Source organism: Hyperoodon ampullatus, assembly GCF_949752795.1.
Source record: "Hyperoodon ampullatus genome assembly, chromosome: 2".
Taxonomy (NCBI): Eukaryota; Metazoa; Chordata; class Mammalia; order Artiodactyla; family Ziphiidae; genus Hyperoodon; species Hyperoodon ampullatus.
In genome coordinates, this window is record NC_136915.1 from 173,502,768 (window position 1) to 173,574,856 (window position 72,089).

General features: G+C 43.8%; 1 protein-coding gene across 1 annotated transcript; it reads left to right on the forward strand.

The window, feature by feature from the left end:
* Nucleotides 1-1,740: 1,740 nt before the first annotated feature.
* Nucleotides 1,741-54,895, forward strand: ILDR2 (immunoglobulin like domain containing receptor 2; the record flags this gene model as incomplete). The annotated part of the gene is given in 11 exon segments (XM_079697028.1): nt 1,741-1,782; nt 1,784-1,790; nt 15,273-15,605; nt 16,469-16,592; nt 34,820-34,872; nt 37,599-37,745; nt 38,844-39,020; nt 47,357-47,470; nt 51,362-51,578; nt 52,899-53,571; nt 54,860-54,895. Coding segments are annotated over 11 exon segments (1,923 nt in total).
* Nucleotides 54,896-72,089: the final 17,194 nt, after the last annotated feature.

Genomic DNA, 72,089 nt, shown 5'->3' on the forward strand with positions numbered 1-72,089 from the left:
GCTCCCAGGTGTGCAGGGGAGCGGGGATGAGGAAGGACATGGGGATGGAGGCTTGATTGGTTGTGGAGTTGAGGGCCCCACTCGCATTTGATACCATTTGGGGAGTGGTCCCATAGAAGAGAAGAGCCTTCCTCCCCCCATAAACAGGTGGGAACACCCTCTAATAAAGATAATTTGCAGAGATATTCAGAATGTAGGGCCTTGCCTTAGCATTAGAGTCACTTCCTCTAGCTGAGACCTCCGTGTTTCCCCCTCCCTTTTGGTGAACTTTCTCCCCACCCTCCTGGGGTCTGGAACGGCTCTGGTTCCCAGCACGTGTTCCCACAGGATGATCTGCGAGGTTGAGAGATAGGTGGCCAGGCTGAATGGGCAGCCCTGAGAGATTCACAGAGCAGCCCTGCCTTGGGTGGAGGTGGAGGGGTTAGGAAGGCTTGGGTAGTCTGGACTGGGTCTGAGGCAACAATTCAAAGCAAGGTGGAACCAAGGGATGGAGGAGAGGAACAAGGGAGCGGAGAAGTGGTGAAGACAAGATGGGGTAGTGAAAGGCAGGAGAGAAAATGGGAAATAGCACCAAGAACAAAGTTGTGTCCCCTCTGGGAGCACTGAAGACTGGGAAAAATCAAGTCAGTAGGAAAAGAGGAACAAGATAAAAATATCTAAGGCAAGTGATTGAAAGAGGGTAAAATACATTTAAGAAGAAAGACAAAACCACTGTGTCCCTTAGCTTCAGAATAAGATTATAGATTGCCTCAGTTTTTTTTTTTTTCTATTCCTAATGAAGGGTCCCTAACACTGGCTCTTGCCCCCTGCGGGGTTTAGGTTTGGGGAGGGGTCCCTCAGCAGAGTTAGCCTCTTCTCTTGGCTGCTGTGAGTTCATTCCTCCCACATTATTCAAATATGAATCATCTCTAATTTCAGGGATTGCCTGATCCATGCCTCCCCACTCCCCTGGCTTCTCAGTGCCTTCTACTTCCACCCTCACTGATTCTGAATGTCCTTAATTTGCCTCTACTTCTCAGTTATCATATTTGAGGGGAACTTTGGCCTTGAACCTTTATCACCGCCTCCCTGAAGTCAGCTAGGCATCTGGGGAGGGGTCCCCAAGTCAGAGGTACTCTTCCAGACACCCTGGGGTATACCCAAAAAGAGCTCTCTAGGGATTTGCAGGGCATGGGGCAGAAGGGGAACATATAGCCCTTGCTAGATGGCTGACAGCTTTTCATGAAATGGTCCCTGGGACCATCTAATTCAGTCCTCTCAGTTTATACAGATGGAGGCCCAGAGAGGCTATGTGCACACAGCAAGTTTGTGTTGGAGCCGGCGCTAGACCCAGTCCTCCCAAACCCCGGGCCAGTCCTGTTTGCACTCTCCTGAGCTCCCTCTCTGAGCTTTGTGGGGTGTGTGTGTGGGGGGGGGGGGTTGTTTTTGTCTTGAGGGGAGGTGCTGCTTCATCTGGTCTGTGCCTTCTCCCACCCGCACCTGGAGAGGTTGCTCCTGCCTGGAAGCAGGCAACAGGTTAGTTATCAGGGCCATCCCAGCTGTCAGAGAGCTGGGACTTCCAGGCTCTGCAAGTAAGCCTGGCTCCAGAGATCCCACTGGCATCCCCTGGTCCCAGTTTCCCCTCCCCGCCCCCCCCAACCCCGCATCCCACCGTGGACAAGCCTCAGCCTCAGCAAAGTGAAGCAGCTAACAATGGCGGCTGGGGAGAGGGAGGGTGGGAAGACAGAGGAGCGGTCAAGGATGAGATGGATTCAGACTCATTGTTCACAGAGCAACCAGGAGACGGAAAGGTAAGACATTTTAGTCCAGCCCAATCAATGAATTCTGTCTTGAGGGGGTGGTGGAAGGGGAGGGAGAAAGCAAAGGACACATTAAAAATGAGTCAGAGAGCCAGGAAAACAACCCCACATTCATTCTCCCTCTCCCTCCCTTTCTCTCTCTTCTCTCTTTATCTCTTCCTCTCCTCCCCTTCCCCCCCCACCCCCCCTAGTTTCTCTCTTTTCATGCAGGCTGAGCAATTTCTAATCAACACTTCAGGCTTTTTTCCTCAGACTCTAGCAGCTCCTTCCTCGTCTTTCATTACCAAAATTCTGTATTTTTTTTCTGCTGTATATTTAGCCTCATGATTTCTCATTGTCATTGTGATGCTGCTTCCTGTAATAAATTGTTTTGTTGTTGTCCTTGTCGTTTTGCACAAAACAAAATGCTTACCAGCTGCTATTTTAGCAACAGGTGCCATCTAGCAATAGACTTGAGGAGGGTTCACTCTGTCTTTGTTCTTGAATGTGGATGGCGTTTCAGCCCTTCCTGGCAGCAGAGGCTGCAAGAAACGCCAGAGCTGTGGCGACACTCTGGGAGCAGGCAGTTCGTTTTCCTGGAGACTCTTTTGGGTCTCTCTGTGACGAAGAGTGCTTGTTCTATTAGCGTTTCTTTTGGTACCCTTTTGGTTGTATTCATTCATTGATTCATCCTTTCTCCAAGTCTGTATTAAATTCCTGTGGTTTCTAAGTATTATGATAGGTGCTGAGAATAAAGAGAGAAAAGACATAGTCCTTGCCCTCAAAGAGTTGTCAGTCTACTCAGTGACTCAAATGAGTTTTTAGGTGATTTTGATATGGAGGTAAGAGGTCCTATGATAGGAGCCACGAGAGCCGCACAGCGGCTACGAGAGCACGGATGAGGCATACGTGCCTGAAACCTGGGATGGGAGTGGAGCAGCTCGGAAACAAACTCCCAAAGAGGTGATGACTGAGTTAATACATTTATTCATGCACAGTCAGCTGCTGAGTTACTGTCACATCCAGGCATTGTGTTGGGGTTAATAAGACAGCCCTGCCTTCAAGGAGCTTACAGTTTGATGGTGGAGACTCCAGTGATGGAAGGGTACAGTTATGGAGTACCCAGTACAAATGCCATGATAGAGATCTGCACTGACTGGTGTGGGTGCCTCATGGTGGCTTCTGACCCAGCCTGCAGCAGGCAGGGAGGTATCCAGACACAGTGGCTGGTTTGGTTTGCATTCAGGTAGATGCCTGGTGACCATGAGAGGATGGGCTTGAGTATGGAGGGTTAAAGTGTAATTAGCCCTGGAGAAGGAAGAGTTGCTTTTAGAGATTCCTGACACCTTAATTTCCATTATCTCCTTTCCGATCCTTTATACTTTTCAACTTTTCTCCCTCCTCTGTTCTACTTTCTTCCATGGAAGAGACCTTTTTCATACTGGAGCATCTTCTCTCAGCATCTTGTCACAGCCCTCTCCATGTCCCACCATGCTCAGCCTGGGTGCTTCTCTCTGGACTAGGAGTGGGGGGTTGTTTCAGTATCCCCATTACTCTTTAGATTTTAGACTCATGATTCTGCTAAATGTCTAGTTTATACAGATTTAGGTATTAGTTCTAGTAGTCCTAGTGCAACACTATGCTAATACCATGCTGTGGTCTTAGTTCAAGTACCTAGTGCTTAGTACAGCGTTAGTAGCATTAGTACCAGGACTTAGTTAGTGGAAAGAACCCTGACCTGGGATTTGAGGATGGGGTTCCAGTCCCATCTTCTTCACAAAGTAACTGTATATCCATGGGATCTGGGTCTTATGATCAGTTTTTTTTATTTTTGGCATGTAATTTTATTTTATTTTCTCATTGAGATATAATTGACATGTAACATTATATTAATTTCAGGTGTACAACATGAGTCCATATTATGAAATGCTCACAACAATAAGTGGTGAAACATCCATCACCATTTATAGTTACAAACTTTTTTCCTGTGATAACTTTCAACATTTATTCTGCTAGCCACTTTCAAATATTCAACACAGTATTATTAACTATGGTCACCGTGCTGTACATGATATCCTCAGGACTTCTTTATGGTATAACTGGAAGCTTGTACACTTTGACCTCCTTCACCCACCCACCACCTCTGGCAACCACCAATCTGGTCTCTGTATCTGTGAGCTCAGTTTTTTGTTTTTGTTTGTAAAGTTTACATGTATAAGTGAGATCATACAGTATTTGTCTTTCTGACTTATTTCACTTAACGTAATGACCTCAAGGTCCATCCATGTTGTCACAAATGGCAAGATTTTATTCTTTTTTATGGCTGAATAATAGTCCATTGTGTGTACATGTATATAAATATAAAGTTTATATATATATACACACACACATATAAAAAATATACATGGCACCTTCTTTATCCATTCATGAAGCGACGGACACTTAGGTTGTTTCCATATCTTGGCTATTGTAAATAAAGCTGCGGTGAACATGGGGTTGCGTGTATTATAATCTTTTGAATGAGGTCACGTCTTAGGTCACTTTCAGCTCTCAGATTCTATGGTTCTGAACTTTTCTCCATTTAATTTTGATGAGTTGGAAATCAAACTTACAAAGCAATAGATCCTTAGTGAGGAGAGGAGCCATGGAGGGAGCCCCATTTGTCTTCAGCCTTTCCCTGACCACTAATGATTGGAATGAAAAATGGCAGCTGGGAAGGGAGAGCTCTTGTTAGCATTTTCAGAGGAACAAGTGGAGTAGCACTGAGTGCTTGGTGGACAGCATAGGGTCTACTCTGAACAATTAAATGTAGTCATACTGGGGACTGCTGAAGCAAGGAAAGTGCTTTGGGCCAGATGAGATGAATCCTACTCTAGCCAACATGGCCCTAGAACGTCCCTTCTAGTCTCAACTTTTTGTTCCAGGACACACTCACCTCTTCACCCCTTCCAACTATTTTAGCTCTTATATCAACTTACTGCCAATCAGGAATATAAAGAAAGGTATGATCTGATTGTTGCTCTTGCTTATTTAGATACTGTAATGCTTTCTTTTCTATGTGTTAAATGGCTTTCATGGACATTATCCCTTTTGATCCTTCTAAGTAAGTAAGGCTGATATTACCTACCTATACATAAAAGGGAGTAAATGACTGGTGTAAGTCTATGGTATCTTATTGATTATAATAAGAAATAGTGTCACTGACTTACATATGACTTGATTGTTTCAAATGCCTGAATCCAAGAGAAACATTATTTTCTGGTTAAGGTGGGTAAAACTGGGACTCCTGATTTAAAGGAACATACATGGTGTCTATTATGGGGCATTGGGTAGTGAGGCTCAGAGTTCATAGAACTCAGGGAAATATGACAGGGAGAAGTGATAAAGAATAGCATTTAGTATTTCTAATTAAATCCTAAGATCTACAGGAAAAGAGTGAATGAGGAGTGCTCTAGTGATGAGGCACAGGAGAGCAGTGGATGTGACCCTGTGACAGCAGAGACTGCTGGCATGTCAGAGCCCCTCTGGGACTAGGGGCTGGTACTGTGCATCCAGGAGCTACACAGGATGTGACTGTGGCATATGTAGGCTTAAAATCTTGGTCTTCAAGACAGCTTTTGGCTTCCTGAAAATGAAAGAAGGCATTTTGGATAACCAGAGTTCTTTATGGGCCAAGAAACAAGGAAGAACTCAGAAGAAGAACATGCTGCTTCCCTGTTCTCCTACAGCAGCTAGAGCCCTGCAGGAAGTGGTTCTCTAAAATAGGAGTAGAACCTTCACATTCACCCGGGATCCTGTATCGTCGCTCCTCCTTTGCCCTTGGCTTATCAGGGGGCTGCTGGGGGAGAGGGATGAGGCTCAAACTGACCTGGATTTGCATACTAACCTAATAGTTTACCTTATTTTCTTTAGCTTTAAAGTGGGGAAGCTAACTTATAGGGTTGTTGTGATAATTAAAATGAAATTATGTACAACTCCTAGCACAATATTTGGCAAATAGTAAGCTCTCAATACTTATGAACCCCAAATAGGAATATTAGTCAGCATTTTGATGCAGCAACAAGCAACTCCATAATCCCCACAGCTCACAACACCAAACATTTAGTCGCTCATGTTATATGAGAGCTGCAGTCAGTTGCAGGTCAACTGTAGCCAATTGGTGGACTTGGCTCAGTTCCAAATGTCTTCTTCTTCCAAGGCCCAGGATGAAGGAGCCGCCACTATCTAGGCATGCTGTTCTCGTGGTGGAGGACTCAAGGTGGGTAGGGGGAGGGCACAGAGCCAAACCACACAAATGCCTTTTAAGCTCTGCTTGGACAAGTCTTATGGCACATATACTCACATTCCATTGGCCGAAGCATGTCACATGGCCAAGCCTCTAGTCATTGGAGTAGTAAGTGTACTCTACCTACAGGGAACAATCTAAGAGTGAGGAGGGAAAACTAACTGGGAACAAATAATACAATCTATCAACTGCGTTAACAAATGTATTGAGTACCTACTACGTAGCAGACTTTTTAGAAGCCTGAAGGAGAGAGCTTGTTATTAATGGCAGAGAGATGACTAAATAGGAACTTCTCGGGCAAGGTGATGTGATTCTCTAGGGTAATATGACTGTAATAAGAACAAGAAGAAGCTTCTACAGGAAGTGATAGCTGAGGAAGTCCGGAAAGATAAGTAGGAGTTACTAGAGAAAGAGTGGGACAGAGGGAAGGGAAATTTACAGAGGAAACAGCATGTGCAAAAGCCAACAATCAAAAGAGGACATGATGTTTTTCAAAAAGTACAAATATTTTAGTATGGCTGGAGAATTTAGTGGTACAGGAGGAATGGAAGAGAGTGGCTCCATCTGAAATGAACCCTTGTACTTCTGAATGCCTAGAGGGAGTCTTTAAAAGGGTGAGAGTAAAGGAGTGCTGTGATCAGATGTGCATTTTAGAAATATCATTTGCACCTCAGTGTGAAGGGTAGATTAGACATAGGCAGACTTGCAGCAAAAACCAGCTAGAAGACCCTTGCAGAAAGAGAAGCAAGATATGGTGAGATCCTGAAATCTTGTGGTGTGGTGGAGATGAGAGAAGTGGACAGAGTGACCAGAGATGGAGGAAGTAGTCCATAGTCCTGGGTTGGTTGGATGTGGAGGCTGAAAGACAGGAGTGTCAAAGATGCCTCCAGGTACCTGGCTTGGGTCTGCTGGGGATGCCATTTGTGGACATGAACTAATATAGGAGGAGAAACGTTTAAGGGAGGGAGAGACAGGTTCAGTTTTTTTCATTAGGTTAGTTAGAGTATAGCCTAAGATGCTATAACAAAAAGACCCTAAAGTACAGTAACTCATATAAAACTGGTTTTTTTCTCTCTCTCCTGTAACAGTAGAGATCTAGTGGGACTGAGTCTACCATTCCCCACATTTGGCTCCCAAGACTGCTCCAGTGATAGTTACTCTTCAGCAAGTAGAAGCAAGGAAAGCAGAGGGTCAGGGCAAGTAGTTTATTTTTAGAGAGGTGACATGGAAATTACACACATCACTTCTCCTCACATACCTATATCCTGAATCTAGTCCCATGGCCACAATTAGCTGTAAGGGAGGCTAGGAAATGTATGTAGCTGGCTTGGCTGGCCAGATTAAAACCTGGGAAGTTCTGTTACTAAAAGAAGGGGGCAGTTAGCATCTCCATCTATAGAATGATGAGTTTGGGGTGCTTGTATAACATCCAAATGGAGAATGAAGTTATATATTTGGGTCTGGAGCTTGGGTGAGAGATCTAAACTGGAAATGCAGGTAACAAGTTGATAAAAGTGGAGAAGAGCTTTCATACAGGAGCTTTCTCTGTCCAAATGGCTGATCCATCCTAGAAGTCTGACCCACCTGAATGCATCAGGACAGCTTCCAAAGTACCTCGGCCCTGCAGGGTAGAGACTGACCTCTTTTAGTACTGCTTTAGTCGTATTGGAACAGCATGTGGGCCAGCTAGACATTACCCATGAGCTCATTTCAGATCTCTGGAAGACGAGGCAATCAGACAGAAAGGAGATATGCTTCTTGCTTTCATCTGCGCAGTGGTGGCAGAGAATGGGAAAGCATGGCTCCATGGGACACACAGAACATATGCTTAATGAATGGCAAGCTCTGTGTGCACAAGCACTAGAGTTATTGGCAGCAAATAATAACTAGGCCATGAGCGATGCCAACCTGGGTGAGGGCAGCACCAGTGTTTACTTTAGCCCCATGGAAAGGGGGGAGATACTGATGCCTTTTAGGAGTCTTGGGGAGAAAACATGCAAGAATGCTGTCATATTTTTTATTATCTCAAAATAGTACATCTGCTCACCCTAACCCTAAAATGGATCAAGCCATTAGGTACTATGGTAGCAAACAAGAGAAACTGATTCTGTCCAATTTAAGCAAGAAAGAAACTTATTGAAAGGAAATTGAGTAACTTACAGGACTAATAGGCAAGCTGGAGAACTAGGCTTAGAAAATAGCCAAACAGCAAGGAAATGTCTACTCTTCTTGGTAAAGGCTTTTTTATTTTATTATTTAACCCAACTATATCAAGAAGATGAATGGTTTCTACTTCTGGGGGAAAAAAGGTTCAAGCTGTGTTTTGTCTTTAAAAATTGAGCCTGTGGGTCATCATTTCTCAAAATGGTTTGCTTCCCATGCTGACATTGCTACTAAGGGATGGACACGCCATGGACCAAACCTAGTGGAGATGCTCGGACACTCCTTATTCATCTCTTACACTTAGAACACCTGCCCATTAATTGTTCCTAAAACAATGTCCTAGGAAATTGGGACAGTATGTTAAAAATGTGAGGACAAAAAGATGAATTTCTTAAAGATCTAGCTTAAAGGCAGGAAAAGGAAGATGTGTATTGTCATACTGAATGAAGAAAAAACTTAGGAGTCTGAAAGCCAAGATATGCTGGTGAATGGGCAATTCTGAGGTCAAATCCCACTTCTGGGAGTTCAAGAGTTAAGGGATGGGTGAGCTTGATACAGAATTTCTAAAGATGCCTGTCTGTGGTGATGATAATTTTCCACGATCTTTAGCAGCAATCTTTGTTTCTCTAAAATGGGGCTGTGCTTATAGATCTGCCTCTCAAAGATGCTGGCAGGAATAGCTTACAACTAGTGGGAAAAGGAACTTGCTTTGAAAAAAATGAAAGTACTAAAATAAGAACGGCATTTCTGTAGATACTGCTTTTGTTATCCTTGCAGGAACACAATTCGTCATGTATAGAATCCTTTTCTTTACATGAGAATTGGGGCAGGAACTTATTTTGCCACATGCAGTGAGGCATTGTCTGCACTTGGAGCTGATCCTCCCTGGCCTGGTGACTTGGTACCCCTGGTGACTAGCTGAGATGGGAGCTGATGCTCTGAGCTGTCACTCATCACTCTACTTTTAGGCAGCTTTCCTAGTTATTGACCAGAATCCATTCTCTGCACTGAGGACCACCTGCTAAGAAAGGCCCTTCAGATTCACTTGTTCATTTGTTCATTCCACATATTCATTCCCTAAAATAGCGCTTGCTGTATACTGAGGATACAGAATCAACCAATCCTGGTCCTTGCCCTCAGGGACCTTAGAGTTAGAAACCAAGTTCATGTTGAATTTCTCAAGCTCAGAGACTGGTCTTTTAAATCTATGTTCCCAGAATGTAACATTGTATTTTAAAACATGTTTTTGAATGAATTTGTATTAGATAGCCAAGGGCAGTTTTCCTGAGGATCAGGGGCACGATAAAAACAGAAGGAATGGTCTGATGATCTAAGAATGATGATTCCCTCCTCTGCAAATGTAGAAAACCACCTGTAATCTTCAATCTTCAATATGTCTTCTGGTGCTTCTTTCAGGGATCCTAATTTTTACAGATGTGTTCTATATAGTATGATATCGGACATACTTCACTTACTTCACTCTTTCAAGTTTTTTGGGATACTTGCTTTATTTTGTAGGATGAAACATGGATTCTTTCCATACTTCTGTAAATGTTCTTATAAGAGCTTAAAAACACAAGCCCCTTATGGTGTCACCCCTGCCTGGACTCAGAGTCCCAGACTTCCCATTGTGCCAGCACGTGCTTGTTCATGTGTGTGCATGACACACACTCAGTGCTTCTCTCAGTCTACCTCCCAGAAACTCCTCAGTTACATGCCCTGATGTTTCCCCAGGATGGGAGGATAACATATTTACAGTCAAAGAATGGAAAACATCTTAGTATGCCTGGAACTTGTATGGGCCCAAATCATGGAGAAGACCTTACATGCCATGTCAAGGCATTTGGGTTTTATCCTAAAAGGAATGGGAAATCATTGGAGGCCTTATAGCCTGACATGATTGGATCTGTCTTTTAAAAAAAGAATATTCTAGATAGAAAAAATGTGGAGAGTACATTGGGCTGGAAGTAGGGAGACCACAGAAGAGGCTATTATAAAACCAAAAATGTAATGAGAACTTGTGTAAAGTGATAGTAAGAGCTTTGGGGCCAGTCAGCCTCGGTTCAAATCTGTCACTTGCTAACCCTGAGGTGTTTGGCAAGATACATACAGTTTCTGAGGATCAGTTTCTTCATCTGTAAATTGGGTGTAATGATAATACCTACTTTACAGGATTTTTGGAGAGAATTTATTAAGATACTCCATGAATGGCACTTAATACAATTCCTAACATACAGTAAGTGTTTCATAATCACTTCCTGGTAGAAGGAATAGAAACTTGATTTATTCCAACTAGGAGTGACCATGGGAGTAGAGAAGGGTCAAATTTGAGAGAGATTTAGAATTAGTGGCCACTGAATATGGTTAGAGCCAAAGAGGAGATCAAAGCTATGAGTTCTATCTGGGATGATAGGACAGTGAGTATACTGGCAAAAGAGCTAGGGAGACAAGAAAGACTGGTTTATAAGCAAGAGTTGAGGTGGGAAAAGAGAAGATGATGAACAAAGTTTAGATATGTTTAATTTGAAGTATCTGTTAAACGTGCAGATGAGGTTTCATGAAGTTGAGGGTCTGAGACATAACTGGTAGTTGGAACCAGGGGAGAATAAGATTTCTTAGATCAAATGCACAGGTGAACATTACAAAGAGGCTGAAAATTTTTTATTTATTTACCTGGCATTCAAAGATATTCTTATTAGCCTGTATAGACTCCAGCATAAGAAGTACTAGGTTTTTGGCATCTGACAGGTGGTAACATAGAAAAACAAAAAAAATCTATAAGAGGTGGCACCCAAGTTCAGGATACTAACCTAGCCCCAGGGCAGATCTATTGGGAATCGGAGTCAGAGGGAGGGTGTTCCCAGGCCAAATCTCAGTGTCCCTGGGGAACTGTCAATCTTGGTCCTCATCCAAATTAGCTACTATCTCTGAAGGGCCTGATCTGGGGTAGGAGTGGGTGTCCCATGAGAGGTAGTTTCTGAAGTTGGGTGGATAGCAAGATTATAGTTTCAGTTATGGATCAGTCGTGTGTGAGGATATAGGAAACAAAACCTAATCCTCAGGAGAAGGGCTTATATCAGGGCCCAGGCAAGCAGACTGGAACTCAGGGCAAGGCTTTTGTACCAGTGGATTGCAAATCAGGTGGAAACACAGTCTCACATAAACACGGGCTGAGGGAAAGACATGTGGCTCAGTGGGTGTAGGAACCCCTGCCCTCGCCCGGAACCCAGGGTTAGGGCCAGAAGAGCAATTCTAGACCTTACCCTCCAGTGGGAATGGGGTTCCTAATAGGTTTGGCCTGGGCAGGCTTGGGACCTGGGTGGCATTCATCCTACATTTTGATGCTTCTAGAGCTAACGCAGGGATTAGCATCTTCAGCTTTCTCTCTAACTCTTCACTTTTATGGTCCTCAAAGATCCAATAAACTGACATTTCCTCGAAATTCCTAGATCTGTCCTCCCTAGCTATCCAGATCTATCCTTAGCTTAGACTCCCAAGGTTTCCATTATACCTGCATATGTATATATCTCTGTGTATGTGTACACACACTCAGGGTACCCTCTGTTTCCAGCTTCCAGGAGCAGCAACAGCTACATTTATTGAGTGCTTACTGTATACCAGTGTTATCCTAAGTGCTTAGAGTAAAATCTTTTTTTTTTTTTTTTTTGTGGTACGTGGGCCTCTCACTGTTGTGGCCTCTCCCGTTGCAGAGCACAGGCTCTGGACGCGCAGTCTCAGTGGCCATGGCTCACGGGCCCAGCCGCTCTGCGGCATGTGGGATCTTCCCGGACCGGGGCACGAACCCGTGTCCCCTGCATCGGCAGGCGGACTCCCCACCACTGCGCCACCAGGGAAGCCCAGGATAAAATCTTATTCAACCCTCAAACAGCTCCATAAGATAGTTACTATTATTCTGGTTTTACCAGTAAGGAAACTGAAACTCCTAAGACTTGAGTAATTTGCCTTATGTCATGCAGCTAGGAAGTGGTAGGGCTTGGATTCTAAATTAGGACTCACTCTAAAATCCATGCCTTTAATTATCATGCTGTAAAAAGGCAGATGTTTCTGAAAACATATTCTTTATTCTTTGGAACATGAACTTATGTGTGTGTCATAGAAGCTGTGAATTGACTAACCTCTATTAATAATTAAGGGAGTGCACAATTTTAAAAAATAATAATTAAGGGAGCTGAATGGCTTGGTCAAGTAGCTAATCCATTAACAGGGAATAGAGCTGAGGAGGAGGTTACTCTTAGTAATCATCTAATGAAGAAAACCCATACTTAACTCTCTCAAAAAAACCAAAAACAGCCCTCCCCACCCCCCAACACTTTTGTGCTGCACCTGCCTCCTTTGCTGGTTTCATTTATCTTGGAATGCTAAGGAAATGTGATTTCCCAAGAAGAGCCTGAATAGGTAGCAGAGAAGAAAGGTGGTTGGTCAACTACCAAGCCTTGTGCTGGGAACAACGCCTGTGATTGGTTATCCAGTCTCCACTACTGCTAACTGAAGACACTTCAACTCTCTGTCCCATTTTGTTACCTGGAAAACTGGAGTGTGAATAAGGTTTTGAAGAAGAATTACAAGGTTAAAAATGAATGCAATAGAATTTAAGGAGAAACTATTAAAAAAAAAAAAAAAAAAAGCCTTTTCCTCATCCAGGTGTGTGAGTTAGAAAGAGTGGAATCAGCCACACCAACATTTGGGGGTGGTGAAGGGACGCAGTGGAGCCTGGGAACTAGGGTTCTTTTCTAGGAATTATTTGCCCCTCAGTGGGGCTGATCTACATAATTTGGCTGTAATCAAACCCATTAGTGGTGGACATTCATCGAGATTCAGGAGCCTTAGAATGGGAGGCGAGGCCAAAGGCAGGAAAGGTGAGGTAGGATTTGCATTTGAGATCTCTCCTCTACTGGTCATGGTCAAGGTTCTCTGTTATAGAGTTCACTCTCTGCAGGCGCCCAGAGAGAGAGAGAAGGTTTGTTAACAACTCTGTTGAGTAAGGAATATGAGGCTCATTTTACGGGTGAGTATTGCTTAAGTGGCTTCATTAAGGTCTCACCATTAGTACAATGGCCAGATGAGATTCAAAGCCCTATCTTTTGATGCCAGTGCTCTCTTCCTATACTATGCTGTTTATGAGTCAATTAACCAGTTTTCTCTGCAAAGTCCTAGAAATTCCCATGTTAATAGTCATTCATTTGCTCACCCATTCCTTCATTTATTCCATAGTAGCTATCGAGCACTTAGGTTCGAAACACTAAATCTCAAATATTCTGTTGCATTCTCTTCCCAATTCCATAGAATGCAGAATCCTTTTCTTCCTAACAGGAATTAGAACCTAGTTTTCACAGTGCTTTCATGGAAGAGAGACACTGGTCTGGAACTCAGAAGTAGGTACAAATATGGTATCTTGCCCTTGTTAAGAGAGCTTCTATAAAGACAGGTTCATGAATAAGTGCATGTTTGAGCTGTGAGAGTGAGTTTGCTTTGTGGGATGTCATTGGGACCATGGGCAATAGTGAAGAACAGTAGGCTTCCCCTGGAAACTAGCCCTTTCTTGTATGTCTCAAGTCCACCTGCAACTCTAGGGTGAAACTCTTTGCCTCAAGCTACCTGAAGCTGGCTTGGCAGCCTCCTGGATTCAACTCTGAACCTCTTTATCATGCCTTTCTATTCATATTCCTTTTTTCTGCCTCTCATTATTATTCTACTTCTGCTTCTAACCTCAGATCAAGCTAGAAACTCTTAACTCTCCCATTCACCTGAAGAAGTTATGTTCTCTTTGCCTGGAATTTCTAGATCTTACCATTGAATTCATAGAAGCCCTTTGCCTCTCAAACACTCCCCTGGGCTTTCATTCACTGAAATTTCCCTCTCTTTCTTGGACACCAAGCCTCAAACTGATCTTTTTAAACACTTAAACTTCTCATCTGCTTTTTAGTCTCCCCCCACCCTGTTTTGCATTACCCTTCAAAGCTTTTGAACTTAGTCTACTGCTTTTGATCCAAAATTCTCCATTCCTCTCAAAGCCTTCTTTTCCCCTTAATCTCTGTCTCATTTGCTTGCTTGCCAGCTGGAAGGGAAGTCACTTCCTCCTGAAGTCATATGTCCTGGCTTCACTGTCCTCATTTATCAAATAGCTGTTGAGTATCTATGGGTTTCACCCAGGACAGCAAGATAAGACACATTCCTTACCTGACCCGACAAGTCTGATCGAGGCATGAAAATAAGTACAAACTTATTACAAAATTATTATAGTAAATGTCTAGAGAATGCTGGGGATACTGATGGCACAAAGGAGGAAGTGACAAATGGATCGACTGGTCACAGAAGACTTGACAAGAAGCCTTTGAATTGGTTTTGAAAGATGGAAAAGAGTTTCTCAGGAAGAGAAGTGAGGAAAAAGCATTCCATAAACAAGAAATAGCACATGCCAAGATCTAGAGGTGTGGTATACCACGTCCCACTTGGGGGAACCGTTAGTTTGGTATCATCGGAGGTTGGTGCTCAAATGGAGGTGCTGCAAGACGTGAGGCAGAGGAGAAATAGTTGATGGGGCACCTTAAGTGCCTTGCCGAGAACTTTGGGTTTTATCCTGAAGGCCATGGAGGATGAGTGAAGGGTTTTAAGAAGGAGAGCCAAAACAGTCAGATTTAGAAAGATAACCTGAACTTATAGCAAGGAGAACGGACTGCCTGTGGGCAACTGCCAGCAGGGAGACCAGACGAGAGATTATTGCAAAATTATAAGCAAGAAATGAGGAGAGCGTACACACAAGCAATGGTAGTGGGGTTAAAGAAGGGGAAGGAAATATTAAAGATGTTAAGAGGTCAAGTTGACATGACTTTGTGACCAGTTGGACACTGGGAGTGAAGGCAGGTTTCTGGACAAGGCAACCAGGTAGATATTGATGCTATTCATTGTGATGGAGAAAACAAGGGGAGAGACAGGTTAGGGAGGTAAGGTGGAAAGGCACACCTATGATACGTGAGGTGAGGTCCAGGATACTGATACCATTCGGACATGTTCATTCTATTTTGCAGCCATAGCTGGAGGCCTTCAGGTCACAGTGCCCGACAAGAAGAAGGTAGCCATGCTCTTCCAGCCCACTGTGCTTCGCTGCCACTTCTCCACGTCTTCCCATCAGCCTGCAGTCGTGCAGTGGAAATTCAAGTCCTACTGCCAGGATCGCATGGGGGAATCCTTGGGCATGTCCTCTCCCCGGGCCCAATCTCTCAGCAAAAGAAACCTGGAATGGGACCCCTATTTGGATTGTTTGGACAGTAGGAGGACTGTTCGAGTGGTAGCTTCCAAACAGGGCTCGACCGTGACCCTGGGAGATTTCTACAGGGGCAGAGAGATCACAATTGTTCATGGTAATAATGTCTCTGGTTTGAATCTAGGGAAGATTGGTTCCATTCTTCCCAGATACAAGAGGATGTCAGCCTTGCACCCTTTCAGTCCCTCAAGACTTTGATTTTATGGGGGACGGGAGTATCAAGAAACCTAGCAAATTGCTTTAATGGGATGGCATGGAGAGGAAGGATGGAGGGTTGTAATATCAAGAGAAGACAGAGATGAGCTTTGGAAATAGTCTTTCATGAGCCTGACCTCCAGTATGAGGGATTTATTATCAGAACTGAATTGAAATGGGTTCTAGTGAAAGCTTTCTCAGTCAAATACCTCGCACCTTGACACCAGCCTTTATTGCCCTTTCCTTAACTCAGAAAGCAGACTTCCCTAAGAAGTTCCTCTGCTGGGAGAAGGGATGTATGTGTACAAGTTGCAGAGCCAGGTAGATGCCATGGCCCAAGCCTCAGGTAGTTTTACATCAGTTCCACCCTTTTTCCTGCTCCCTAAAGCTTTGGGCAAGGAAAAGTTCCAAATTTTGAAGAACTCCTGTGAACCCAGCTCATTTCCAGGAGTCCAGGTTAATTCTGGAATTTACTTGGCTTTCAAGGGCCTCTGCAGGCCTGGTTGAAAGCAGTCTTCTATTCCAGAAACCAGACTGGAACTAGACCAGTTTCTGGGGGTGCTCTAATTCTCTCCCCTTAGGGATGCTAGCTTTTATTATTGTTTCGTTGTTTGTTTTAAATAAAGCAAACATCTCGTCAAACACCATCCAGGGAAAGAAATAGAACACTACAGACACCCAGAAGGGCTGCCCCCCCCTCCGTTGTTTAGTGTTTTCCTTCAGAGGACAGAGTTTAGGACCCGGTCCTTCTCTTTGTGATAACAGATGCAGATCTTCAAATTGGAAAACTCATGTGGGGAGACAGTGGACTCTATTACTGTATCATCACCACCCCTGATGACCTGGAGGGCAAGAACGAGGACTCGGTGGAACTGCTGGTGTTGGGTAAGTGACAACCCTCAGTAACATTTTCATCTTAGACTGCTTGCACTGTTCCCTCTTCTCGCTTCTCCTCCCTGCTTGTGTCAGCAGGTTGCATGCACAGGCTTTACCTTTGGTGCACAGACAAACCAGTTTTAGAAATATGTTCTTTATGAGCAGTAGTTGTATTTATTGTATTTTGTTCCTTGGTGTCTATGGCCCACTTTTTACCATTTTCCTGAATGTTTCTTCTGCTTTCTTAGTTTTTTTCCCCTCCTTTCCACTTGCACCTTTAACCCTGATTTCTCTCTGCTCTTATTCTTTACATATGCTAATGATTGAGGAAAATGCCAGAGGCCTTTGAAGCAGGGTAGAGACAGCTGAGAGATAAGAATTCGCTGGTGTGCTAGGATCTCCTGAGACAAAGGAATCTTTTCCCATTCAATTATCTCCACTTAAGACAATCCTAAGGAAAGATGGCTGTAAACTTTTAATAATAAAAGGTGCTCAGTGAAAAGAGCTATGGGGGAGACGTAATAGTGTTTAATTGGAAGGCAAATTTCTTGAAACCTAAAAGTGTCCAAGTTATTCGCAAAGCAAATATAACCTAATCCTTATTAATAATAATTTCTTCATAAATGAAAACTCATTACTTTTGGCTACTTTTCTCTTTTGTGGACTGGAGGAATATCAGCGGGAGATGACCTCCTTGTGTGAAACTGAAAATTGAGCACGTATTTCGTGCTCTATAAATGTTGGCTGGACAAGAAAATTAGAATAAAACATACAGAAATTAAGAAAAGAAACAACATTAATTGTAGCATAAAAGGTAAATCCTTGAAGCCATTTTACTTTTTTTTGTAGCTTCCAAGAAACCAGGTCTTAACAGTTTGGGGGGAATATTTAAGGTGCTTTCTTTTAGAAGCAAATGAGGTTGAAGGTTAATTTTTACCCTCTGTGGGAAACTCAGTGCCCCAGGAGAAAATGGAATTTGCTTAAGATTTTTAGTTTTACTCTGTCATGACTTTGGCAAATCAACTGTACTGCTTGCCTTAATTTTATAGTTTACAAAATGGATTAAGGTAATAATTATTTATTAATGATTAACCCTTTAATTAATAATAATTAGCCCTTTTTAGACAGTTAAATTAATTTCAAATACATGTTTACTCAAATACATGAGTCCAGTATATGAAGCTTAACTGCTGTGATCTGTAAAAGAATGGGAAATATGACATATATTCAAAAGGAAATAAAAATGTAAAAGGTTTATATTGACATTGTAAAAGACTACAGGGCAACCAGATTCAGGATCTGTTGTGACTCTGTAGGGAATAAAAAGATAAATTTCTGCCTAATAACACAACTCTAATGGCTAAGTTTGAAGGAACAAGTGGCTCACTGAGCCTGCAATTAGCTAATTGTGAACACAGTTATTTGGCCAGTGCAACCATTTGCAGCAAAGTAACTGCCTGTGCAGGAAAAGGAGGCCAGGTAAAAGCCACTTTAAATAATTTGGTCCCAGATCTGCAAATGTGGGGAAATAAACAGAGTGAAAGCCTTGTCATCTGAGGATGTGCTGAAGTGTATGAAGGGCATTGCTCTGGATCGAAACATACAAAGCACCTTGGGCAAAGATGCTGTCCTCAGGACCACAAGGTGGGCGAAGGGAAGACTCAGATGACAGTGGTCAACAGTGATGGAAGAAAAGATAAGAACAGAAATCAGTGTTACCCTAAAAAGAACCATAAAGGGACAGTGGGGATGCTGCAAATCAGCTCATCACAGTAGAAGCAGCATATCTGTGAGATAAACAGATACATACTAGGGGCCTTGGGGAGGAGAAACATGTAATTCTGCTATATTCCATATTAATTAGAAATTTATTATTCTAAATAATTAGAAATGTTCAAAGCATAGTAAATTTGCCATGCTAGTTGTGTTCGTTAATTAAAGGGGTTAGTTTGAAATCTATGAGGGTTTTCTGGGTGCAGGAAGTACTGTATTTACCAAATGCAACATTCTGAGTCTTCTTGGTCTTGACACCCCTTTATGGAATTTTTCAAAGTACTGTCACAGTTTCAAAAATGCTAATTATTTGGTGGTTTTATCCTGCAGGCCCATTTGTTAGGTATGCTTTCTATGTGAGACTGGGAGAGCAACCTGATTTCTGAAGTCATCCTCAAGGAGATTAAGACCTCAGTGGGAAGATAACTGAGTCCACAGTTTGCTAATTACAACCTCCATAAGCCACTGAACTTAATATGAGGAATGGTAGGAGGAATTGGCAGGATTTGGTCTAGTGAAAGAGGACTTGGGAAAGGGAGCATGGGAAGTGTCTCCAGACATCTGAAGTGAAATTGTATAGAAGAGAGATTGGAAACCTACTCTGTCTGTGTGGCTAGGTAAAACTCGAACCAGGAGTGGAAGTTACAAAGGGAGCGAGTCCATCTCAGGATAAAGAAAGAACTGTTAACAATCAGAGAGACATCTAAAGATACAATCAGTGTTCTTAGGAGTAGTCATTTCTGTATCCTTAAGGAGGTGGAAGATTTTTTATGAGTTATTATATCAGGCATTTATGTATAGGAAAAGGTGTTCAACTCAGTTATTTTTGAGTTTTCTTTCAATTTTAAAATTCTTGGTTTAAAAAGTAGATGAATGTGAATGATGTGACTACCTTGATAAATGAGAAAATGACCTCCCGGTAATTCAGTCCTCATGACAGAGATAAAAGAGTTACAGGTTGGTTACAAGAACATACAGGGTGGTGCTCACTCACAGGAAGCCAGCAGGAATGAACTGTGGTCTTTTGCAGAAGGTCAGGGTTAAAAGGACTAATTCCACAAGAAGGAGAATAAACTTTTGATGAAGGCTTGAAGGAGCTGAAACTTGAGCTCTTCTTCAAGGATGATCAGGACATGGGGAGTAGAAAGCTGGTTGGAATTTCAAATGACCAATTAGTAAGGAAAGCTCGTTCAAGGGATAAATCAGGGCAAAGTTAGGAAGAATTTTGTTTTCTCATTATACTCACAAAGGTAAAGATGAGAAAGTTGATGGAGCAAGATTATGAAGTGTCTTATGTGTCAGACTAAGAAGTTTGCACGTCATCTGAAGACTTTGGGGAACCAGTAAAGAAACCATAACAGAGGAATGAAATTAGATCTCAGGGTCAAAACAATAATTAGCAGCAGGGTGGACGGTGCATTAGAGAGGAGTGCTAGAACAGAGGGATGGGTTATGGGGAGGTGCAGCAGCACGGGTGAAAGGGTATGAGATTCTGAAGCAGAGTAATGAGAACAAACAACACAGAAACATTTCTAAGATGGAAGTGATGGATCTTGGTGACTAATGCATTAAAAAAAATGAGAGAGAGGGATGAGTCAAAAGGACACCATGGTTTCTAGCTAGCTGGGTAGCCAACCGTTCCGTCAACCGGGAGAGAGGCCACAGTTCGGAAAGCAGGTTGGAGAGGCAGGAGAATGAGTTTGGTTAAAAAAAAAAAAAAAAAAAAGGTACAAATGAACTTATTTACAAAACAGAAATAGTCACAGATGCAGAAAACATGTGGAATATGAGAGGCCTGTGGGACACCAAGGTGGAGATGTCTTGCTGACAATTAGAAATATAGGTCTGGAACTCAGTGGAGAAACTAGGATTAGAGATAATAGATTTGAGAGTCATGAATGAGAGTCACAACCATGGAAGACTAGATGAGTCACCCAAGAAGATTATATAAAATGAAAAGGGTCAAGGACAGAACCTTATCAGTCTTATATTCTAGTTTGACTTCATGTGAGTGGCCACACGGGTACTGCATGTGTATTTGTCTTGATTTCCCCTATGACATCGGACGCTTCTCACTAGCACTGGAACATGAGCTCTTCAGGGGCAAGAACCAGTTCTCATTCATCTTTCTATCTGCAATGCTTAGCAGAGTGTCTAGAATAAAGAAGCTTGAATGACTGTTTTTTTTAAATGATAAATGGGCAGAATCTGTAAGTAATATTTACTTTGTGCCTCTTAAATGTTAATCAGTGCTGAGTATATATTTGTTGACTTATGAAGTATTTATACAATAAATGTCTACAGTCTCAAGTGATATATAACATGGTTTAATCTCATCGGTCATGATTCTTTGTCTGGGTATTTTAATTTTTACTAGTGACAGAACCATCCGGGACTATGGTTGAAAGCAACAGAAGTAGACTTTGGCTAAGCTAAGCAGGAAAGGAATTCATTGGAAGGATATCAAAATTGAAAGAAAGGCTGGAAAATCAGTCTCCAAAAAGGATAATATATTAGGGTAACACTTACTAGCTTCTGTAAAAACAACCCCTAAATCTCAGTGACTTGCCACCACAGAAGTTCATTACGTCATCTTGTCATAGTCAGATGTGGGTTAGGAGGCTTTTACCTGAGGAGCTCCCTTCCAAGTATGGTGTAGGGGTCTAAGCTTCTCCATTGTTTTAGTTTGCTGTATTGGAGAACTTTTCTCCTGGCTGCACAGAAAGAAAAAGTAAGGAAGGTCATTCATGGGGGACTTTTTAAGGGTCAGGTCTGTCAGTGACATGGGTTACTTCTCCTGTTATTTTGTGTCCAGGAAGAAAGTAAAAATGTTTTGATGAACACAGCACCATTCCTGCCCCACCAGAGATGCTCCAGGGTCTATGTAGCAAGAATTAATAGACAATGTATTTAGGGCTCCATGGACATTAAAAAAATCAACTCATCTCTTTTTTTCTGATCTTACATTTTCTCACTCAAGAATCAGTCTCAGGAGAGAGAGTCCAGCTGGTCCAGTTGGGTAGGTGTCCACTGCTTAGCATTAGGAGATTAGAGGCTCTTGGTGGCTAGTCCATCAAGATACGGAGAAGAATGAATTCCCCAAAGTAAACTGGGGCACTGTTACAAAAAAAAGGGAGAATGGATGTGAGGTGCCCCAAAAAGCAATAAATATCCACCAAAGTGATGCCATTACTACATCTACTACTAACATTAATGTACACTGATAATAATTTGACTTCACAAATTTTTTCTATTATAACCTTGTAATGTAGGAGAGCAGGCATTATTTCCCTTGTTTTCCAAATGAAGAAATTAATGTTCAGGTTTTGTAATTATTACCCCCTTCAAAAAAAAGTGTCTTTGATCAAACCCAAGTGTTTTGATTCCCAGCCTCATCTCTTTCCACGATACCACACGACCTGTCTACATTAAGAAGCTATAGAATGCTCCCCTGCATAAGTCATGTTTTTAAAAATGTTGTTGCTGCTTTAGGCCATAGGTAAAGGTTTTTACTTGTCCCAGATCTGCTTTAGTATCTCATTTCATTTCTCAGTGAAACCTATAACCAATGCCTGTAACCACTAACCTGGGCCCTCACTTCCAAGGCATAGCTGTTTTTGTCCAGATTGCGTACTTCCCCACTGGGCGTGACCCACCTTCTTTTCCCCATACATCTGAACCATCTACAAATCGCTTCAGATGTTTCTTTCAGAGGTTTCAGAAACATCCAGAGATGTGATTCAGAGAAATGGGAGGATACCTGCTGATTCAACACTAAATGCAAACACTATACTGAAAACTCTTTAGTCTCTTTTTGATGATTCAGAAGGTAGAGTCATTCTGAAGCTGGAAATGCACATGGTGTTTAGGGTGCTTTGAGATGACAGTGACAGGTACCTTAGAAATATTTAGACAGATGTCTGGGATCGTAGGGCCATACCAGAAGACAGTCACAGAAGGTGGAAGTGTCCAGAAATCTGCCACCCTGAGATGAGACATTGGTCTAGGATCAGTGGCGGGAACAGTCTGTTTATAACCTGGAACCATGCCACTGTTTGGATAGGAATAAAGTTCCCTCGGTCAGCTCCAGCTGGCAGGAAAAGGACTTCACCATTCAGGAAGGCTCAAGTAGGGAAGTTGTTGTTTTAAAATCTGAAAGCAGCTCGCCTTGTTCTTGTTTCTTTCTATGCACAATATAAGGGCCTGACCGCTTCTTTCTGACGTGTCATGTGGTAGCTTGTTGTTTAAGGGCCAAGTAGATAAAGGAGGGCAAAGGCCCCAGTGGAAATATGGCTGGATGAACGCTTGTGCCTCTGGACCGAGAAAAGAATAGCAGGACATGAGCCACGAGTGTTCAGAAGTAGAGCTAAGAAAGACTTTCCTAATGGTAAATAACAAGTTTTGGAAATTATGGTTGGTTGAAGGAGATTACAGACTCCCTCTCTGATGAGCTTTCAACATGGAACAGGTTCTCTTGTCCAAAATATTAGGATAAACAAGATGGCTTTAGCATTCTTTCTATAATTTTGCCTTTATCTAAAAGATCCACAGATGGCAGAATTAATTCTCTGTATAGGGTGAAGCCCCAAATACTGCTGTCCTGTTTTGTTTTAATATTGTTTCTGGTTTAGAAAAAATGATACGTTTATTATAAAAATTTCAAACCAAATGGAAAAAGAAGAAAAATCCCTCTTCAAACTCTCACCATCAGAGCTAACTATTGTGTTCTTCAGAACTCTTTTAATTGCAAGGGATAGATTCTCAAACTGGCTTAGGGGACCTTTTTGGCTCAGGTAACCAATAAGTCCAAGGGTATTCCTAGCTTCAAGCATGGCTGTGTTCAGATTATGTTTTACAGAATCTCTATCTCCTCTGTGTTAGCTGCATTCTTGGGCAGGCTGTCTCCAAACCTGGCCCCTAGCAGGTCTTTAACACCTTTGCTCTCAGGAGGATAAACTGCCTCTCTCCACAGTGTCAGCAAACATCCTGTTGTTGGGGGGTGGCGTGTAGGGTGCCACCAGCCCCAAATGAACCATATGAATTGAAGGCAAAAAGGTAAAGGACTAGCTTCCTAAAGAGAAGTTGGACATTTGTTTCCAAATGAAGAAGAAAAGAATGCCAGGCAGGCAAAAACACACACTGTTAATATTTTGTGGAATTCATCAATTTCTGCTTCTTTTTAGGCCAAATGCCATGCTATTTCAGGAGGCCAGAAATAGGCTTGCTCCCAGCAGGTCCTTGAGAGTAGGCGCTAAGTTGGGATTGATTATTCCCTGTGAAGAATAATGCCACAGAATGTGAAGGTAATGCCACAGAATTACCTTTGTTTTCCTGTCGTGCTTCTATTTTTCCTTCCATTTCCTCCCGTGACTTATCCAGAAGTAAACATATATTACCCAGACAAGAGGTGGAGAAACAGGCATGCAGTAATTTTAAAAAAATCACATTATTCACAATACTGCGCCTGAAAGTGTTATTCCGGTCTAAAATTAACCTTTCTGCCCATTAATATTAAAAAGCCATTAAGAACATAATAAGAAATCAGGGAGTTCTTGGGAGGGGACATCGCGGGATTTGTGATGGGCTTTAGGGATTTTTGATGGAAGTCTGCTTCTATGGCTGTGCAGAAATACTCAGGCACTCACCCCCGTGTCAGTGCTGCCTCAATTTGAATCCTGTCCTACCTCCACCCCGAGGTGGAGTTCTGGCTGTTTAGAAAGGCTACTTGTTGCCAAGACTCCCCTCCTCTTCCTCTTTACCAGCCCTAGCCTGTGCTGCTAACCAGGAGATTTGCCGATTAAAAGGGCTTCAGCTCAGAGAGTTCCCATGGCAACAGCCTCCTCCTCGGAGGTCTTTGTTGCCTGCTCAAACTTTGATCTCTGAGAGTGGCTGCTGCTGTTTCTCTCAAAGATTTACAAACAGAGGAAGAGGGGGAAAGAATTGGAGGAGAAGAAAGAGAAGTTGACTCCTGGCAAAAGGGAGAGAAGGAATTAATTACCGAGTCACACTCTAGCCATAAATCTGGGGGTTACTCCTTTGGAATATCTTTCAATTTGGGCTGTGCCCACATTTTCCTTTGCAGACTTGATTATACTTCAGATGTCTTGGCTTCACATGAAAGACGTCAAGGGGAGTTGATTCCTCTAGGAGGACGGACCTACCCTATCTATCTTCAGATTTCCTGAAGAGCTGAGATGACTGCACTGCCGCCCATGAAAGGGGTGACACAAAACTTATAATGGGAGGGAGCTTTTTAGGCCTCAGCCCCGCTGGCTTTTCTCCCAGCCCTCTCTCCTAGCTCTGGCCTACTCTGCCCTGAGCTTACCTAGATGCCTCTGTTGGTTTTGGTTTTGAGAAGAACCAGAAAACTGTTGAAGGGGTGGAGGAGAAGGCGGAGGCAGAAAAGTCAACCAGGCATCAACTGGCATCTGATTCTGGTTAATGGCTGCCAAAAATGAGCTTTCTACCATCTGAGCAGTGGAGTGGGGTTTGGGGTTGCTCCAAAGACTAGGGATCATGCCTTTTACCCTTTGCAGGAAGGCTCTTCTGGCCTTCAGACCTCTCCACGGCATAATCGCAACCTTGCTGTTTGACAGGCACCATGAGATAGAGTCAGTTTTGCTTCAAGCGTGATTTGTATTTGAATTATGATTTAACTTTTAACCAGTCTCTTTTGCACACCATGTCCCTAGCACAGTGAGGATACAAAATTTTAAAATGGCACTGTTTTGTCGCTATGAAAATTACTGTCTTTTGGTAAAGATAAGCATTATATTTCTAAAGCAATGAGAACAATACAAGAAAAGATTAAAACTATATTTGAGGGCTTCTCTGGTGGCGCAGTGGTTGAGAGTCCGCCTGCCGATGCAGGGGACGCGGGTTCGTGCCCCGGTCCAGGAAGATCCCACATGCCGCGGAGCGGCTGGGGCCCGTGAGCCATGGTCGCTGAGCGTGCGCATCCGGAGCCTGTGCTCCGCAACGGGAGAGGCCACAACAGTGAGAGGCCCGCGTACCGCAAAAAAACCCCACAAAACTATATTTGATATTAAATATCTAGGCTACTGATTCTCAAGAGGGGCCTCTTTGGACCCCCCAGGAGATACTTGGCAATGTCTGGAAACATTGTGGTTGTCCCGTCTTGTGGGATACCATGGCATCTAGTGGATAGAGACCAAGGAGGCTGTTGAATATCCTACAACACACAGGGCAGCCCTCCTACCCCCAACAAAGGATTATCTGGCCCCAACCGTGCCAAGGTTGCAAAACCCTGACCTTGACCAAAGGTCAATCTGGACACTGGATAAGGTCCACCGTGAAGAGCACGGGTTTTGGGGTCAGATATCTGTGGACTCAGTGCAGCAATATAACCTTCAGTAAGTCAATGTTGACGCGTCTCGGTTTCCTCATCTGTAAAAATGGGGGAGGGAAAATGAAAGTCACATGGAAGACCTAGTATGAGGATTAAATAACACAGAATAGGAACTCAGTAAATGTCAGTTCCCTTCTCCTACCATTTCCTATACCCCACATCTCATTGCCAGGATGTCATCCCTAATTTGAGGGAACCCTCTTTAGGGAATTCTGTGTTCCGGGACTCCTCCTAGAGAGCTGATTTTCTTTTAGCCCATTCCATGGGCAGAGGCTTTAATGAGCCATCTGTTAACTGGCAATCCTATTACTAATAGATTCATGTTTTCTCAGTGACATCTGTGCAGTGCCTTGCGAGTGGTGACCCTAATCAGGCCTGTGGGAATCTTCCTGCTAGTGGGTTTCAGGGTGTTCTGTCCCAGCATGCTGACTTTTGGTTGCTATGTTTTGGTAGCTGTTGGAAGCCCCCGTTTCTCAGTTAATTACAGGGTGTTTACTACCTAACCTAAATACAAGGATTAGGTCACAGAGGCCATTTGATGAAGTCTGGAAGGGTTTGGGGAACATCTAAGACTTGGATTAGGATCTGGGTGGGCCTGGAAAGACTTTTGATAGTGTGACCTTATCATTTATTGTCCAAATTAGAATACTCTTGAGAGTGAAAAGGGGAGACTTTTAATAATTTATGTCAAGACAACAGGCATACTGGTATGATGGTCACCCCATCTTTAGAGCTGATCACCTGGAAAGTTCTTTTTTTGATTGAAGAGAACAGAAGATCCAGAGGAGCTGAGATCAAATTAGTTTCAGCTCACCTTCACCTGCTGCACCCTGGATGTTAGCTGGCATTCTAATTACGGGGACCTAGGGATGCGCACATCTCCATTCACTGACTAGAAGCAAAGGGGCCCAGCAAAGAGGTGGTGGTTTGCAGTAACAGTTGTTCACTGAAAAACGTGTGCTGAGATTTCTGACGGGTAAACGATGTCCTTTCAGGTTCTTCACTGCCTTGGGTTGTGAAGAGAACAAACGAGGTGCTGAAGGCGCCGTTTGCCCTTCCCTCACCCCCAGCCACCCAGTCCCGCTCTGCGACTGCTTCCCCGCTCCCGGCCCCCGCTCCCTCGAAGCCTTTATCCCGCCTCACTATTTTTGCTTCACTTGCTGCTCATCACTGTGGGAGGAAACTCGGCCTTCAATTAGTGAGCATTCCTGAAGCCCGCGGTTGCCGTGGTTACCCAGGCGGGAGCTGGAGCAGCTGGGTCAGCCCGCCGGCCGCATTGTAGTCGACAGAGCCGGGAGGCGGCAAAAATGCGAAGCCGGTGCGCGGGAGGGAGGGGACGGGCCCCGCCGAGGGGAGGCCCTGGAGGCCCGCGGGAGAGCGGGTGTCGCCGAAAATCGGCTCAGCCCTGGAAAGAAAGAATGGCAGCCCTTGAAAGCCGGTCAGGAGACAGCCGTGGCGTTTTTCTCCAAAGCCAGCTGCCGCTATTCAAGTGTGCAGGTTTGAGTTCACACGGTGCAGAGCCTCAGAATTTGCTCTGGGAAATGCTCCATGCTCAGGCCCCTCACACCGAGAGGGGGCTGGCCACGGAGGAAAGGGCAGGGACTCTGACAATCCGAGACCTACCAAGCTGTGTGCCCCTCCGTGTCTGCCGTGGACCACCTGGGCTTTTTGGGTTAAGGAAATTAGCCGTTCTTGATATCTTTGCATCTGAAGTGTCTGTACTGATGGTCTGATGGTTGGAGCAGAGGGAGCTCAGGAAATCACACTGGGCACCAAGAAACTCAATTTCCTCCCTCCATTAAATCCCACCCTGCTCCATATCATTTTGGAATCAAATCTAACTGTCTTAGTCATTTCATCTCAGGCCAAGTTGAGCACGTTATATTACTAATAACACTTTGCATCCACTCACTCTTGAGGGCTAGGGGGTTGGATCACTATAGCACTTTGCAAAGGCAGAGTGCTTTGCAATCATTTTTATTATTGTTTATTAGTTTATAGCAGCATGGTGAATGCCTTTTAATTAGCTCATACTGTGTTATGATGTATTCAGTAATCATTTTCTGGTCACAGCTTTAAAAGGTGCTGAAATTGTTAACCATCTCCAACACTCCTATATCCAGACATTATACTTTAATTATGTAAGTAGAGCAGTAATGCCACACAAATGTCTGTGTTGCTCACTGCAGATACTAGGAGATTAGAAATGCTGCACATGTCTAACATTTCTAAATTAAGAATAAGCAAAGCTTGAGGGGGAGTGAGATACTGGGGAAAAAAAGATAGGGGTGGGGGTGAGTAGACCCAGGTTCTACTCCTGGTTTATTAGTCAGCTGTGTGACTTTGGGTAAGATTCTTAAGCTCTCTGAGCCTCAGGTTACTGAAAACATGGAGTGGGTTATGGATTAGATGACCTCCGAGATCCTTTCTGGCAATACAATCTGATTTTAGACTTCTGTGTGAATAGAAGTCAGTGCCTTAGGCCAAGCTTATAATCACTGCTGAAAAGCCTGAAGCATTTATTAACAGTTAATTGTAGATGGTCTGACACTACTCATTTTGTGGAGAGAATTCACCGTAAGAATTATTCACTATAATTTAAAGTGAGCTAAAACGAAAGGGACAAAGAAAAGAAACACACATGAAATGCTTAAATACATAGTTTACATATAAAAGAAAGGGAGGCTATATCCACATTTGTGATGGATAATCATAATCTTTATTTATTGAATGCATGGTTGCCATGGGAATATAGAATAAAAACAGGGATGTGTGTGCCCTTGGGAAATTTCCAATTTGGGGGGTTTCCAAACAGCCATAGAAACAACTTTACACTTAAAAGGGCCAGAGAAAAACATCTGCTCTCCTCAAAGATTTAGGAAAGAAACCTTTTAGAGGGTTAGGATCTGAGAGATCAGGGGTGGATACAGTACATCCCTGAAAATGGATCCAGGGCGTCTTAGGAGAGCCTGGAAGTGGGATGAAGCCCAGATGTCCATTAAGCAGAAGGGAGAAGAAGGGAACCTCAAGAAGCTGGGGAAGAAAAACATTCTAGATCATCCTGAACAGAAGGTTCATTTGTATGATATATTGGCAAAACTGAAAAGGACTCCAAGTTAGTACGTTTCAAAGAAATGAATGGAGATAACTGTGCTGTCAGCAGTGTTGACATCACAAGGACAAAGGAAGTATTGTTTTCCCTTCTTTTCATAAGGTCCAATGCATTAAATAATGTGCCTTTTGTCATCAAATAATTGAGTAGCAGATCTAGGATCTGAAAACAAGTTTGTCCTACATCTAGAACTTGGACTAATGATCAGAGCTTGGATTTAAGTTTTAAGACTAGAGACGAAAACCAATTTGGGGTGCATATTGTATCTCTCTGTAATGGCTGCCTTGAAAATACCCTAGCCTTGTGGCTTTTAGCTTGTGGGGGTGGAACGAGGTGGTGCTTCAATCCTCTGAGATGGCAAGATGGCATTTGGGGATATTCCAGTGAGTAGAGGATGCTACTGGCATTGAGCCCTGAGTCCAGGGTTTGCTAAACATTCTCCATTACATAGAATAGTGCTGAATGAATGAATGGTTCCTTCATATGCTCATTAAGAGTCCATTTAAGCTGGATAAAAGGCACTAACGAGCAGTAAATCAGAAGTCCAGCCAGAAGCCCAGCATAGAAAACAATGGGGATTTACTACTGGGAAAAGTTCAAGGTCCTGACGGGTGAGGTGCCTCCTCATGCCACGCTGTTGGGGAGGCAGAGGAGTTTCCATCCTGCTAGTGGAGGCACATGTAAAGGAATCACGGCAGCTGAGAGACAAGTGCTCTCATGAAACCGGGAACGTGGAGGAGATGCAGCCTCTCAGGGCAGTATTCTTACGCGGCCCTGTCGGAACATATTTCAGAGTCTTGTAGACTGTGTGTGGTAAGAATGTGAGTGAAGCAGAAGATTGAGAAGTTCATTAGCTGGTTATCTTAGTAAAGAAGGTAAGTACATCCTGCATTGAGGGCCTGACCGGCCAAGGAAAGGGTACCAGAACCTTGGGGAAATGTCACCGGGACATGGTTTGTTGTGAAATATGTGAAGCTAATGCCATGGGTAGGAGAGGAGTGGGAAACCAGGTAAGGACTGTGTCTCTGGGGGAAGGCCTCATGACTGGGGGAACCTGATGTCAAAAATGCAAAAAAAAAAAAAAAAAAAAAAAAATCTAATGAAATCAGGGGATTTGGCAGGAAGAAAGTCCTTTGACCTTGGTAAGTCATGTGACCCAGAAGCAGAGAAGTAAAGCCGAATTCTTAGCCTCACACTGCTGGACAAGCTGCGTGGGCGAGCCTGAGGCTTTCAAGCATAGGGGTCAAGTCTTGTTCCTTTCTGCGTCTCCACCAGGCACAATATACATTTCTTTGTTGAATGAATGAATTGGAGACATTCCAGAAGTGAACTTGTTCTCAGGAATATGTACTGAGAGTTCAGTTGGGGATAACTTCAAGGTGTCCGTGGCAGAAAACAGCTGAAACAGGGAATTATATAGGTAAAATCTGTAAGTTGTTTTATTCAAAGTGATTGTTTCCGCCCTCATCATTCAACCCAAAATACATGAATGTTTTGGGCTATGATGTTTGTGACGGTATGGAATGATACTGACACTTGCATGTGTGCATGTACAAACTAGTAGTATGCCTGATTCATTTGGTCTATTCATGTGGAAATTTCTTAAAAGTAATAGATTCTGCAAGGTTTGGGGAAAACTCTTTGAAGTGCTTACGTGAAAACTGTACTTCCTACTCATAGTTTGAGCTGGGGTTTGAAAAGAGTAAATGCGGCTTTCTATTTGCTGGGTCTGTTTTCCATCCTTTTCTTAGACATTAAAGTGACTTGTAATTGCCACTCTAACTGAATCCTGGAAGAATGACAGTGATTCACAAGTGTTGGTAAAGTGCTGCTGAAATCTGGAATGTATTTACTGCAATTGTTTGGACTCTAACATCAGACCTTCATTGGATGTGACAGAATAGAATAGAGTAGAATAGGAAGAAAAGTTAGAGCATTTCTAACTGGCAACAGCATTTTTTAGGAATTGTTAAGCAAGAAGCTGGAAGCAAAATGACTTTTAGAAATATAGGATTCCAGCATAAATTCACTTTTTAAAATGCCTTTAGCTCCAGGAAAATATAGGTCACGGTATAAAAGCCAGAGAGCTTTGCTCTCTCTCTCCCTCTCTACCGTTGACATAACATAGTGGTATAATCTGCTGTCCCCAAACTCCTACTATGTTCTGAATTCTGAAGACATTTAATTTTACCCACTTTACTGCCAAAGTCTGTCACCCACACCACCCTGGGGCTAACACTACACGGGTGCATTATGGGAAGGCTTCACCATCTTCTGAAGTGTCAGCTGTTGGCTGTTGCTTCAGGGAGAATGAGAAGCTTGATGTATGTCTTTCTGATGGAGTGACAAGCTTTGTGAATCTCCTGTCCATGTTTCTTATTTTAACTTTTTCAATTACACGTGTAAAAAAAAAAATCTAAAACATGAAAGCCCCTTCATTGTTCTTCCATGATGCCCATTCCAGTGACCCAGAAATAAGGGCTAACAATTTGGTGTGTCATACTGTTGCTTTCAGATTTTAATTTGAACATAGGTGCCTAGAGCTTATACTCACTAGCATTCTGTGTGCAGAAGTAGTGTCAGAACACCATCAAGGTGTTGTTCTAAACAGCATGTGGGGAAATCCAGCTTTTGTGTTTTATCCATCATAATTATATCTCTGTATATATACCCCGCAGTGGTTGCAAGCACATGACCCCTGGGTTCTATACAGTCCCAAAACATATTTTGTATGGCTTGTCCAGTGATTTTTAAAAATCTATGAAGCAGTTGCCAACATTTGAAAATCAGGATATTTCACATAAAAATCTGGGGTCTGGCTAATCTTGAAAAATAGGAAGATTTGCAACCCTGAAGACACATTTCTGTGAGGCAACAATTGGCTAGAGGTGCATAGAAGCAGCCCCTACAGACACAATATGCCATTTGCCACACACCCAGCTGCTCCCAGTTGTATTACATTTGACCAGCTGCACTTGTTTGCATTAGCTACTGGTCCGTATAAATACATGGAATTGAGTTTGCAACTCTGATCACTGAGTATCAGATTTGAGAACTGAAAATGTTATGGATAGGATGACCATATAAATAATTGTCCAAATTAGAACACTTTGGAATTAAAAGGGGTGCTATTAATAATTACACCAGGACAACAGGCATAAACCAGGACTGTCCCAGACAAACCAAGATGTATGGTCTCCCTATTTATGGACCTCTTCATTCAACTGCTTCATTTGACTAATGAGAAAATTGAGTCCTAGAAAGAGGAAGTAATCTGTCCATAGTGGTCACCAAGTAAACTAATGTCAAAGCTGCCTTCAGTACCCTGACTCCCAGTCCACTGCTTACTCCAGTAGAATATGCTCTATATAATATGTGTGAGTACCATATCCTCCTTGAATGTATGGATTTTTTTATAGTTACTTATTATCACATAGCTAATTTCCTGTGAGAAATTGTATGCAAATCGATAGCTTATATCATCAATAACATTTCTGTTATGAATGTAATTAATGATTTGGGCTACAGCACATATAGGGATGTTTAAAACAGTGGTAGGCTTGAGAACTAGAGAGTAAACACAATAAAAGCTTCTCATTTTACTACATACAATAAGATATATTTAGAAGTTCTAATTGTCCATATTAAAAAAAACACCATTAAGTAAGCATCTGATAACTGCTTTGCTAAAAGCACAGTATATTGACTTTTTTTTTTAATATTGACTTCTTGATCATTGGCTGTTGGCTGTAATTAATACTAATTACGCCTTTAAGAGATGTCCAAGATCCCAAATCCTTGACCACCTGTCTATTGCCTTGTTGAGCTTCCAAGAGATATTTGTACAGAGAACATTCCATGTGAGACCAATGCATGCTCTTAATCACTTGCTTGGACTTTGGCCCCAAATCCCTGTCTGGTCGCCTATCCTAGGGAAATGGACTAGACCACGTGTGAGCCTTGGGGAACCTCCTAGCCTTTCATGTTGGCTTAGGCCAAAGGCTAGCCCATCTCTCCTTCAAGATGCCCTTTTCCAATGACCTACTTGGCGCCCACTTGTCTTTCCAAGAGACCTTGCAAGCACCAAACCACTCTTACCGTGTCAGCTGCACAAGATGGAAGACAGAAAGAAGGAAACCCTTCTTGCCAAAACCTAAAACAGAGCTAACTTCAGGACTTCCCTGGCGGTCCAGTGGTTAAGACTACGAGCTTCTACTGCAGGGGGCACGGGTTTGATCCCTGGTTGGGAAACTAAGATCCCACATGCTGCATGGCGTGGCCAAAAAAATAACTAAATAAAAAATAAAACAGAGTTAACCTAGTGGCCCACTCCATGCTTTCTTTTCCTTGGAACGTACTCTGGTACTGATTAACTTTTCAAATGTGGGACCATTACCCATGCAGGAGACATGACTGGGACACATTTTACCACACTGGCCGTGTATAGTTGAGGAGAGCCAAGAAAAATAAAGTGAGCAAAGAGCCCTTTTACCTGACTCCCTAACACCTTGCCCCTGCTGCAGCATCCTCTCCTAGTGCCTTGGAAGAATTTTTTCTTTGACTTTTGTCAGAGCTGCTTTTCTATGGGGTGATTTGATAGAGGAGAGGATCAGTGACCAACTATGACCTTTAGACTCAAAATATAAACCACACACATGGGTAACTTTTTCTCTAATGCACCTCAACAAACTTCAACAGGAAAAGTTGTTTTCTAATGAACCGGAGACCAGACCCCTAGAGGTGTGTTTTCTAATGGTGATGTGTGGCTACAGAGCCTTTGAAGTATTAATATTTTGGCTACATTGGTACAAGTAAAAATATTATGAAGGTAATTTCATCTTTTTTTAAAAAAAAAACTATTTTAATGTGATTACTAGAAAAGCTAAAATTACTGGTCGCTCACATTATATTTCTACTGGACAGAGCTGTTCTAGAAGCATGTCATGCCCATAAGTGAAGTAAGATTCAGTTGCAGGCTTAGGAACCATAGTGACTTTTTGCCATCACAAGCCTCAAAGGAAGCGAGTTTGCTAGTTGTTTCCCAGTGCAACTTGTTTCTTAGCAAGGCTGCACTGTGATAGAGAGAACCTGGTATAGGGCAGAAGTCCTATTACAGCCTTTATATCTATGTGGATATGAGAACAGGATGGAAGCATTCAGCACTTCTTTCTATATAAACCAGGCTAGTTTTTAAAAGGACTAACCTCCTCCCCAACCTCTTCCAGTGTGTTGTTTCCTGCACAGCTCTTTGCTTCTCCGAGCCCCGAGGGGCACCTGTTCTGACACCAGCCCTTAAGCTTCTGTGCCATATCACGCAGAAAGCACTTGGGTCCATACCATGCCAGCTGTGGGTGCCATATGGAAAAGCCATACCATATACATATGTACAGAGTATTTCTGAAGCCAGAAGGAGTGTCGAAGAGTGTATAACTGATCTAGCTTTATCATTTCCTTGCCTTTGAAAACTTTAATCATTGAAATATCTTTAGGCTATAAATAGAATCATGTAGGGAGATAATTCTGAGTTAAAACCAAATATGTACTTTTGTTTTTATATGGACATGGGACTGTGTATGGATGTATGAAAATGTAGGTTGAACGTTTGGATACAGACGGGTTTGACTTTCCAATAATATACGTGGAGTAGGATGTATAAATGAATGGAGATGGTATATGTCAGTCTGCTCAAGCAGGTTTTTTCATATTTGAAGCAGAGATTTCCTCCTTCTATAATAGTTGGAGAGAAATTTCTGTTTCTGCTTCTGCCTGGTTTAGGTGCAAAGTTCTTAGATGGCTGCCAAAGATTGATGGAGCAGGTCATTCTCTTGACTGAGCCCAGCCTTGGTGATGTGCGTCTCATGACACAGACAGCATGGATCAATGGCCCCATGTAGGGATGGTGCTAACTGGAGCTAGGCTTCAGGCTGTGTTTTTCCTCTGGAGTAACCTCTTTACTTCTTCTTTTCCTTCCACTTCTTTTAGGCAGGACAGGGCTGCTTGCTGATCTCTTGCCCAGTTTTGCTGTGGAGATTATGCCAGGTATTCAGTCATTTAACTCTGTATTTGCTTAATTTGCTATCCCTCCATCTGTCTTGCTTCTGCATTAGTTACTAATGGCTCCTTTAGTTTATTTGTACATTTGTCTATATATGTCTGTGGTATTTTCCAGGATGAAATTAAGCCCATTGGAAGAGCCTTCAAATTGTATTTCTTCTGTTACTGGGCCCTAAAAGAATAATGGTAATTAAAACTAGGCTGAGATGGGGACCCAGTCCTCCAGTGTCAGGTATGCAGGCCTTTTCGCAATCTCAGTATCTCAGCTGCACCCAGAGAGCTATAAGTACCCTTAACGAGTGGTTATTAATCTGCATTCCTTATTCCCTAAGTTTTATGTTGACCCATTCATTAGTGTACAACCATGTTACTCTGAATTGCCTTTTCTAACTTTATCAAAACATTTTTTCAAACTTTATGAAAGCTATGCACCCCCTCCTCCCTTGTAAAGTCCACATTTAGAGATCTACATTGCTTTGTATACAATTTCAGGGGCTTCTTGGCCCCCTAAGTCCCTGGGGTCCATGGACCCTATGTCAAGGACACCTGCACTGAATGTACACCTCTGTCTTTTTATGTAGCTTCTGTTGAACATACCAGCTAGACAAGCCAACATCAGTTTGATGCTGCACTATAGCCCATCATGGAAGGAGGATTAGAGAGAAACAAGAATGAACTATGGGAGAGAACATATCCAAAGGCCGGGAATAGGAAAGGATATGAGTCAGCCTTGCTTTGGAGAGCTTCTGCCAAAGGGTTAAGAGCTGCTTAATAATTGAGAGCAAAAGAGAGAAACAAAATAATCCTGGCGATTGGTTTTGACTTGATTCAGGTTTTAAGAAGCATCCAGAGTCTTCACAGTTGAGCTTCACTAATTATTCTTCCGTGAATTCTCCTGATCCTTTCCCATTAGCTGGCCAACCCAAATACAGACATTCTTTTTACTGATGTTGATCCCAAGGACGCAAATAGATATTTCTTTGTAATCCACCTTATCCAGAGTTCCATCAATTTGTATGCATTTGCTCATCACAAAAAAACAAGGTTACACTGCATTGCTTCATACAGATGTTATATCCCACAGTCCCAAGGAAAAGTTACTGTATTTTTCATATCTGGTCCTGGTCTCCTGAATTTCTCTCCCTTTTGACTCCAAGAATCCTTTCATGGATAACATTCTTTGTTTCTCCAAGGTAACCTGCCAGTCTTTTATCCATAACTGCCTGACCCAAGTTGTAGCCACCATACCACACATCTCATCTAATCCTCAGGGCCCATATCTATCTCAGGCCGCATTGTGTTATTATGTTAGTGCTAAGGCACAGGCCAAAGCCCTCATCTATCTACTGTCCTCCGCAAGAATGCTCTCCAGAACATTCTAGCTGGGTACAAGGCCTTCTCACTTCCTGAATAGAGGGTGACCTGGTTATTTTGAATGTATTTCTGAATGGGTGAGTGAGGAGGACCATTCAGGAAATGTAAGTTGTTTGTTTCCTCTCTGAGGAAATTATGTTCTAAACAAAGGTCAAATAACTTCATCATTATCACAAAACCCTTTATGTAACCAAAATATCCTATTCTCAAGCTCCAACTAAATGTTCCATTTCACTGAAGGAATATTTAATAACTAAAATTCAAACAAAACGTGTACTTGAAGTTGATTGCAAAGGGATTTTTGGGAGATGGTTTTCAATCAAAATGAATTGCTTTAATCTTTTGCTTTGAAAGGAAATCATGGCTCATTCCAGTCCGTCCCAGGCCCCCAGTGGGACATTGGATCCTATAGCCAAGTCCCAAAAGCATGACATCAGGTCACTCCAGGGCCACAGTCATTTTTATCTAAGCCAGGTGGATTTGTTTCCTTTCTCTTAATCTCTTGGATGGGCAAATGAATTAAATGCACGTTCAGCCTCTGGCAGAGCAGGGAAAATAGCAGACGTTAACAAACATGGTCAGATATACACATGAGCGCCTTCCCAGTCATCACGGTCCTGAGCCACTTTCGTCTGTGGTTATGCTGGCTGTGTCACATGGTCAACTGGAGTGTGATCAAACCATTCTTGGGGAACAGGGACAGTATCTTCTCTTCGGAGCCTATGTCTCTAGTTTTCTTTAGCAAAGGGTTTTGGTCTCAGCCCTGATGCTGAGTACAGGAAAGATGTTAAGAGGCAGTCAGTAGGGAAAGCGGATGAATACACAAGGGACATGGACCACCTAAATATGTTCTGATTTAGACCATATAGACATAGAGAACTTTTTCTCGGGACTTACACTTTTAGGGACAAGATTAACTTGGCTACAAAACATACGAATTCACAGAACCCACCATTTTATAGCTCAGGAAGCAAAGCTCCCCTCTACCTAGCCAGGGATCTCTGCTCTTGTCCCATACGTGTTCTGACACTACAGTTGGTAAGGTAAGCCCTTTTTCCAGGAAGGGGCCCTAAAACTCCCCCATCACTTTGTACTTGTCCTTATGTGTGCTCAGTATGACCCCGGTAACCTTCCTTGCTCTCCATGCCCCAGCCCTGGGAGGGTCTGCACTTCTCACTCTCAGAGTTCCTCCTTAGTCTGGGGGCTCTGTGCCCTGTTACGAGATACTGTCTTCCAGGTCCCTCCCACTCACTCATCTCACAGGGAGACACTGATGAGAGGTGCCTGTCCCGGCAGGGGGCCGCCTCGAGTGTGGGTTTCTCTGTGCATCCTTCCAGAGTGGGTGTTTGTTGGCCTGGTGATCCTGGGAGTCTTCCTCTTCTTCGTCCTGGTGGGGATCTGCTGGTGCCAGTGCTGCCCTCACAGCTGCTGTTGCTACATCCGCTGCCCATGTTGCCCAGATTCCTGCTGCTGCCCGCAGGCCTGTGAGTAAAGTGATGAGTGTGGAGATGTAGAGTGATCAAAAGAAATGTCACCTTTCCATCAGACAGCTATGTGCCCTGAGCGCCTTCTCCACCGCCTTTCCTTCCACCCCAAAAGCGATCGTTCCAGACTCTCCTCTGCTGGGAGCCCCCAGCTTCCCAAGATGACCATTCTTGTTTGCCTTCTCACCTACAGGCACCTCTCCATGCTTCTGATTTACACCTATCACCCCTGCATTTGGAATCCTCACTGACACTATTGCTGAAAGGAAGGGCAGGTTCAGGATGGTGAGGTTGCGGGGTAAGGCTTTTGCCCTCTCCTCGGGCATCCAAACTAGAGAAAACCTTCTCTGGTCACGCCTTGTGCGTGCAGAGAACTCCTCTTTTCTACCAACAGCGTGTGCAAACCACAGCCTTTGGGTCCCATCGAGACACCGTTGAGTTGTATTTACTCCTATGACAGAATGGTCCACAAAGGAACTAGTCCTCCTTTGGGGATTCACAATTTTACCTCCCTGGCCAAGCCCATATAGGCAGTAAGTTTGGCACCCTGCCATAAACATCTTGAAGGACACAATGTGTATCTTTCATATCCTTAGGAACACAACAGTTTGCACGCAAAGGAGTCAGATTGTTTGCTCTGCGTTTGAGCTCATAGAGCGGGGCCGTGTGTCAGCACATAGCTGGCTTTGCCTCTCTAGAAGAGGTTAGGAGCCTCCTGGAAGCAGCTCTGGGCAGCCCCAGTGCTCGGCCTCCTCCAGAGGGGCTGAGGCAGCCTACAGCAACATGGTTAAGAGTGGGCTGCTGCTGTCACAGGGGAGGCTGCTGTGACAGCTCCCAGCACTGCTAAATTACTCAGTTGCCAGGTACTACTAAACACTGTAATTCCTTATGTCATCGCTGGAGGAGTCCAAGAGAGTGGGGGAGAGGGGTTCCAATGAATCAATTCAGGACTAGTAGAACACACACACACACGCACACACACACACGCCCGCGCATACATCCAGGAGCTCCCTTAAGCACACCCTCAGGAATTTTTGGTGTGAGGGTTGTGGAGGGTGGGATGATGTAATCTCTCTTGCTCTTCATCTCCCTCCACAGTGTATGAAGCAGGGAAAGCAGCAAAGGCCGGGTACCCTCCCTCTGTCTCCGGTGTCCCCGGCCCTTACTCCATCCCCTCTGTCCCCTTGGGAGGAGCCCCCGCATCTGGCGTGCTGATGGACAAGCCGCATCCGCCTCCCCTGGCACCAAGTGACTCCACTGGAGGAAGCCACAGTGGTAAATCTAGTTCCCGACCGCCCTGCCCCATGCTCCTGTCCGGCTTCCACTCTGGTTCCTTGCTGATGAGAACCATCAGTTCGGTGACGCTTCTTTGGACAATGATTATCTCCACTCTGGAAATGGGAGCCTGCCAGCTGTATCAGATATCTCCTGGAATGCATGCCAGGCTTTCCAAGGGCTGCAGGACATAGCTGCCCCTTGCTTTCTTCCCAGGCTCCTCAATAACTAAAATTATAAGAAAAAGAGGCAAGGTGTACCCATTGCATGTTGGTCATTCAATGAATAAATAGTTATCTCTTCCCTCCCTAGTGCTCAGGACTCTACCACGTACTATGAGGAACGCTCAGAAGTGTAGGACAAGGTTTGTCTAACAAGCAGTGTGGCCCAGCCAGGGAAAGAAAATGGACCTTTAGTGGGACAATTAGGTGCTAAAGCGTATGGTACTGGGAGTTCAAAGGAGAAAGAGCTGGGATGGTTACAAAGTCTTCAGGGAAGAGGGGAGATTAGAGGTGGGCCTAGAGGAATGAGAAGGATTAGGAAAGCAGAGACACACACAGGCCAGCATGGTGGAAGCCCAGAGCTACAAGAACACAGTGTGTGTATCTGACAGTGTCTAGCTTGTCTGTCTGACTGGAAGACAGTGGAAGAATATGGCGGATCCAGATTAGGGAGGGCCTTGAAACCCCTCCCAGAAGAGCTGGGGCTTGGTGCCGTAGCAAATGAGATCCACTGCAGGCAGGTTCCTGAGTGGAGAGGTGACATGTTGACAAAGCAAGTGGTAAGTAGGAGAGAGTAGAATCAGAGACCTTGAGCTGAGGTGTGGCTGAAGTGGGACATGTGAGTGTCTGGATTATGATGGAGACAATGGGCGTTGAAATGAGTGGATGAATCTGAGAGATGCTTTGAAAGAGCGAGCAGTTAGATGTTAGGAGGCTTCAAAATGAGCCCAGTTGTCTAGTGGTGCATCTTCTAGACAGAAATGAGATAACTGGTAAGGAGAGTTTATCTGGATGAAGATTAGCCCCTTTGAGGGCATGATGAATTCGAGGTTATAGGCAGGGGTAGAGGAGTATAGAGACATTAAAATGTAGCCTTCCTGGAGGCATCTGAACAGGACTACAGAGTAGTAAAGTTTAGAACTGTGTATGTAGTATGTTTAGGAGGTGATTTTTATTTATTTATTTATTTTATTATTATTATTTTTTTTTGCTGTACGCGGGCCTCTCACTCTTGTGGCCTCTCCCGTTGCAGAGCACAGGCTCTGGACGCGCAGGCTCAGCGGCCATGGCTCACGGGCCCAGCCGCTCCGCGGCATGTGGGATCCTCCCGGACCGGGGCACGAACCCGCGTCCCCTGCATCGGCAGGCGGACTCTCAACCACTGCGCCACCAGGGAAGTCCTAGGAGGTGATTTTTAAATCCCTAGGTGTAAGTGAGCCACTAGGGTTGATGAAACAGACATTTCTCCCCTGGAGGTATCTGGACGGCCTTCAGTGGGGAGCAGTTCATTTAATGAACTGTCAGTGCTCCACCCTGGAAGGAGTGGATATCCTCTGTGAGTAACTGGTATTTGTGTTTCTTCTCTCTCAGGATCTATTAGCAGGATTCTGACGTCTGAGACTGGGAATGAGTCACAGACTGAGAAGTAAAAGTTAATGATCAAGGACACACAGGGTATTAGAGAGATAAAGACAATACAGTCCATTTCCCCGAAGGATGGAGTGGGCAAAAGAGGCATTAATAGGACTTGTCTCATGCTCTGTTTGCAGCTTGCCTTTTCCCCCCAATCTTCTGTCTCCTTCCTTCCCGTCAGAACCCTCTCCCTCTTACTTTTGATTGAATGGATTCTCATAATAAAATGACTCGTATTCATAGAATGGCAAATGCTTCTTCTCTCCTGTTTTCAACCTGTTTCCAGTTCCTGCTTTTGCATGCAGTTCAGTCCTTTTGGCTCCATCCTGCCATACTAACCAACTGCAATTAGAAGTGGCTTAAAAAATAGGAAAAAAAATGATTTCACATAGCAGGAAATTCCAAGGTAAGGTGGTTCTGGGGCTGGTTAATGGAACAGTTCAGGTGGCATCACTGAAGGACCTAGTTCCTTCCATCTTGTGTTCTGGCATCCCGAGTGCATCATCTGTCCTCCCGGGCTGGCTCCCCTCCAGATTCCATAATGACTGCCACAGTCCCAGATACTAAATGCATTCAGAGATGGAAAAGTTATGCTCCTTCCTTGTGCTCCTTTTCTCAAGAGTGAGGAAAACTTTTCCAGAAGCCTCTTCCCCTTCCAGCAGACTTCTCCTTGTAATTTGATTGGCAAGAATTGTGTCCTGTCTCCATTCCTAAACCAGATTGGCTCGGACCAACCAAGACTCATCTCTTAGGCCAAAACACCTATTCACCTTGGAAATGAACAAAGTCAGGATTCTGTTAGCAGGGGGAAAGGGGAGAATGCACAACCAGTGCTGGCCAAGCTAGTCTGGCTCATGTTATCATTTTCTGGCTCGTTGAGTCAGGAGTGAGTTCTTCATGATCCTCACTGGGCACATTTCTGTACTCATGGTCCCATGGCCAGAACTACTGATGGCCTTTGGCTATTTCTCCTTTAAGAAAAATGGCTTAAGCCACTGTTCCATGTAGATTGTTCTTTAAAGAATGTTAAAAGTGTTAAGAAATGCTGATTTATAAAGATGTAAATTTAGCCTATTTTTTTATTTTTATGCTACTTCAATTTTAGGGTAATCATCTAGCAACAGTAATTTTTCAGATTACATTTGTACACAGTACTCTTTTGAACACTCTGTGTAGTTGAAAAGGCATCTTTGATGAGCTACGTATAGTATAGCCAGTTAGTTACCGAATGGGCAAGAGATACAAGGCACCCTGATTCCTTCTCCCATTCTTCATAGCAGTTACCTGCTATGTTTGTTTGTTACCTCTGTTACAAAAAAAGATGACTGTCTCCTCCTGTCCTGCTCTGGAGCCATCCCCTTCAGCTTTGTCAAGGTTCTCTCTTTGCTGAATCTCCATACCCCACCCCATGCCCACCTCACGTCTTAAGCCTTTCCTTCCTATCAGCATTCAAAACACACTCAGATCTCTCCCATTAAAATACAACAATTTGCAAAAACCCTATAGTCCTCTGATGCTACTTCCCTATCCACTTTACCCTCTTCATGGCCAAACTCCTTGATACAGTTTTGAATCTTTAATGTCTCCATTTCCTCTCCTCAACTAACTCCTGTCTTGCTATTGCTTTCACCACTCCAAAGACCAGCGCTTGCCAAGATCACCTTATTGCTAACTCTAATGGATGCTTCTCAAAGCTTGCCCCCTTGACTTCTCAAAAGCACTTGCCACCCCTGACAACGCACTCATATTTCTTTGCCCTCCTCAACACTGTACTCTGTAGTTTTTCCAACCATTTTCACTATATGCTGGCTGTTCTTTCTCTACACATCCCCCAGATGCTGGTGTTCCTGTTTGTGCAGGGTCCTCTCTCTGGGAAATCATATCTAGTCCATGGCCTCAGTCATCATCTATATGCTGATGACTGCCAGTCTTTATCTCCATCCTCCTGTTCCTCAGTCCCATATATCCACCTGCCTTCTGGACATATCCACCTTAATGTATTACAGGTATTTCCAGCTCAACATCTATCTAGGAAATGGAATTAATCTGCTGTTTCTCAACCTCAAACCAACTCCTACATTTCTTATTTTCAGTGGATGGCACTGTTATCTACTTAGTAGCCCAAATCAGAAGCAGGGACTTGATCCTTATCTCTTCCTCTCCCTCACTTCTCTCATCCAACTGGTCACCAAGTCCTTCAGATTGGACCTCAAAATAACCTTGAATTGGTCCATCTCTACTCAACTATCCTAGTCATTGCCACCATCATCTCCCACCTTGATTAATGCAATTATCTTTTCCCTTGCTTGAATCCATTTTATTTTCACATCTACCTGGTCTCCACTCATCCTTCTTGCAAAAGAATTGAGTAGGCAAGTAGGGTTCTGAAATGTCATTTTTCAAACTAATAAGGATATGTGTCTATATATATGCCTACTGTATGTATACAGAGAATATGCAAATTTTAAGCATCACTTCTCCCACAACTGAGCTGCTGTCACCCTGGGGGTGGAATCTGGCAGCTGTTCCATTATCCATAAACAGCCTTCCTTAGCTTATTAAGATAGGACAGGAAGAACAAGGCTATATCCATGGATATCTACCTTACAGACTTCTTTTGCAAGTTTTACAAATTGGATTTGGCTTTAAAGGGGAAATTAGCTGAAAAATAGTTGAGCCTTAATTGGGTCAGAAGTATCAACTCAAATCTTTTAACAATAAGAATTTTTGAAATTATAGTTTGGCATCAAAATGAATATCCCAATAGTCCCTCTCCAGTAAAAATCAAAGTTGGCAAGGCTAATAAATTAGAGGAGCTGAAGTATGAAAATCCACACCAACCAAAGGACTTGCACCAGACTGAACTTCAAAAGAGAAATAAATCATCCATCGACCCTACACTGAAATATCACCAGGAAAAAAGTCATTTTCCAAAAAATGCTGGTCTTTGGACAATAATGTAGGACATTTCTTATAAAAATATCACCACACATCAGAGAGTTCTCTGATCTTCAGACAAATTACAGATAAAAATTTGGCTTGACACCATTCTATTTGTTTTCAAATCAAGAAAAATTTAATGAATGCATACAAATTTTCTCTCAAGGAGTTTACGGTCCAGCAGAGTGGTTTCTGGGGGCTTGTAAATGGAAATCAAATGGGTGAAAAATAGAAAGGAGCATATGATAAGACTGTTCTCTGATGCCAGCTCAGAGAAGGAAAAGTCTCATCTGCTTGGAGAGATCAAGAAAGGTTTTCTGTGCTCCTGAGCATATACGTGACACAGAGCCAGGTTCTACCATGATGAGAGAATTAGTTATAGTGTGTCACCCATCGAATATACAGCTTTCAATTAAAAAAAGGAAAACCAACACCTCTTAAAGGGAGAAGTGCCTAGCTTTTTAGCTACTGAAACCAAGCGGATGATGCCTCTAAAGTCTAAACATCAGTACTCTGCCTCTGTCCTTTTTGACAAAGTAGAGGGATTAAGATTTCTGAAGTCACGAGCTGGTGTGACTGAGAAATCAAAGCTGAAAGTATCTAGTACAGTGCCAGTACTGAAAGGCGAAGCTGCCATTGTCATTTGAGGCTGTGAATAGTTACTGTAACTTTTCAGGGGCATGATAACTTATGCATACATGATCAAATCTGTCTCATAATGAGGAGTGCAATTTGTTATAATGACACAGAAAGCAATCTAAGCGCCGGTCCAAGTTGCAGTTAAGGGAGCAGTTTCCAGCTGTTGCTCAGGATGGCAGCGATCTCTCATTGCCAGGGGACAGCTGGTACATTGTTCCCTATAGCAATACTCTTCCCCCCTTTATCTCAGTATTACTGAATGTTTGCCATACAGTGCTTCACATATTAAGAACACCTAGATAAAGCCACAGCTGCAGGTAGAGTAGACCCTTCCCTAATGCCTATAAACATGCTCATTTTCTTTTCTAAAAAATAATCATCAATAAAACAACAAATCTTACCTAAACCTTGCTGCTCCCTCAAGCTACCATTCAAGCCTTTCCCTTCCTGGTGAAAATTCTCCAACAAACCCATCACATGGCCTTTTCTGCCTTATTTTGTAATTCTTTGTAATTTTTTATTCCTGATTTTCATTCATTCATTCATACAAACACATGTGTTTTGAGTGTCTGCAATGTGTCAGGTTCTATGCTAGGTGCTCAGGATGCAGAGATAAACAGAGAGAACTGGTCCTTGACCTCAGGAAGTTTACAATCTAGACGGGGAAACTACTGAAAATACTCTTTCTAAAGAAAGCATTAACCCTACCCCCAGCCCCAGGCTGGCACCAAGTCAGCTCAAGCAAACATTTAAGTGCATACTATGTATAGAGCACCATCCTGGGCTTTACACTGAGCTAGAATGATAAGCATTCTTTTCCCTCAAGAATCTTTGGGAAGATTAGACATTTATACAAATCATTTGAAACCAATGAGAATATATTAAGGGCCATGATGAGAGTTCAAGGTAAATGATTTGTAAGTTAGGAGTGGGATAGAGAGAGAAGGGAAAGAACTTTTCTAGATAGAGAAAAAGAAAGCCTTTTGGATGAGGTGTCATTTGAGCTGCCCCTAATAATTACAGAGAACTCAAAGTACTCCACTGATTTGGTATTTGTTGTCTCCTTTCTTTTTTCTTTTTCTTTTTGGTTTATATATTTGTCTTTTCCCTATGAGATTATTTAAAAGGTGAAAAGTATTAGCTGTATCTTACAGACATGAAAACTGAGTCCTGGATAGGTCACCACTTATATGAGGTCCCTCAGTAAATCCAGCGGCATGCCTACAAGATGCCCAGTTCCCCATTTCCCAGCCCTGTGTTTCATCCATCAGACATAACTGCCTCAGAACAGACATAGCAGTTCCGTGGGATAATTGCATTTTATGTGAACTGTCTGTACTATGTAAACACCTCTGCAGAGATGGAAGAGTGTGTAGCTTGATAAATAAAATCATTTCTGCTAATAATTGCTTCTGCGTAGGGATTATGGATCTAACCTCCAGGAGAAGGTGTACTAAAAAGCGTGTGCTGAGATTCGTTAATTTTTTTTTAAGTAATTCCACAATTGGAGCTGAATGTGGACTGCCCATCCTGTTCTCATATAGAAAACCAGTGCACCTGCAAATGGATGTGTGGGCGTCTTCCCAGTCTTCAATGCCAGGGCTGTGATTAGAGTCTGTGGAAGATGATATTTTAATCTTCCATGTACATGCTTGTGTGTGGGGCTCTGTCCACAGCCAGGGTAACATGACCAGAGTGCAGAAAGCAGGATTTACTCCAGAGGTGCATGCAGTCATATGGTTTCTTTATGGTATTTGCCCTACGCTGGGAACAGAGAATATTGGAGGTGGGTCATTTGCTTCCATCCCACTGTACAGTCCTGACGGGCTGTAAGGTAGGACCGTGCCTCAGATGACACTGCCTATGGCACACCTAAGAACATTTTCTACTCTGGGCTCTTCCTTTTTGTCTTCCCCTCCTATCTCTCCATACTGTCTCTGCTCCTAGACTCCAGAGAGGCAAGATGCCCAGTATGGTTGGGCTTCAGTCAGACTACAAGGTTCCAGTCCCAGAAGTACCACTTATTCCTGAGCAAGTTATAAAACCTCTCTGAGCCAAAGTGTCCTCAACCATGAAATGTGGCTACTAACAGTTAACTTCCTTACGTAGTTGTGAGGAATCAATGTCCATGTAGAGCATTTAGCACAGTACCTCGCACATTTCAGTGCCCAGTTAAGTGTTGTCTATTACCCTTATTGTTCTGTTCCCATCCCATTCCTTTCACCCTTTCTTGTTTTCTCTTTCTCTTATCTGTGAAGATTGGACCTGCCCGCGTCTGGTCACCCTTGGGGCTGGTATTGGACTCGACTGATGCTTAAGTGACATGGGGCTTCAACAGCCTTTGTCCCTGACAATATGAGTGATGGGAATGTAGGAGATGGTATTATCTCTCATGCTTTAGTTTTGTTTTTTATTAAGCCCTGAAAATAACACCTGCCTGTAACCACCTAGCAGCAGGTTGAATTAATCATGTCAAAAATATGGTAATCCCTTTCCTAAGAGGAAAATGCTAAAGAGATAATAATGGAACCATAATTAGTAATCCGTGTATTTTGCATTTTATTTTGTATTAATGTGTATAAAGCCTATAATCTAATATTAGCTCTTATGCGTCACCTAGTTATGGAATTTTTGCACAATCTCCCAAGCAACTAGAGGCTTTTAGGCCACCTGTGTCAAGGTCCCTGACGTTTGGGTATCTGTTTTAAAGCTACGTGTGCTTCCACCAGGTGAAGGTATGATCCTCAGACTGTAGAGTGATCTGCGGCCCTAGTCTAGAAAGTGGTCTTTTTCTAGTGTGAGTGTCCTCCCCCAAACTTTGAGAAGATGAGCTTTAAGTAGAGCTGTAAGAGGTCAGGAGGTAGGAAGCAGAGGTTAACAAATGACTAAAAATATACTGTAATAGAATTTTGTTGTTGACCTGCCAATCCTCCATTCTAATGGAACCATCTGATAAAGGGGATCTCGTGTATGGTTCCATATATAGAACTACAGGTTACTATTTCTGGGTGATTTCAAAAAGAGTTGTTATTAGTGGGACCCATGTTTTCTACTTGGTAAAATAAATGGAAGCTGCCTTCTCCTGATTTTTTTCACCTCACCTTCTTGTCTGTTTCTCAACAGTTCGCAAAGGTTACCGGATCCAAGCTGACAAAGAGAGAGACTCCATGAAGGTCCTATACTATGTCGAGAAGGAGCTGGCTCAGTTTGATCCAGCCAGAAGGATGAGAGGCAGATGTGAGCATCTGTTAGTTTTACGTGATCTGTGCATCGTGCTAAAGGGGATTTGGGGGTGACCATACGTGGGCAGGCCTGAGCTTTCAGGGTCAGAACTAGTAGGGGTGCTGGTGATACCACCCTAAAGAAAGTAGCTTTGAGTACATAGAGGAAAGAAAAAAGGGATTCTGGTATGAAGACTAGAGCAATCCCAGGGAACTATATTCAATATCCTGTAATAAACCATAATAGAATAAAAAAAAAAAAGAATAGAGCAATCATGTACCATCTTGGTTCCTGCTGTGTCTCTCCATGGGGCAGTCAGTACTGCTGGGGCCGTGCAATCCTGGGGTTGGAAATATTTTATTAAAACAGCCTTTCTCTACTACTCCCTTTAAAATATATTCAAAATAATGACTTAGGATGTGGAAGCTTGAGTATCAGTTTTTTCCAACATGAAAGGCCCTAGCATTGAATGACAGTCCAGCTGCCCGACTTGCCGTATCAGTGAAAGTGAAAGAGCAAGTCTGCCAAAGAAATCTCGTAAAAAAGAGGCCTACATTCCTTTGAGATGCCCAGCAGCAGAGGCTGAGGGGCAAGCAAAGAGACTGCCCCCCTAGTCAAAAGAAGGTTTTAATTACTGAGTCTGTAGGTGTCAGGGCCCCAACCCTTAACTCACCCACAGCCCTTGGAGACTTTGCAGCTGATTCTTGACTTGGATTCCAAATTACCATCTATCATGAGAGGCAACACAGGGCAGGTCTGACACGGACAGGCTAATTATCAGAGGGTGCTGGCAGGCCTGGGAGTGAGGTCACTACGTTTCTCTCTTTGAACCCTCCTCGCCTTGGAATCAACGAGAGACTTGATGGCATTGTTGGGGAAACAGTCCCAGACTAGAGGAGCTTTATTCAGATTAAAGACAACATATTCCTCCCAGTTTGCAATTCTAATTTCATCCTGTCTGAGTTGCATCCATTGCTGCCTCCACCCACCACACTGGTTATAAAAAGACCATCTCCAGATTGGAATGTCAGGAATGCAGATGTCACTGCACTTGACAAGCTAGTTGTAACAGTGTTGTCATGGATCCCTGTAAGGGGACAGAGACAGAGATAGTCAGAGATCAAGGAGAAAGAGCCCATGGAGGAAATCTGTGAATCTCACACACACAGAAAAAGTGAAAAACGGAGGTTGAAAATAAAGGGTGGATCCCAGTTTAGGTGATGTCTTCTGTCTGCCTGGATTAAAGTGGTCTCCAAGGGCTGGCTGGCCATAAGGTAATGACCAAGGAATCTTAGAGTCCAAGGGATGGCCTGGGTCGACAGATGAGGAAACAGAAGCCGAGAGGGTTGAAGTGATAGGATCAGGACTAGAACCCAGCTCTTCTGATTCCCGTCCTGTGCCCTTTTGTTAAACTAGAAACTTTGGAGCCAACTGTGGATGGTGCCATAGCTGCAGCGGCAGTTTCTAGTCAAAGACCACAGCCTTCTAACTCATAGGACTTTAGGATGTTGGAGCTGGAAGAGACTGAGGCTGTTGAATCTACCTCCCTCATTTTACGGAAGAGGCAAGGGAGGCAGAGAGGGAAAGTAACCAGTGCCAGTGCTCAGTGTCGGGGCCAGAACTGGAGCCCGGCACTCCTGTACCTGCAGGTTGACATTACCATAACTGCACAGAGATGAAGTAGGAATCTAGTTCTCTTTAGTTTGAGAGCTTCTATTCCTGAAGAGTAAAGTAAACCCTGGGGTGGATCATGGACACAGGACACTCTTGAAGATCTCATCATAAAATGAGTCTCTTAGTTTCAGGTGCGGCAAGGGAGTAATAGATTCTGTAAGAAATAGGAGTTTCAGGGTCAGGCCCATGAATTTCCCAGCCAGTGTGATCCTCATTCGCCTGCCCGTTGTAAACAGGGGGTGGCTCTTAGGATATTTCAGTCTGGAATCAGGAAACTACAGCTCCCAGGGCACATATGTTCCACCTCCTGTTTTTGCAAGTAAATTTTCTTGGAACACAGCCATGCCAATCCACTTCTGTATTACTTATGACTCCTTTCATGTTGCAATGGCAGAGTTGAATAGTTGTGACAGTATGGCTTGCAAAGCCTACAATATTTACTATCTGGCCCTTTACAGAAAAAGTTTGCCTATCCTGCTCTAGAGTTCCATTATTAGGTGTCTGTGAAGTGGGGAATGTTGATGTTCATACTCACTGTGGCAGAAACTTTAGAGCAGCACACAGCCCGGACTATCCATCATATGAATGGTGAAACAAAGCTAGCCCTTAGTATCTGGAGAAATGAAAACTGTCCATTATTCCCTGAAGTTTAAGGAAAGGTCTGAATAAATAATGTCACTTTTCAGTAAGCACACTTGGTGCATTTTAAGGCTCTCTTCTGTATGGTTCCTGGGAGATTGGAGTCTGCTAGGATCATAAGAAAAGAACGGCTCTAGATTTGATTAATCAATAGGATCTGAGTTGTTTTCCTTTAAAATAGGCACAGACTAGTCCATTCTCCTTACGGGGCAGAAGAGGCTTATAATTAGATTCTAATTCAAAACCAGCTGATCACATGACCGAACTGAACGGCATTCCTGGTCAGCCTTGTGTCCTGGTAAAACACGACAAGGAGGCTGTGTTTATGCTGTGGGGGGAGACCCTCCCTTCCCTTCATGGGTGGGAACCAGCAAAAATTCTCTGCTCCTCTAAGGACCATTGGGGATATAGGGAGGAGACGAGGTAGAGGGGAAACTGAGACACACATTTGTGCTTCCCACATCTGATCTCGGTTTACCTCTTGCTCAGCAGCGAGGCCCTACACCTTATAAATGTTGATTTTGATAACAGTTTGAAGTTCAAAGGATTTTTGGAAAACGAATGGATTCAGTTACATTACAAATAGATTCGCTAGATTTATTTTTTAAATAATGTGAAATTCAACCCATTTCAAAGTTTTATAAATAAATAGTTTCTTTTTTCTTTTGTTTCTTTCCAGACCGTGACTCTCTGGTCCTTATTCACAAGTGCTTTTGTCAAAAGCTACTTAGGCCACCCTAGGAAATGAGAAGGCTGTGACCATCCCCTCCCTCTTTACATTTTTGGGCTAGGACCAGAGTATAAGTGGAGGCCCAGAAGCCCTAAGTGCAGCCCAACCTTCCCCTTTCCTTTCCGCACCTCCAAACAGCTGCCCTGGCCACCCATGGCCCCATACTCTTTGGGGGAGTGGAAGAGGTCTACTCAGGCCCTGGAAATGGACTTGGTATTGTTTGGGGAAGATAGTCTAGGTTCCTGGATGAACATCCAGAAGGGGGGTGGATGGCCACTAGGTGTGTACACCCCCTTGGCCCTGTGGACTCCTCACTCTGTGGGGAGGGGCACAACTGCAGGAAGCTGGAATGGGGTGCGTCTAAAGCGGGGGTGTAGCACTGACTCCGAAGGCCCCATCTGGGGACTCAGCCAACAGTAGGGAAGATCCTGTGGTCTGTGGCTTCTCTCTCTTTTTGCCCCTTTTGCCTCATGCCTGGGATCATCATGGCTCATCACCAAATTAAACAACAAGAAGAAAAACATTTGAGCAAGGAGGCTGATGTATTAGGAGGAGACCAGCTGTAGAGAGCCCAAATTCTGGGAAGCCTGCCTTAGGTGGAACAATAACAATTGTTTTCCTATTCCAAGAACAGAGCATGTAGGAAGCCTCCCTCTCTGTAGGCAAGTGGGCTTCTAGCTGGAGCCAGTTCCTGCTGAGCTAAGAACACAAATACCACTAGTTCAGGTCTACAACCCACCCTGGACAGGATTGAGGCCCTCGGGTGGGAGTTTCCCAAAGCCTCTAGTCTCAGCCGTTAACCGAGTTCCCATTCTGTTCTATGGGTAGGAAGCTCTGTCATGCCTGGGTTTTTGTCCCTGCAGATAACAACACCATCTCGGAACTCAGCTCCCTGCATGAGGAAGACAGCAGTTTCCGCCAGTCTTACCATCAGATGCGAAGCAAACAGTTCCCTGTGTCTGGGGACTTGGAAAGCAATCCTGACTACTGGTCAGGTGTCATGCGAGGCAGCAGCGGGGCAAGCCGGGGGCCCTCGGCCATGGAGTATAACAAAGAGGATCTGGAGAGCTTCAGGCACAGGTGAAGATGGCTGTGGCAGGGCAACGCTGGTGCTGGGCGTGAGGGGGCAGGAGCTGGGAGGCAGGGTGCATCTGAGGCTGCTGTGATCCAACAGCATCTCTGTCTGCCCTTCTAGGTTATCCTGCCACGTCTCTCTGTTGAACATCCCTTTCCCACATTTATTAAGCAAGGGAACACTTGGGACACCATGTGCAGAAGTAATCACTCAAGGCTCTCTGAAGAGGGTACTCTGGACCCCTTAATGAACCTTGCTAACATTTCTCTGCTCTTCTCATGTTTTATCCTATAACCTCTAAAAAACCCCACCCATCACCTCCATCATTTTTTTTTTGCGGTACGCGGGCCTCTCACTGCTGTGGTCTCTCCCGTTGCGGAGTACAGCCTCCGGACGCGCAGGCTCAGCGGCCATGGCTCACGGGCCCAGCCGCTCCGTGGCATGTGGGATCTTCCCGGACCAGGGCACGAACCCGTGTGCCCTACATCGGCAGGCGGACTCTCAACCACTGCGCCACCAGGGAAGCCCACCTCCGTCATTTTTGATCATTTGTTTTGTGAAAGGTCAAATGCCAAACGTGTTATACTGTTGCATTTGAGTCTCATAATTCTAAAAAGGAGGTACCATTTTAAGTTGGAGAAACTGAAACTTACAAATGCTAAGGAACTTACCCTGGGTCACATGGCCAATGAATGCGGGGCGGCCAAGTTGTCTGTCCAGTTTTGTGTAGCCAGTGCCCACTGGATAGCACCTTCCCCACTCACCTATCCTGTATCTTGAGGGGCAGTAGATATTGCTTTTCTCTCAGAGAACCAACTGCAGGCTCCCTCTTGCCTGCCACCCCAAGAGGTAACTTGCCCTCGGCTCTGAGGAAGGAAAAGGCCTCTGTTTGTCACCAAATATTACAGGGACTCCGTGGGCCACCGCTGTGTGTACTGCAGGCCCACATCACCCACGCTGGCTTTGAGGGTGTGAGGAGGGAGTCAGGAGGCTGTCAACCAGAGGTCACATCATAAGGGCCAAAAGAAGGCCCAACGTGTGTTTCAGCACCGTGTAGATCACGAAGTATTTTTATCCACACAATCCCATCTTGATCCTTAACACTAACACTCGAGATGGGCGTGGCCGCCTTGAGCTTGTTGTTTGTTGATTCTGAGGCGTGAGAGATGCCCAAGGTGATTCCTCCAGCCAGGAGCGGAGCCGTGGTTCGGACCTCGGTCTCCTGACAGAGGCCCCAGACACGACAGGGGCCCTTAGATCCCCGCTCAAGCTCCCTGCCTCGCGCACGGCTTACCTGGACTGACCAGCGCCTCCTCTGCCCGCAGCCAGCAGCGCTCCAAATCCGAGATGCTGTCGCGGAAGAACTTCGCCACCGGGGTACCGGCCATCTCCATGGACGAGCTGGCGGCCTTCGCTGACTCCTACGGCCCGCGGTCCCGCAGGGCGGACGGCAACAACCACGAGGCCCGGGGCGGGAGCCGCTTCGAGCGCTCAGAGGCGCGGGCGCACGGGGGCTTCTACCAGGACGGCTCGCTGGAGGAGTACTACGGGCAGCGGAGCCGCAGCCGGGAGCCCCTGACCGACGCGGACCGCGGCTGGTCCTACAGCCCCCCGCGCCGGCGGCCGCCCGACGACGCACACCTGCCCCGCCTGGTGAGTCGCACGCCGGGCGCCGCGCCCAAGTACGACCACTCGTTCCGGGGCGCCGGGGTGGAGCGGCAGGCGCTGCCCGAGGGCGCCAGCCGCGGAGGCAGCCTCGAGACGCCGTCCAAGCGGAGCGCGCAGCTCGGCCCGCGCAGCGCCTCCTACTACGCCTGGTCGCCGCCGTCCACCTACAAGGAGGGAACGCCGCAGGGCGAAGAGGAGGACGCGCCCGACGACGCGCTGCCTCCCTACAGCGAGCGCGAGCTCAGCCGGGGCCCGTCCTACCGCGGCCGTGACCTGCCCTACCACAGCAACTCGGAGAAGAAGAGGAAGAAGGAACCCGCCAAGAAGACGGTGAGGCCCAGGCAGCCTCCACGGGGTCTGGGCGGGGAGTCAGCGGGCACGATCCCTGTCCAGGAGCCGCGGGGCTGGGGAGGATGGAGAGCTGAGAAGGAGGGCCCTGCCCCAGATGCCTAGTGGGGCCCAGGTGGAGGGAGCGGGTCCTCCTGCTTGGGGAACGCAGGTGTCAGGCTGGTTTGTTCCCCGCTTCCCTCTATCCAGGACCAGGTGAAGTAAGTGAGTGTGGGCCCCTGGAGCATTGAAAAAAGGCAGAAGTAGCAGGTGCGTAGGTGTAGGGTATTCGAGGGCATTAATGACGAGCTTTAAGAAGCTTCAGGGTTTCTAGCATCAGGGTTTCTAGGGGTCATTACTACCACAGGCCTTTAGGTGGGCTTCTGAGGTCTGCGTGCAGACGATCTATGCTCTATGCATGCTTAGATGTGCCTTCCTCTCCCTCCCTTATCCCCTTTAGGGTGAGGGTTTGTAACTTGCATCAAATGCCCCAAAGAGTCCACATTCCCGAGGTTAGTAGCCATGGGTGATCATGAAGGACAGCTGACTTCTTTTTTCCTTTGACGTTTTATTGAGTGTAAACTATCCTATGCCCTGTATATGTGAAGGAAATCTTTCAGTCCCTGCCCAACTAATTGTCTCTTCTGTAAATGGCCTTATTTAGACTTTGTTTTCTTTCTAAACGCCAAGAGCAGCCTGTTCCATCCCTCAGCCCCCAAATGTGACTTCAGAGGTTGTTGGGGGACAGTCACAGATGTGGGTTTCCAAGGTGCCTTTGTACTCCAGAGGCCACTCTCCAAGCCCGGATGCTTATGCCCCCTCCTCAGTTACCCCGCCTCTCCCGCCATTTTGTTTTTCATGATTCCAAGCTGGACATTTTCTTTAGTGTGTAGTATGGGGAGAGAACATGAACAGAAAAAGGTTCTGGCATGATTATGAACCCCTCCAAAACAAAAACTGTGATGACCAAAAGTACTGTGTGAAGGGAAGGAACTTTCAAGTGATATCAGGTTTATGGTACACCATCTGCACTAACTGTTGTGGAACTGTAAACATTTTAGTTATCCTTAAAGGGGTGAGAAGTTATTCTGTGGCCATGGGACTAAGTTTCATGAGATGTGTGTTGTCTTCAGCACCAGTTAAGGCTTAGGGACAGTAGTCACAAGCCTAATGAAATGCCCTAAAAGTCAGGGTGTGCCAGGCTCTGAACAGGTGTGGACTCTGCCCAGGGAACCATCTGTTGTGTCGGGTTGGGTTTCTTTAATCAGGCTCTTCCTGCTCTTCCCCCCAGAGTGACTTTCCAACCAGGATGTCCCTTGTGGTCTGATGTTTGTTTTCAAGACAACTCTCTGGATGACTAGAAATCAGAAGCAGAAAACGGGAACAAGACACAAATCCAAGAAGCAGCAGGCCCGGGACCTTCTCTGGCCACCACCTTGGAAGATTTGTTGATGTTTGCTTTGGCAAGGGATGGGGGGACAGCCTTTAAGGGAGGCGGATTGCAAACCTCAGTGCCCATCTAACTAGTTTGAGAAACGTATCAAGAAAACAACTACGTGTGAGCACATTCCCACACATGGAGTTTCTCACCCACAGAGTTCATCCTGCCCGATCTCCTTCCTTAGCCAAACCAGGATTCCTTTTCCAATTCTGAAAGGGAGTTAGCTCTGGACTGCTAACTTCCAGATAATGCCTATACCTACAGTCTGCTTTTCTATACCTCCTGTGCTGTGCTTAGAGACAGAATTGATTACTACTGTTAGAAGGGGTTCACTGACAGAGGAAGATAGCTTCAGACAAAGTATACCTTTTAGCCCCATTACCTCCCAGTCACTAGTCAATGACTGTTGTTACACTGAAATCAGGCCTGTGGTGAGCTCAGCGACAGTGACCTGTGGGACAATCACAGAAATGACTTCAGTGTACTGTTCTGAATGACAGTTCCTGAGTGGCTGGAACAAAGCAAGAGCTGTTGAAGTGGTATTTCTTCTTCCATCCTGAGAACATGAACTGCTTTTTCTCTTTTGGCACAGCGACGTCTGAGTCTTGGACATCAAGGGCTCTACCTGTCCTCCCCTCTCCTGGACTCACCACAGGTTTTGGTGCCACACGCAGAGCCCTGCCTCCCTCTGCACTCTGATTAGTTTGTCATCAGGTGCCTTTTGATACATGATTAAAATATACACATGAAAGAGAAGAGGGAGAAAAAGAGGAGAAGACAGTGATGCAAAATAGAGAAGAATGAGAAGGAATCTAAGAAGAAAAGAATATATTGTCTCATTATAATTTGAATATGGGCCACTTCCCCCACAGACTCCCCTGGATCTTCTGTGTGTTTTATACTTCGTTTACCATGAGTTGTTCCTGCCATCCCAGCTTCGTCATTCCAGGACACCTGAGTGTGGGACCCTGGCCTCACCAGGCTGCCACTCTGGATGCTCTTGGGAGATGAGAGAGATTATCCTTCCTTTCTCAGGAAGGAGCACTTCCTACTTCCACCCTTGCCTACATGATAGATTTTGCCTAAATCCCAAAGCTAGATCTCTCTGGATTTTGTAATTTGTATAGATTGTGAAAAATGGCCACTCTTCCCTTCTCATCAAGAGGTGCAGTCTGTTTCTCAACCCCTTGAATCTGGGACTGGCCATGTGATTTGACTTGGCCAGTGGCCCAATAACAGATGTGACACAAGCAGAGACTTGACAAGTTCTTGTGCATGGGGCTTGTCCTCTCTTGCTGCTCTTGGGAAACTTGCAGTCACCACCAGGTGAATGAGCCTGGGCTGGCGTGCTGCATGAGGAGAGAAAGGGGCCCAGTTACCCCCATCACCCTAACTGGCAGCCTATCAACTCTCGACCGATTGCAAACACAGGAGGAAGCCCAGCCAAGACCAACAGAAGAACTGCCTACCTGAGCCCAGCCCAAATTGCTGATTCCTACTCAAGGCATGAGAAGTTGGTGCACTCTTTAAATGTTCATTTCTCTTCAAGGAAAAACTGGCTTTTTCTTCTTGTCTGAATGTTTAGCCCTGAAACCCTGACTCCATCTAACCTTAGGTATCTCTCAGTCTCCACTTTCTTTGACAGACCTTTGTCAAAGCTTTTCATCCCACACTGTTATGGTGGGATACATGGTTGGGTCAAATCACTGGAGGACGATGATGCTTGGCGCTATCCCTCTGCTCCCAGCAGCGGTCCATCTATCTATGGATCCATGGACAACCTCTGAAAAAGTCGTCTTCTTCAGCATCTCCTTGGTCTCTCCAGAACTGTCTGACTGGAGCTAGGCCCTTTTCTCAGAGTACCATTCCTCTGGTATCCATTTAATTCATGGCATTTCCAAACCAGTCCTATGTGTGCAATGAAATAAAGAAGTGGCTAGGTGAGGGTCAGAAGGATGAGTTGTTATCATTGCCTGCGGGAGAACTGGGCTGCCAAAAGACTTCACAGTGGCCTTGGCCTGTGTGAGTGGAACCAGGAGAACAGTTCAGCCCAGTGCTGGCACTTCCAAGGGCTGGAAGACACAAGCCATAACCCTGGTGCTGAGTTTTAGACTTGCTGGTGTCCCTGGCCTCTGAAAGCTTTAGGTCTAGTCTGTCTTTTTGGGCCCCGATTCCGATGGAAAAGATGATTAAAACATCGTTTCTTAGTCACCAGCTTTGGATTTCAACTTGCTCAGGCAATTTTAGAGAATCTTGGGTAGCTGCAGTAGCTATTATCTCATTATACTGAGCACTGTGTCAGGCTATTCACCACCAAAGAGCCCCATAGCACCAGCTGCAGAGACCAAAAATACTGCTTTTATTAGGGGCATGTATGATTTTGGTGAAGGTTGAAGGGAGCCATGGGAAAGAATTATTAAAATTGGAAACCTGCAGTCCCCAGACAACAGAACTACAGACAGACAATAAAAAATACAAAGGTGATAACAGGTTACTGAAATAACCTGGGGAGATGGGAACAGGTTGTCCTCTGAAGGGCTGCATAAATCATTCGGACCTCCAGGCCTCCAGTCGAGAGAGAAAACAGTCATTTCTGGGTATGTGGACAGGAGATAAGGTTGACTGGACAAGTAGAGGCAAAGCTGGCCATCCTCGGCACCCCAGCTTTTCTCAACACATCCTTCTGTTTCTTCTCCCCTAAATAGTCTGTCCTGCATAGGAAGTGCTTATACATGTGAGCTTCCTTCCTAGGTGTTATTGGGGGTACAAGATAAGACTTGTGTAAGACTTGGTCTCTGTCCATGGGACCCTGCCATTGAATAGGGGGAATAAGACATGCCCAAGAAAGAACTGGGAGATTTTATGCATATAATATGAAATATTGGTATGGATAAATTACAACAAACCCAGAGAATTAAAGGTTTTTAATTTAAATGGGTATATTTTGATATTTGTGTTGTGTGTGTTTGTCCATCCATCCTATTTAAAGATATGCTCAGTGATCTGAAAAGCCAATATTAAAAAGTCTGAGCTGAAAGAGGTGAGTTAGGATGGGGAGGGTTGAAAAGCAGAGGCCCCAGTGGGATGACGCGTGAGAGTGTTTGCCTGTGAGTCACAGCTGAGTCAGGGACGTGTTGGATGAGGGGGCATGGATGCAGGTGGCAGGTAGATGAACTTCTCTAGGCCATGCAGAGGCTTATGAGGAAGCTGGGGACATTTGCTGGACCTAGTGCTCATGGGGGAGCTCTCCAGGGGTTCAGTTCTGCAGCCATGAGTGTTGCTGTCCACCTCCACTAATGCAGAGAATGTCTTGCAGAGATGATGGCCACATCTCCATTCTCTGCACCTGGCACGGGACTGTGCAAACTGGGCATGAGAAGTGGCTGCCACTCTAGCCCACGGCTCTCCACGCTGAAAAGACCTAGCCACATCTGTAAATATTTCTAAATAGTCTGAAAGACTTCCTATAGGTAATCTGATGAGACCTTAGGCAGCCTTTGAGAGAGGCTAAGGTCACAGATAGTGTTGTAACTCACCCCCTCTTTTCTTTATAGATGGAGAAATAAGCCATCGCTGCCATTAGTGAAGTCAAAACCCTAATTGGGTCTTTTCTGTTGGATCAGTGTTTCCCCAGATTGCCTAACCATATGAATTACTTGATTGCTGTTGAAAATGTATTGTTGGGCCCTGCCTGGGAGATTGACGGGGTGGGTCTGGGGCTAGGATTTGTACTTTTAACACATATTTCAGGAGAGTCCTATGATCACTTGTATTGGGGAAATCTTACACTAGATCATACCTCATCGTGTGCCCGAAAACACTTGGTCGTGAGGCTTCCTCAGGCTTCAAAATTTTTTCTTCAAATGTCCTGGTGAGGTCGCTCGTTCTCCCTTGGGGCTGGCAGTGGCGAACCTCCCAGCAGTCTGGCTACGATGGCGGTGACTGGTTCACCAGGGTCCAGGGGTAGGAGAACGGTGTGAGGCAGAGAGAAAGGAGGGCTGGGAGCACGCCCCAGAAGGCTGTTCCAGTTGTTCCCAGTCCTAGAATAGAGATCCTGTTGTGACCATCTCAGATCTGAGAACAAGAATTACAGGTAGTTTTCTCATTCCCTTGATGTCATTCTGAGCAAAACTTAGATCATGAAGAGAAAGAAAAGAGACCACTGGGGAACTGGCAAAAATAAATCACTTTTTGAAGCATTCAAATCTTCAGCCTGGCTGGTCAACACCTACCTCCGCCTTTAGACCCAAAGTGGGATGGGCAAAAACAATAAATTCTATGTTATATATCCTTCCAGCATCAGATTTAAATGCTGCCACAATCTTACAGGGGTTTGAAATTGATTTATAAGATGTACAGATCCAGATTCACCAAAATAGGGGCCAGGTACTTAAAGAAAAATGTGCCTAGTTTTTTTCCCGCCAGTATCCTTCCTCTCTTCACCTGGGAAGCCGCTCCGTGAAGCTCCAAGTAAGGAGCTTTTAACAACAGAGATGAGCAAGGATAGTGTGGAGCTGCTTTAAGCAGCAGCATGAGCTTTAGCACTGTCTGAGGGTAGTAAGAATAAAGTTTGTATTATTTTTCTGGTATATCGCTGTTTACAGACCACTTTCACATGCATTGTCGCATTTGATCCTCACAGTGACCCCTGTGGTAGAGGCAGGGTGGACGTGGTGGTCCCATCAGACAATGTAAAACTGAGGCTGAAAAAGGCTAAGTGATTTGCCTATAGTCAAGTCAGTTTTAAAATCATAGAGCCAGGCCTTCTGACCGTCTGTCAAGGGTTCTTTCCAATTCCTAGAATACCGTGGAGTGGAATCAGCCCAGCATCTGGGGAGAAGAGTCCTGGATGCAGTGCTCACTCATGGCTTCACCAGGGTGAAGCTCTGGAGACAGGCACTGTGGCTGCTTCATCCTCCTAAGCACTGGTCCCCAAATACTCCTCTAAGAGGGGGTCAGCTCTACTCAAGGAGACTTTCATTTTCATTAGCCATGCTGGAGGGGAAAAGGCTTTGATAAAAATGTGCTTCCGATGTTAGAGTCCTTCCTGAAGAGGAACTTCTGAGCCAAACTACAAATTCATCTAGACTCAGAATTCCGGGGCTTGGGGGTGACCTGCCTGGAATGAACTATCTGGCATCTTCACTGCCTTTGGGGATTTTAGGTAGAACTAACAGGGGCCAGATACAGAGGGAGCCAATACAGCAGTTTAGTTAATAGTTACGTTAGGGTTTCTTGGTGAGGCTGGATACAGGTCCATGTCGTCTGGCTCATTTCTTCTAGGGAGGCTAGAAGAGATACAAACTTGCCTCTTACCTTGGCTTTCAGCAAAGCCACTCTATTAGCAAAGGTATTGGGCACTATCCAATGAGAATTTTCCTGTGGGAATAAAGGAGAAGGGAATGGAAGGAACAAGAGGACGAAGAAAGGTCAGAAATCTGCTTCATGAGAGTCACCTGCCCAGTTATTGTTGTGCCTTGTCTGTGGCATCAAAACTGAAATATTTGTATTACTGTTGCCCACGACTTTTCTTCAGTGTCAAACATACAAAGTGAATTTGTAACGTTTAAAGTAAATAAAGCATTTTCACCTACATTGGTTATGAAGAACTCATGATTTAGCGCAACTATGCTTAATCATGATCTGACATTAAATGACCTCAGCAGGGAAAAAAAATCATACAATACATGAGCTCCTCAGGTTGTTTTAAGCACTGTAATGGGGAATGAATACTGTGGGACTAGAGGCAAGTACTGACAGAGTGTCATGTATGTTTTTATAGATTTTAATAAGCTACGGCCCGGATACATTCTGTGGCCACTCTCACCACTCTCCACAGACTGCCTGACACTCAGGAGTTGAGGAGCGAGAAAGATGATTGGACAACGGGATGGTTCTTAGCTCATTTTCAAGAAGGGTCCAAGCATTTGCCTGCTAGAAATGGCACTTGGGGAAGGGAGGAAGGAAACTACTTGTGGGAAGACATTTTAAGTTCTGAAGAGATTTGAAAAATTCCACAGCATCATAATTTAGAGAAGGCAACTTAAAACTTTTGTTAGCAAAGGAAGTGATAAGTACCCCCAGAGAACAATTAATCCTCTCTTCTTGGCCAGGCCCTCTCAAGGGACTTCCAGACTTTAGGGTTCTGGTTGAATGGAAAATTTGTCCTTGCTTGAAGCATCTGGACTCAATTTTCTTCTTTTAATGGTTAACTTTAAAATGTTCACATGTAGATTTAATTTAAAGTTAGACACTAAAACAGTTTAACTCTGATTACCTCCTCTGAACTTTCTGCGATTTTATCCATTGCTTTAATTCTATCTTGCTTTTCAGCTTTTATAAAATATGGTGTTTGACTTATAAAGTGTTTGTTTAGAATCACCTACATGTTTTTTCTACACATCTTTTCTTCCTGCATTTCAGATCTGCTTTTGAAAACGTCTCCATTCTATCTGAAGGAAGTTTTCTTTAGTGATGGTCCATTGGTAGGATACTCTGTCAGTCTGTATTTGTTTCAAACAAAATCTTTACTTCACTTTTGTTCTTGAAAGATAATTTTACTGAGTACACAATTTTAAATCAATAGTTATTTTCTCTTGGCACACTGAAGATATTATTCCACTCCCTTCTGCTTCTGTTGTTGCTTTTGAGAAGCCAGTTACCAATCTAATTATCCTTCCTTTGCAAGCAATCTGTCTTGTCTCTCTGGCTATATTTAAGATTTTCTTCTTTTTTCTAGTGTGTGGGTTTTTTTTTTTTTTTTTTCTGCTTAATCAACATGTGACCAGTTGTGGATTTCTTTTTACTTATTCACATTGGGATTTGTTGTGCTACCTGAATCTGTGGATTTTTCATTAATTATGGAAAACTCTCAGCTGTTAACATGTCAAATATTTCTTTTCCTCTTTAAACTCTTTTGAGAATTCCAATTGAATGTATGTTAGACCTTTTCATTCTATTCTACATATTGCTTAAATCTATCTTTTGTATTTTTCATCTCTATCTTTCTGTGGTCTCTTCTGGGTAATTCCTTCAAGTTTATCTTCCACTTCATGACTTTTCTCTTTAGTTTCCCCTAATCTCCTTCCTTTGAGTTTTAATTTCAATTAACAAATTTTTATAAATTTTTCATTTATAAAAATTCAATTTTAATTCTTTTTCACATCTGCACAGTCATTGACAATAGTGTTTTGCTCCTTACTGTTGTATACAATTCCCTCTTATTTCTTTGAATATATTAAATGTACTAACTTTATACTTTACACCCAATAATTCTCATATCTGCAGTCTTTGTGGGTCTAATTTTGAAGTTTGTTACTTCTGCTAACTCTCACTCATGGTTTCTTGTTTCCTTATATGTTTTGTAGTTTTTGATTGTGAATTCATGTTTGGTAAAATGTCATATTGTATTGATGCCAGTCAAGAAAGACCTTTCTTGCTCCTTACCTGTCCTCATTCTCTCCATAATAACTCCACATCTACATACATATACACAGCAACCCTGGAGGGTCCAAGAGGAATAAGTGATTGAGGGAAGAAGCAGTGGAAGTGCTTAGTGGGGAAAATCTAGAAGGTACATGCATTTCTCTCTAATGCAAGCTTCTAGAGTAAAATGAGCCTACAATAGGGGAGAGCAAGAAACTTTAACTTTACAAATTGTCCAGTTTGATCATTATAAAAGAATTACTATTTTAATTATGAAAGTAAGACTATTTGGGCGAGTTAAAAGTGAACAGAATGCCATGTATTATTCAAGAGTAACCAAAGAAATTATGGATCTAGATTTCATTCAAGAAGCAAGGAAGGAGTAGACCCATAGGATGGATTAGAATTAGGCAGTTTTGGGGAAAAATCAACTATTTTACATTTTAACCCTGCTGATTTCTGTTTGCTTAATGTAAAAGTCATATTTTTATATACATTCAATTCAAGAAATAAAGAAGTAGGCTGATTTCAGTCTCTGAAAAAAATCTTGGTAAAGACATCCTAATAATACTCATCACACCATTTAGGTGAACGTTACATTTCTGCTGAATTGGTATTAAGCATTTCCTGAATGTTCATCAGGTGACCTGAAATGACTCACCAAATATGGCAGGAGGTGTAGAGGTAGCTAGCAAGTTGCTCAGAGAAGGGGAGTGAGTTAGCCTGAAACGCCATCTAGTGGCACACATATAAAGGAACGCCTCTAGTGCTAACTTTCCAGGACTCAAGGTATTGAAGTGTGCCTCACAGTGTCTAAGAGTTGTATCCTTAAAAAGTTGTGTATGGGGGCTTCCCTGCTGGCGCAGTGCTTGAGAGTCCACCTGCCCATGCAGGGGACATGGGTTCGTGCCCCGGTCTGGGAAGATCCCACATGCCGCGGAGAATCTGGGCCCATGAGCCATGGCCAAAAAAAAGTTGTGCATGAATTTACTTATGGAAAATCAAATTAAGTGCATTAGGAGTTCTTTATTTGGAAGTGGTGAGTCCTTCTGTATGTTTTGCAAGTTTAGATCTCTCCATGTTATAGTTTTAGGGTAGACTTCTGTGGGTACCACTTGGGGAAAACCTCATGTTTCTTGCTTGGTACGAAGTGGAAATGAAGCACATTCCTCCCTTGATTTAAAGCTATTTTAATGTGTTCTTTTTTAACACCATTGAAATATAAGTACTGAAGTCAGCTCAGACTCAGATGCTACAGAATTACAGTGAAGTCAGTTTCTCATTAACAAGCAAAAATTATGTCACTGAACTGTGCAACCAAAGGATTTAAACCGTCCATTCCCTGGCCTTTGACTGTAAAAAGATGAATCAATCTCTCTCTCTCTTTCTCTCTCTCTCTCTCTCATTCTCGCTCTCACTCTTTCGCTCCATCTCTAAAAAAAACAAGCAGAGAAGATTCCATAGTCTCTTACATTAAAACACTTTTTATAAAAAACAATCCTTGCTCTCAAGAGATGTTTTCTTATGTTTTTTTACATATCTTGTGCTGCAACCCAGCACCAATGTATTCTTGGCTTGTTTTGTTTTTTCCTGAGATGTTCAGTCTCCAGTAGAGCAAAGCCAGAGAGAGAGATATGCCAACTTCTTTTTTTTTTTTTTTTTCCCCCGGTATGCGGGCCTCTCACTGTTGTGGCCTCTCCTGTTGCGGAGCACAGGCTCCGGACGCGCAGGCTCAGCAGCCATAGCTCACACCAGCTTCTTTTTAGCACTGTTCTTATAAAAGCCCTTTGCTCAGCTGAATGGAATTCACTTATAATGGACATTAGTACCATCCCCTCTCTCCCATAGCCTCTTGGTGTTGCTGCAGTGGTTCAGGCAACTGGCTTTTCTTACTCCTTCATGCCAGAGAGACAGCCACTGAAGTTCCAGCTGAAGTTGCTTTCTTTTTGCAGCATTATTAGTCAAAAATCTTTTGGTTACAAATGACAGAAGCCCAGCTCAGGCTAGCTTAAGAAAAAAAAGGAAGAGATGGAGGTTGTGTATCAGAAAGATCCTGGGATAGATCATGGGATGGAAGTAGAGCTGTAGGAACTGAGGGAAAATCTGGGTTGTGATGTATTCAGATTCTCTCCCTGTCTATCACTCACATCTGTTTATCTTTTTATATCAACATTTTTCTCCCATTGAGGACAGACCTTCTGTACAAGGCAGGAATATAGTCACTAGCAGTCCAAGAGTCACAATTTTCCAGCTCACATGGCCCCAGATAGGTGAAGGGTCTTACCCGTGGGAACAATCTTGGGGAAAGGCTGTGACTGACCCATACTGAGTCATGTGCCCATCTTTGAGCTCATCCTTGTGGCCAGAGAGATGGCAAGTCCGTTTATGACTAGAAGGATGAGACTCAGTGATGGACTGGATAGTGGGATAAGAACATTTCTCCAAAGGAGGGAGGGAGGTGTTATGAATAGAAGTAGGAAAAGGGATTCTGGGCAGACAGAATACCATAACAATGGGCATCCACTACTGCATGCTGAAATATTATTCTCCTACAGTCACAGGGCCTTGAACACCCCTCCGGTGTAATATCCCTATCCAGGGCATTAGGGGGCTGTTTTCTTTGCAATTCAGTGAAAATTCTCACCAGAGCCTTCCACATACTGGTGTATCTCCTTGCTTACACTCTGCTCATTCTAAGTTGAGAAATCTGTCTCTGCGTCACTGCCTTAGTTAAGACTTTTCATCTCTTTCCTGGGTTAATCTAATATCCCCCTTTCTTCTCTCCCACCTCCAGTGTTGTCCCCTAATAATTCACCTTCTACTTTGTTGTCAGAAGTTCTAGCTAGTTTCAAGAGAAATACTTGGTGTTCGGCAAAGTGCCTTCTCCTTTCCTCTCCAAGCTCTACAGAACTGGGGACTTCTAGCCTCCCTATCCACCTCTTTATTTTTTTCTGTACTAGCAGGAGAGGAGAACTAACTGGATTCCTGAGAATCCCTGCAGCTCACCGGGCCACATTTCACATGTAAACGTGAGTGTTCACGGACCCCACGCTCTCTTTTCTTGTTCCACTTCCTCGTTCATTTCCTGTCTCAGGGTGGCCGGCACCTCTGTGCTTACTTCCCTCATGGGAGGGGGCAGTTGGGTAGAGTCATCACTAGGCATCTTGGCCTCAGACCAAAGCTGCATTCTCTCACAAGTTTACTGGAAACGCTGCAATTAGGGAGATATTTGTCCCTCGGAGCCCTCACTTGACTTGTACTCTTTGTGTACATGTATGTGGCATTGGTCATGGGAAAACAGGGCTGTGCCCCCCCAAACCTCTAATGGTACAGAGGACATTTGTTGACCAAAAAATATTTGTACATGCTCTAGAAAGTTTATTGATGTATGTATCTGTACCTATAATTTTTATGTTAGATTATGTGACTTTAAATATATCTTTTCAAAAAATTCATTAATTCTTCTAGGCAACCAGTATCTCATACCCATCTGACCATAGATTTACACTTTCCATTCCAGCATTTGACACAGAAACTCAAACAAAATACTGAACAAGTTTTAACAAATTTAGAGCAGCAGTTTCTTGAGGGGAAAATATCCATTTATTAAGAGATATTCTCTCAAAGAAAAGCAAACACCATGTCCAAGGCCTCCGCCTGAGGAGAACTTGGAGAGCGCCCATAGAGATTCTTCAGATTTAAATAACTCAATACAACGAGGGTGGATTTTCACAATGATCCAAACTCTCGTCCTTCAGATCAGGCCTTGGGGCGTTTTCAAAAGGAAACCTCTTCTCCAGGCATTTGAGGGCTCTTGTGTCCACTTTCAGTGCTTCAGAAGGAAAAGTCTTCAAGAGCTGGCAAACAGTTCTTCATCACAGCAGATGCATCTCTCATTCCAAGAAACTTATCAACACAATTTTTTTGCTCTCAAGGAAATTTGAAACCAAATAAAATATTTTAAGTTCTTGACTTATGGAGACCTGGGTTTTTTTTGTTTTGTTTTGTTTTGTTTCTCACAAAGCTGCCAAATGCTCCTCAGAGCATTAGAAAGATAGTATTAGAAAGAAAGTATTAGAAAGAAAAAAGTCTACCTAAAGACTCTCACTGTAAGAACTGTAAGGGATAAAAGGGAACTACTTAACTCTGGCTTGTGGTAGAAGGCACCCTGACAGTAGGCAGTGCTGACCCACACAGAGGGCTGGGTGCTGGGGCACTGGGCTGTGTGCCATGAACTGGGTGGTTGCTGGAGCCCCTGGATCCAGGCAAAAATTTTAGCAGCACATAGATCATCCAAGAGTGAGAGCTGAACACTCTCACACAAGCTATATCACACCTTGATAATGACCCTCAGTTACGAAATTCCAGATGTGTAAATATTTCCTAATCAGAAAACTGAAATAGATAAATAAATATTTCCTAATCAGAAAACTGAAATTATGATACCTGGCAAGGCCAAAGTCTGACTTTGTCACACCCTGCTTAAAACTTCTCTGGCTCACCACAGTCTTCTTGACACAAGGTCAAGTGCCTTAGAAAGTACACAAGGCTCTCTGTGGTCCAACCTCTTCCTGCCATTGCAGCTTCACTGCCGATTTCTACTTCAACTTCTCTGTTTTCTTTTTCTTTGCTGTGCTCTCATGCAGAATCATAAGGAGCACGTGAATACACTGTGTTGTTTTGCATCTTTGTGCCTTTATTGCAGAATGCCTTCCTCACCCTCTTTGGGCACCTTCTTACACATGTTTTAAGATTCAGTTTGGGTGTCACATCCTCTAGGAATCCCTGCTCCCACCAGGCTGAGCTAAAAGCCCCAGTTCCCTGCTTCCCCGGCAGTGTTCATCCTGTCGCTGCATTCAACGTGAATTCAAAAGAATCCCTTTTTGTGTCTGTCCACCCACTGAAATGCAAGTACTTTGAAAGTATGCTTTTTTTTTTTTTTTTGTCTCCTTCAGATCACTATGGTGCGTGGTACACAATAAGTTCTCCATCATTAGCTGAACTAAACCAAAGTGGGATCATGTTATGATATTCTGAAAGCTCTGATCACAGGAAGGCTGGAGAGCAGTCACTCCCATGCTGGTTGAATATGCCCAAACCCTTCCATATCCAGGTCATGCTCAGCCAGGACAGATGACCTCAGTCACCTTGAGGCTTTCCTCCTAGCCATACGCTAAAGCAGAGGTTGGAAAACTTTTGAAAGGGACTTGCCAAAATACTGGTCCCTTTCTCAGTGACAGGTAAGCCTAGAGGGGTTTGGAGGGCAGGAGATGGGGATTGTGTTCACCTATAAGCCATGGGCGAGAGGCCGGAGATTTTGGACGTAGAAACACCTGAGACTCTGTACTGTCTGCCAACCTCAGCTGTTCACTCCGAGGATTTATATCCATAGAGGGTTTTGATGCTGTTGTGACTGAAACATGAACGAAGTTACCAGTCTCTAGGCCACAAGCTGTTTGTGTGTGTTTTCATCAGCACCTAGACCAGCCATGACTATCCCCAAGCTCATGAGAACCATGAAGGATTATAAGCTATGTATCCAAGACAGAGATCTCAGGATTGGACAACTCAGTGGGGCCTGGAAGACATCCTGTCCAGGTAGTGGAAGATGGAGCACTGAGCTACTAGAGAAACCTGCTCAGTCTCTGACCACCTCTGGGGCTGCTCCCTTCCTCTCCACCATATCGGAGCCTCAGTTTCTTTTAGTCTAAAAGGCAACAAATCAATGTGATAGGTAGAAAATATCAGTGTTATGAGCACCTCTTAACCTCTTTCTCTCTCAGTGTATACCATATCGGGAACAGCCAGCTCAGCATCTGCAAGTTGTGATATAAAACAAGGTAATGAGTGAAGGCAGAGCCCAGAGGATCCTGGTCTGGCTCAGTGGATTCACATGGAATGAGCAGAGTGTGGGAGAGAAAAGGGTGAAGGATAATGGTCAAGATGAGCTAGGAGATTTTGGAGAGGGGGAAGGAGATTTGGGGTGTAGGATCTTGAGGGAGATATGAAAAGAATATTTTAAAGATTTTATTATTTTATTTGTTATGAATGAAATCCCTTCTGGCATTTTTGAGGAACTTTAGTATGTGTTAAACTGGTTATAACAGAATTTTCAAATCTCCCTTCTTAGCAAGATCTCTGTCTTGTCATCTAGCACAAAGGGATTTTTTGGTGGCTTCTTTGAGGAGGTGTTTCCATGCTTAGCATGAAAACCAGGGGAAGAAAGGACAAGATGCCCTATTGTGTAAGTGAAGGATGGAGGACTGATGGTTTTGGAGATGAGCTCCAGAGAACAGCCCCTGGATCCCCAGCAATCTCCCCACATTGCAAAGCCTCTCCCTGACTCCTGTCCTCGGCCCTGGCTGTCTGGAATATTACTTCCTATTTCATACAATTTTAGATTGTTCCATGGCATGTTTATGTACATTGTTATCTGATTCATAACGAATCTGTGAGGAAAGCATAACAGGCATTTTCCCCTCTATTTTATAGATGGGAAAATGAGATCACAAAGAGGGGAGTGACTTTCTTGAGGTAATTTTTAAAAAGACAACAGACACTGGAACTAGCAACCAGGTATCTTGAAGCCTGGTTCATTAATCCCCATGACACTTAATTCTTTTTTTTTTAAATTTCTCATTACTTTTTTTTTTCACATCTTTATTAGAGTATAATTGCTTTACAATGGTGTGTTAGTTTCTGCTTTATAACAAAGTGAATCAGCTATACATACACATATATCCCCATATCCCTGCCCTTTTGTGTCTCCCTCCCTCCCACCCTACCTATCCCACCCCTCTAGGTGGTCACAAAGCACAGAGCTGATCTCCCTGTGCTATGTGGCTGCCTCTCACTAGCTATATATTTTACATTTGGCATTGTATATATGTCCATGCCACTCTCTCACTTCATCCCAGTTTACCCTTCCTCCTCCCCATGGCCTCAAGTCCATTCTCTACATCTGCATCTTTATTCCTGTCCTGTCCCTAGGTACTTCAGAACCTTTTTTTTGTTTTTTAGATTCTATATACATGTGTTAGCATAAGGTATTTGTTTTTCTCTTTCTTACTTCACTCTGTATGACAGACTCTAGGTCCATCCACCTCACTAAAAATAACTCAATTTCATTTCTTTTTATGGCTGAGTAATATTCCATTGTATATATGTGCCACATCTTCTTTATCCATTCATCTGTCAATGGACACTTAGGTAGCTTCCATGACCTGGCTATTGTAAATAGAGCTCCAATGAACATTGTGGCACATGACTCTTTTTGAATTATGGTTTTCTCAGGGTATATGCCCAGGAGTGGGATTGTTGGGTCATATGGTAGTTCTACTTTTAGCTTTTTAAGGAACCTCCATACTGTTCTCCATAGTGGCTGTGTCAATTTACATTCCCACCAAGAGTGCAAGAGGGTTCCCTTTTCTCCACACCCTCTCCAGCATTTATTGTTTGTAGATTTTTTGATGATGGCCATTCTGACTGGTGTGAGGTGATACCTCATTGTAGTTTTTTATTTATTTATTTATTTATTTATTTATTTTTGCTTTATAACAAATTTAATCAGTTATACATATACATATGTTCCCATACCCCCTCCCTTTTCCGTCTCCCTCCCACCCTCCCTATCCCACCCCTCCAGGCGGTCACAAAGCACCAAGCTGATCTCCCTGTGCTATGCGGCTGCTTCCCACTAGCTATCTACCTTACGTTTGGTAGTGTATATATGTCCATGCAGCTCTTTCACTTTGTCACAGCTTACCCTTCCCCCTCCCCATATCCTCAAGTCCATTCTCTAGTAGGTCTGTGTCTTTATTCCTGTCTTACCCCTATGTTCTTCATGACATTTTTTTTTCTTAAATTCCATATATATGTGTCAGCATACAGTATTTGTCTTTCTCTTTCTGACTGACTTCACTCTGTATGACAGACTCTAGGTCCATCCACCTCATTACAAATAGCTCAATTTCATTTCTTTTTATGGCTGAGTAATATTCCATTGTATATATGTGCCACATCTTCTTTACCCATTCATCCGATGATGGAAACTTAGGTTGTTTCCATCTCTGGACTATTGTAAATAGGGCTGCTATGAACATTTTGGTACATGTCTCTTTTTGAATTATGGTTTTCTCAGGGTATATGCCCAGTAGTGGGAATGCTGGGTCATATGGTAGTTCTATTTGTAGTTTTTTAAGGAACCTCCATACCGTTCTCCATAGTGGCTGTACCAATTCACATTCCCACCAGCAGTGCAAGAGTGTTCCCTTTTTTCCACACCCTCTCCAGCATTTATTGTTTCTAGATTTTTTGATGATGGCCATTCTGACTGGTGTGAGATGATATCTCATTGTAGTTTTGATTTGCATTTCTCTAATGAGTAAAGATGTTGAGCATCCTTTCATGTGTTTGTTGGCAGTCTGTATATCTTCTGTGGAGAAATGTCTATTTAGGTCTTCTGCCCATTTTTGGATTGGGCTGTTTGTTTTTTTGTTATTGAGCTGTATAAGCTGCTTATAAATTTTGGAGATTAATCCTTTGTCAGTTGCTTCATTTGCAAATATTTTCTCCCATTCTGAGGGTTGTCTTTTGGTCTTGTTTATGGTTTCCTTTGCTGTACAAAAGCTTTTAAGTTTCATTAGGTCCCATGTGTTTATTTTTGTCTTTATTTCCATTTCTCTAGGAGGTGGGTCAAAAAGGATCTTGCTGTGATTTATGTCGTAGTGTTCTGCCTATGTTTTCCTCTAAGAGTTTGATAGTGTCTGGCCTTACATTTAGGTCTTTAATCCATTTTGAGTTTATTTTTGCCTATGACACTTAATTCTTGCTTCATAAACAAGTGTAGAGATTGTGGAAGCACATATTAAAAGGGAAGTGCAGTGAAAAAGCAACATAAATTAAAGGATCTGGGAACATTGAGTGTCCATTAACCCAGGGCTGGAGGCTGATGGCCAGCTCACGTGGGATGCTGGGAAGTACTTACAGACCCACTGGCAGTGAACAATGCAGAATTAAATCCCAAGAGAGGTCTATAGACTGGGACAATGGGCCATGTCTAATAGAATAAATTTAAGAGGAATAAATGCAAAGTCTTAAATTTTGATCTAAATGATAATTGCACAGGATGAGATGGGGAGAAATTGCTTAGGATCCTTTTATCTTTTTACTCAATTTGTTTTAAAAAGCGTTTGTTGGGCACTCATCATGTCTACATGATGTTCTTGACCAAATAACTTCAGTAAACAAGAACCAGACCAATAAAGCCCTATTCTGCTGGAGCTCTGATTCCAGCGAGACAGACAGCCAGTATGGAGATAAAGAAATGATTTCATAAAAGTATCAGTGTAATGAATAAAATAAAGCAGAGTTACAGACATTAATTATTAAGAGGTAGGACAATAGTAGAAGGGTGGTCAGAGAAGGCCTCTCTAAGGAGGAGACATTTTCAAGCTGTTACCTGGAGGATAAGAAGGAACCTAGATTGCGAGGATCACTGGGCAGCGTTCTAGGCAAAGGGAAAGCAAGTGCAAGGGGATGTAGGTAGGAAGGATTTCAGGATGTTTGAAGGACAGAAAGGAAGCCACTGTGGCTCAGATTAGTGAACTAGGAAGGAAGCAGGAGATGATACTGGAGTGCCTGCAAGGGCCAGGTT